The sequence below is a fragment of the Saimiri boliviensis genome, chromosome 14 (assembly GCF_048565385.1).
Source record: "Saimiri boliviensis isolate mSaiBol1 chromosome 14, mSaiBol1.pri, whole genome shotgun sequence".
Taxonomy (NCBI): Eukaryota; Metazoa; Chordata; class Mammalia; order Primates; family Cebidae; genus Saimiri; species Saimiri boliviensis.
Window position 1 is genome coordinate 40,042,426 of NC_133462.1, and position 66,526 is coordinate 40,108,951.

The window sequence follows — 66,526 nt, forward strand, 5'->3', positions numbered from 1 at the left end:
CTGCACCTGCTTGGGACACTCCCCTTCGCCACCCCCCAGCAGGCAACTCAAACTACACCCCACTGAGCCTTTCATTCGCACACAGTGTGTGCCCTGCAGGCAGCACCCGTTCCTCTAGGTGTTTGCTCCTCCAGACGTTCCCCCACCCCACCCCAGCCCAGCAGAGCCCAGCACCACGTCCCGAAGCCCAGCCCTCCCCCATTCACCTCTCGGCCCTGGTCCCTTAAGGATCTGGGCGGGTCTAGCTCTTCCCTGGAGTGTCTGACTCACACCTCCCCCCAGGCTCCCGAAACGAATCTAAGACTGAATGGGGTCTACCCCTTTCAGCCAACCGGGTCGACCGGGCTCGGCAGACTTTCCTCCCAGCTCCCAGTTCACCCAAAACACCTGCACTATCCCAAGACTCAAGTACACAGCCCTTACCTTCCCCTAAGTCCTACTTACGAACTTCCACTCCAACACACAATTCCACCCCACCCAGGAACTCGGGTCTCTTGGACCAACTCCCACTGTCCAAAGAAGAAACTAGAAATCCTAACCCCCACACCCCTAATCCGTAGACCCCTCCCCAAGGTATTGCCCGCTCCCCAATTCTTGACCCTCTCTGTGCCTCAGATACCCAGCGCTTCTAAGCCATTCCCCAGCAGAGACCCAGGAATCCGGACCCCTCCCCCCAGAGCTCTCAGCCGGTACCTACTTTGCCCCCACGCTCGGCCCCAGCGGGCCAGCAGGAACGGCAGGCCCAGCGCCAAAAGCAGCCCCAGGCCGGGGTTCGCCATGGGCTGGGTGGCGGGTTGGCAGCGCCGAGGAAGGGGCTTCTCGCACGCGCCCCTCCTACCGCATCTCCGGCCGGGGGCACCTGCGACGGGGCACCTGGGAGCCGGGGAAGGAGAGAGGCCCGGGCGTTAGGATTGGGGTCTGGACACTGGCGCCAGGGCACCCATGAGTTCCGCCCCGCACCAGCCGCCAGAGGTCAGCGATTAAAGATTAACTCCAGGGAGCGCGTTCCTGGGCTCGGAAAAGGAAGGAGACGGGACTGGACGGGGGAGGGTGGGGGGACGAGGGGGGCAGGCCTAGCGGTGCGTCCTGCCTTCCTACCTGGCCCGGGCGTCTTTGACCTAGCTCAGGTTCCTGGTCCGTGTCCCTCCCTCGAACCCTCAGTCCGTCGGTCGGGCTTTCGGTCCGATCCCACCGGCTCCGCCCGCTCACGTGACCCGGAAAGTTTAGTCACTTACCTGGGAGGAGAGCGCACTTCCGGCTTGTGCACCTGAGTCTTGATGAGAGGGCGGAGCCAAGAAAGGGGCGGGGCCGCGCTGCGGGCGCACCTGTAACGGGAACCCAGTCCCGTCAGGGGGATGCGGGGAGGGAGACGGCGAAGGCGAGCAGGTGTAAGGAGGACCTCACACCTGCATTGCAAGCACATTTGTAGGAGCGCACAGGTGTGGAGACGCAAGGAGTATGTCAGTAAGTACCCGTGCACGAGGCATTCTTGCCTAGGGCAGACTTGGATGGGGAGTGCTTAACGTCAAAAAACACCTGCCTAGGCGCAATGACTCACGCTGTAATCCCAGCATTTGAGAGGCCGAGGCATTTGCTTGAGGCCAGGAGTCGGAGACCAACCTGGGCAACACAGCAAGACCTCTTTCTCTACAAAAAAGAGAAAAGAAAAGAAGTCGGGAGCAGTGATCCTGTAATCCCAGCGCTTTGGATCGCTTGAAGCCAGGAGTCCGAGATGAGCTTGGGTAACACAAGCTTTTGTAGAGACCTCTGCCTCTACAAAAAAAAAAGAAGAAGAAAATAAGCCCGGCGCCAGAGTGACGTGATCCTGTAATCCCAGTGCTTAGAAAGGCCAAAGCAAGAGAATCACTTGAGGCCAGGAGTTCGAGATCGGCCTGGGCAACATAGGGAAGCCCTATCTTTACAAAAAAAAAAAAAAAGAAGAAGAAGAAGAAAATTAGCCGGCCGTGATGGCGCACACCTGTAGTCCCAGCTACTTGGGAGGCTGAGATGGGAGGATCGATTGAGCCCAGGAGTGGAGGTTACAGTGAGTCTACTATGATTGTACTACTGTATTCCAGCCTGGGTAACAAAATGAGACCGTCTCTTGAGACCTGTGGGGAACCAAGCCTGTACAGAAGACTCCTATACGGGCGTCCACATATAAGAAGAGCATACAGAAAACATCTGGCTAACCATGGTGGCTCACGCCTGTAATCCCAGGCCGAGGCAGGCAGATTATGAGGTCAGAAGTTCAAGACCAACCTAGTGAAAGCCGTCTCTACTAAAAATAACAAATTAGCCGGGTGTGGTGGCACACGCCAGTATCCCAGCTACTGGGAAGGCCGAGGCAGGAGACTCGCTTGAATCTGGGAAGTGGAGGTTGCAGTGAGCCGAGATCATGCCACTGCACTCCAGCCTGGGCAACAAAGCAGACTCCATCTCAAAAAAAAAAAAAAAAAAAATTAACTGGGTGTGGTTGCGGGCACCTGTAATCTCAGCTACTCGGGAGGCTAAAGCAGGGGAATGTCTTGAACCCCCAGACACAGAGGATGCAGTGAGCCGAAACTGCTCCATTGCACTCCAGCCTAGATGACAAGAGTGAAACTCCATCTCAAAAGAAAAAATCTGCATTGAATTACATCTATATGAAATATAAGAAAATGGATACATACCAGGGTGGAAAACATCTCTATAGAACACACTTGCATTATCACAAACATAAGGCACTCTGGTGTGGGACAGAATTGTTTTGGGAACACATCTGCATGGCTCACCTATGAAATGTACAGCACTTGTACTGGGGAATTCTTGGGTGTCAGTGTCTTGTAAATACCTGTATGAGACACACCTGCATTTAAGTATACCTGTATGGGACTCGGTTATATGGAAACATACCCAGGTGGGTGTATGTTAACTGAAACACACCTATGGGGAGGGAGACTGTAGAATGCATTCATGGGTGGAGGGAAACCTGTTCAGAAACATACCTGTGAGGTAAGAGAAAGTGCCTTGGAGTAGGAACACCTGTATGAAATTGAGCTCAGATGAGGGGAAGAACTTGGAACATCTGCATGAGGCACATTCACATGGCTGCACATCTGTGGGTAAAACCAGCAGGGCAGTGGCTCACATATACTGAGTCCCACCTGTCAAAATGCATCTGTAAGAAAATACCTCTTTGGGGGCACGTACATGGAAAACATCTCCGTAGCTCTCTGTTTTGTATGGCACATGGAGGGAACAACTGTGATTAAAAACATCTACTGGGGAGCCCCTTAGAGGAGCCTCATTTGTCTGGGGTACACCTGTTCCAGCACACCTGTCTAGGCAGAGGCTGGGCGTGAACCAAATGTGCTCTCACGGATATATCTTTGTTTGCTTTCTTTCTTTTTAAAAATTTATTATTATTATTGTAGAGATGGAGGTCTTGCTATTGCCCAGGCTGGCCTTGAACTCTTGACTCCAAGTGATCCTCCCACCTTGTCTTCCCAAAGTGCTGGAATTAGAGCCTAAGCCATTTAGCCTGGCCAATCCTGTATCTTTGGATAAAGCATGATGATAATAACAAGACCCCCTCCTGAGGATTGTTCGCTGATGAGTGATGATTGATGAATAATTACACCAGGCCAGGCGTGGTGACTCACACCTGTAATCCCAGCACTTTGGGAAGCTGAGGCGGGAGGATTACCTGAAGTCAGAGGTTTGAGACCAGCCTGGCCAATATGGTGAAACCCCCATCTCTTTATTTTTTTGAGATGGAGTTTCGCTCTTGTTACCCAGGCTGGAGTGTAATGGCGCGATCTCGGCTCACCACAACCTCCGCCTCCTGGGTTCAAGCAATTCTCCTGCCTCAGCCTCCCGAGTAGCTGGGACTACAGGCACTCGCCACCATGCCCAGCTAATTTTTTTTGTATTTTTAGTAGAGATGGAGTTTCACCGTGTTGACCAGGATGGTCTCGATCTCTTGACCTCGTGATCCACCCGCCTCGGCCTCCCAAAGTGCTGGCATTATAGGCGTGAGCCACCGCGCCCGGCCAAAACCCCCATCTCTACTAAAAATACAAAACTTACCTGGCACCTGTAATCCCAGCTATTTGGGAGGCTGAGGTAGGAGAATCGCTTGAACCCGGGAGGCCGAGGTTGAAGTGAGCCAAGATCGCGCCATTGCACTCCAGCCTGGGTGACAGAGTGAGACGCCGTCTCAAAAAAAAAAAAAAAAAAAAAAAAAAAAAAAAAAAAAATTCCTTCTAGGATATAGAGTGATGGGTAAAGATCCCAGACCTCTTTAAACCCCCTACTTTGCCTCTTAGTGGGCATCAGAACATTTCCTTATCTGCAAAGTGGGAACCCAGTTCCAGCTACCTTATAGGGTTTGGGCAAGGACGACGCGAGAGGTGAGTAAAAGCCCTGGCACGTGCAATGCACTGAATCAAAGTGAGCTTTTGTTGTTATTATTCGCTGTCAAGTGATCTGTGCTCCCTTCCCCCTAATGGTGGATCGAGAAACTGCGCCTGAAACTAGTAGTAGAGACCTTCCGCAGGTGCAACCAGAGCGACAGCCTGGGGCTCCGCCTCCAGCACTTGACCACCGGGATCCTCAACCCCAGTCGCGCAAGGGACACTGAGCCATCTCCTCCCCGTGTCACTCAGCGTCTGAATACGGCCGCGGCCCCTTTAAGATCTCCGGGCAGGCGGCGGGACTGCGGGCCCGAGGCTGCCGGGGGTCAGCGCTGAGGCCCCGCCCAGGTGGGGGAGAGGCGGGGCGTGCGGGCTCAGCTTTGGCGGCGCTGGCCAATCGGAAGCCGACTTTGCAGCCGCGCCGCATATTGATCTTCTGGTTCCCAGTCCGAGTGGGACCGAGAAAGGAGGCGCGCAAGCGGGAGGAAGGGACCGTGGGAGCGCACCGCGCCTTGATCTTCTGTTTCTGCCGCGGAGCGGGGAAGGTGCCAGGCGCGGGCGGGCCGAGAGAGAGCTAGATGGTGCAGGGTTCTTGCGTGCGTCTGGGAAAAGCGAGAACTTGAATTCCTGAAGATTAGGGGCGGGGTTGCGGGGGAGGGTCAAGTGGAAGGGGATTATAAAACCTAATCCCCGGCAGCGCTCTACCTCGCCCCCTTGCGTAAAGGGGAAAGGGTAAACTGAGGCACCCCCGAGACCACTGAGCTCCCTAGCCCCTCTTCCCAAAAGGAACTCTGGTGCTCCCTCGGCTGTGCCATGCCAGAGCATCCCAGACATTCCCTCCCAACGCCTCCAGCTCCGCCCTCGGTCCCCTCCCCCCAAAGCGGGTCGGGGGAGGAGACGCAAGTTCTGGCGCCGGCGGCGACGGCTTGCAGTCGCCACCTCCCGCAAGCGCCAGAGCCGAGCGGACTGCTCGGAGGCTGCGGACCCGGCAGCCGCGGGAGCTGACCCTGCGGGGTCCCGGGGGGGAGGGGGAGCCGCGAAGCCCCCGCTGAGGCCGCCGCTGCCGGGCCTCCCCTCCCCCCCGGGCGGGCGCCATGCGGGGGAGCCCGGGCGACGCGGAGCGGCGGCAGCGCTGGGGTCGCCTGTTCGAGGAGCTGGACAGTAACAAGGATGGCCGCGTGGACGTGAACGAGTTGCGCCAGGGGCTGGCCAGGCTGGGCGGGGGCAACCCAGACCCCGGCGCCCAACAGGTACCCCTTTCCCAGGGCCCCCCCACTTCCCCGCCCGGCCCGCGCCCGGTCACCCTGAGGACTACCTACCTGTGTCTCCGTCTCCTTCCCCCTACCCACTCGTGTCTGGCCTAACGGGGTCGCTAAAGATAGGGCCGCTGAGGCCCCAAGCCTGCATTTCCACAGTCAACAACCCGATCCCCTTCCCAGGGGTAAGGGGCGTCTGCCTGAGAAGAGATGGGGGCGCTTCCCTGCCCACTGCCTGGGACACCGTCCTCCGGCCCGCATCGCCCAAGAGGTGCCCTGCTTCCACCTCCAGGAGACACACCCTCCATCCTCCTGCGGGCACCTACTGCCCTGGCCTTCCGCTGCCCCGTCTCTGTTTACATTTCCCGGTCTGCCCTTTCATGGGCTCTTTCACAGGCCTGGCTCACTGTCCCAGGCTGCCCCAGCCAGAGAACCAATCCTGTCTGTGGTCACCTGCAGCTGGGAATGTACCTATCAAGGCAAAGACTTGCCCCTCACCCCCACCCCCATCTTGCAGGACTTCCCCACACCTGTAGCCCCAGGAGGCCCTAAACCAACCACAGCATCCCTGAGACCAGTCCAAACTCCCACTTCCCAGATGAGAAAAACCAAGGCCGAACCACTCTGCTTGCTTCTCTTCTGCCCCACATCGCCCAGTTCTAAAGCGAACTCCTGGGACCCCCAGGTGGACAGGGTTTTTAAAGAGGTAGCTGGATTCAACGGGAATGGGGTAACTTTAAAAGCAAGAGAGAGACAGCTGAGAGGACAGGCTTTAGAGAGAACGCAAGGTTACCATTTCCCAGTTCTGTGACCTTGAACTAGTGGCTTGACCTTGCCGAGCCTCAGTTTTCTCACCGGGAAAACTATACCACTCATACCCACCCCGTAGACATCTGGCTGAGAAGTAAGCTGATTGAGGGAGGAGGAGATGATGTCTTCTCTCCCCTTCTTCAAGGCGCTGGGGGCTCTGGGCTCCTAAGGCATAAGGTGACTTTCGTCCTCTCCAGATCAGGAGCAGGTTCCTGGAGCCACCTCTGTCCCCTTTCCCTCTGCCAGGGTATCTCCTCTGAGGGTGATGCTGACCCAGATGGTGGGCTGGATCTGGAGGAATTTTCCCACTATCTGCAAGAGCGGGAACAGCGCCTGCTGCTCATGTTCCACAGTCTTGACCGGAACCAGGACGGTAAGGTCGGGCGGCCTGCCTGCAGGCCCCGAGGGATGGGACTGTGGGAGCCCTAGAGACATCAGTGGGGTTAGAACTGGCAGCGCTAGGAGGAGAGGGGGAGGGCCGCTTCTCCCTGATGACTCACAGGCTATTTCAGGAGTGTTCCTCACCCTCCAGCTAGGTGGTTCAAGGCCCAGCCAGCCCATCCCACCTCCTTTCCCTTCTGGGACAGGACCCCCCTTAGATTTTTCTGGGGGGCAAAGATACCCCATGCTGATCTCTATGGGACAGAGATCCTCTCACAGCAGCATCTAGGTTGTGGATATTGCCTCTTGATCTCCTGTGGCCTAGAGACCCCTACAATTACCACTGGATTCCTTCCTTCCTTCATTCATTCACAGAACAAAGAAGCACCCCCAGGCTGGGCGAGGTGGCTCATGCCTGTAATTCCAGCACTTTGGGAGGCCGAGACGGGCGGATCACAAGGTCAGGAGATCCAGACCGTCCTGACCAATGTGGTGAAACCCCATCTCTACTAAAAATACAAAAATTAGCTGAGCATGGTGCACACCTGTAGTCCCAGCTCCTTGAGAGGCTGAGGCAGGAGAATCATTTGAACCCAAGAGGCAGAGGTTGCAGTCAGCCGAGATCACGCCATTGCACTCCAGCCTGGTGACAGAGGGAGACTCTGTCTCAAAAAAAAAGCCCCCCCCCCCAATATTTCCCAGTTCCACCTCTCAGTCAGTGAGTCAGGGATCCCCCCACAGCCCTGTGGCAAACCTCTTCCTGGGTTTCTGGAGCCCCTGATCTTGCTAAACCACCTCCATTCCAAGCTGTTCTGATCCTTGGTCCTGGGGTTCCCCAGGGTTCCCCACACGTACATCCTCCCTACCTCCGCCCCCCTCCCCAGGTCACATTGATGTCTCTGAGATCCAACAGAGTTTCCGAGCTCTCGGCATTTCCATCTCACTGGAGCAGGCGGAGAAAATTCTACACAGGTGAGTCACTGGGGATCTGGAATCTCAGGTAACTCAGGACACAGTGACCCCTCGGCCATCTCTGTCTTCTGGGCTTCAGACCCAGTCCCAAGGAGGATATAGCTGAGAGGTTGCGGCTTTGAAGTCAGACAGATCTGGCTGGGTGCAGGGGCTCCCGTCTGTAATCCCAGCAGTTTGGGAGGCCAAGGAGGGCGGATCACTTGAGGCCAGGAGTTTAAGACCAGCTTGGCCAACATGGTGAAACCCCATCTTTACTAACAAAAACTAGCCAGGTGTGGTGGCACATGCCTATAATTCCAGCTACTTAGGAGGCTGAGGCACAAGAATTCCTTGAACCCAGGAAGCAGAGGTTGCAGTGAGCCAAGATCATGCCAGGGCACTCTAGCCTGGGTGACAGAGTGAGTCTCTGTCTGGAAAAAAAAAAAGGAAAAGAAAAATTCAAATTGAAGCCAGACAGATCTGGGACCAGTTGCCACTGAGCCTCAGTTTCCCCCTCTAGAAAATGAGGGTAATGCTGTGACATCTCCAGTAGGGTTGATATGACGAACTGAACCTCCCAAACTGTAAAACCTGGCAGAACCTCACCCCAGCCTAGCCCACCCCCAGGCGCTGAGCCTGTCCTCCCCCACCTTCCACCTGCCCCTCCTCCCCCCAGCATGGACCGAGACGGCACAATGACTATTGACTGGCAAGAATGGCGAGACCACTTCCTGTTGCATTCGCTGGAAAATGTGGAGGACGTGCTGTATTTCTGGAAGCATTCCACGGTGAGGTGGGGGTGGCTTTCCCAGGCTGAAGGCTGTGCCCTCTTCCCCAGGGCAGGCCTTGCTCCAGTCTCCTAGGGCTTGGATGAGCTGGGCCAGGACTCTCAGAAGAAGGCCCTGGCAGCAGCTGAGGAATGAGGATCTGTTCCTCTCTTCCCCCACTTGGGGTTCAAGGGTCCTGTTGGGGACATTTCTGCTGTCTGATTGGAGCGCAGCCCTTGAGACTTACATGGGGCCTCTGGGGACAGCGTGTGGGGGTTGCGGGTGCAGGGAAGAAAGAGCTCACCAGATGGGGTGCCAGGCCTCCCACCCTCCACCCACACAGCTCCCTTCTGCTGGGTTCTCTGCCTGGATAAATGATTCTACTGCTGAACAGAATTGTTCAAAAACCACGGCCTTCAGAGGATCTAGTGGGAGCCACTAGAGAGGGTGGTGGGGGTTTGCTCTAGACCCCTGGTTCTTGGGTGAACCATCTATGAGCAGTGCATCTGGTGGGATCTGATGGCATCTGGAGGGGGATCCACCTGTGGGATTTGGTGAGAACCTCTTTGGAGATCCAGAGATTCCAACCCCAGAGGATTCATGGGGACCCTGGTTGGAAATTCTGTACTCCAGATGGGAGACGATTCCTGCAAGGGGATTTGCTTTGGAGGAGATCCCTCTGAGATCTGGTGGCTCCCAAAGGATCTGCTGGAGTCCTTACATGGGTGGTGCCCTGGAATATCTCGTATAGCCCTGGAGGGATCTTCTGGAATCCTTACATGGAAGACTCTTGAGTGGGATCCTTCAGTAGAATCTCATTTGCCCTGGGATCTTTTTCTGTTAGAGACAGGGTCTTACTCTGTTGCCCAGGCTGAAATGCAATGGTGTGATCATAGCAGCTTCGAACCCCTGGGCTCAAGCAATCCTCCCACCTTCGCCTCCTGAGTAGCTGGGACTATAGGCACACGCCCAGCTAATTTTTGTAGAGATGGGATCTTGCTTTGTTGCCCAGGCTGGTCTTGAACTACTGGCCTCAAGGGATTCTCCCATCTTGGACTCCCAAAGTGCTGGGACAAAAGGTGTAAGCTACTGCACCCAGCCTGGAGGGATCTTTATGTCACAGATACTTGAATAGGATCCTTTAGTGGGATCTGGCAGATCCTTGGGTGGGATTTGGTAGTAGTTTCCAAGAGGGATGTTAGGATCTTATAAGGAGGCTGCTAGGTTAGATGCTTTGGTGACACCTGGTAGGACCCAGCAGGACTCTTCTGGGGTCTCCAAGCAAGAGTCATTGGCAGATTCTACAGTATGCTGGGATTTGTGGAGGAGACTCCCCTATTTAGGACTGAGTCACATCTCCCTATCCCTGCCGTGGCATGACACCCCCAGCACCTGTATCCTCAGGTCCTGGACATTGGCGAATGCCTGACAGTGCCGGATGAGTTCTCAAAGCAGGAGAAGCTGACAGGCATGTGGTGGAAGCAACTGGTGGCTGGCGCAGTGGCAGGTGCCGTGTCACGGACAGGCACAGCCCCTCTGGACCGCCTCAAGGTCTTCATGCAGGTGAGGGGCCCTGGAGAGACCTGCCCCCGCCCCTAGGCCTGACACCTTGGAGGGGACCTCCAAGCTGTTGTCTCCCCATTCAGGTCCATGCCTCAAAGACCAACCGGCTGAACATCCTAGGGGGCCTTCGAAGCATGGTCCTCGAGGGGGGTGTCCGCTCCCTGTGGCGCGGCAATGGTATTAATGTACTCAAGATTGCCCCTGAGTCAGCTATCAAGTTCATGGCCTATGAGCAGGTGAGGGCAGGTACAGGGAGGAGTATGCTTGGCACAGGAAAGACTGGGCTGTACATAAAGATTTACGGATTGGCTTGGGGGTTTGGGATGAACACAGGTCCCCAGGATTGGACATCTGCTCCCCTGCATGAATGCCCACAGCAGACCAGTTCTGTGGAACCAGGAGAACAGTGGAATGCAAGGAAGGCTCAACCCCCAGTCCTAACCATCCCTGTGTCTCTCCACCTCAGATCAAGTGGGCCATCCTGGGGCAGCAGGAGACGCTGCATGTGCAGGAGCGCTTCGTGGCTGGCTCCCTGGCTGGTGCCACAGCCCAAACCATCATTTACCCCATGGAGGTGAGAAGGAGGGACCCCAGTGGAGGCCCCATGGCAGGGTAGGGGGCCTACTGTACCCATCTCACTCCACATTTTATGATATGCATTGGGATGATACCTTTGTCTCTCTCTGACTTAGAGTATAGCTCATCAGAGTAATGCTATTTCATGTGTAGCCTGTCTGGGTATTACAACTGAGATATAATTTCTGGGAAAGGTAGAGTCAGTTACCCCTGTTTGGATGGTAGTCATGAAAGCCAGCTGTTGATGAATATGCCTCTTCTAAGGATAGCGTGTCCTAGCTACATGTTTTCAGATAAATTATTTCAGGTTTCAGGTTATACAGCATATTGTCTGGATTCTGAAAGTGACAGAAAACTTAAATCATGTCAGCCAGGTGTGGTATCTCACACCTATAATCCCAGCACTTTGGGAGGCCTCAGGTGAATCACTTGAGGTCACGAGTTTGAAACCAGACTGACCAACATGGTGAAACACCATCTCTACTAAAAATACAAAAATTAGCTGGCATGGTGGTGGGCGCCTGTTATCACAGCTACACGGGAAGCTGAGGCAGGAGAATGGCTTGAACCTGGGAGGCAGAGGTTGCAGTGAGCCAAGATCCTGTCACTGCACTCAGCCTGGGCAAGAGAGCAAGACTCTGTTTTAAAAAAAAAAAAAAAAAAAACCGCCGGGCGCGGTGGCTCAAGCCTGTAATCCCAGCACTTTGGGAGGCCGATGCAGGTGGATCACGAGGTCGAGAGATCGAGACCATCCTGGTCAACATGGTGAAACCCCGTCTCTACTAAAAATACAAAAAAATTAGCTGGGCATGGTGGCACGTGCCTGTAATCCCAGCTACTCCGGAGGCTGAGGCAGGAGAATTGCTTGAACCCAGGAGGCGGAGGTTGCGGTGAGCCGAGATCGCGCCATTGCACTCCAGCCTGGGTAACAAGAGCGAAACTCCGTCTCAAAAAAAAAAAAAAAAAAAAAAAAAACAAACCTTAAATTATGTCAACAAAGTCTAGAGATGAGCATTTCAGGCCTGGGATGGTAGCTTCAGAGTGTCAGAGATTCAAGGTCTTTCTGTCTATCTTGTTATACAACCTCATGGACCAGTGTGGCTGCCTGGGCTCCTTTCATCACATTGCACATTCCAGCCAAGATGGAAGAAGTGACAAAAGAGGAAACACCTTCTCACTTCTAAGGATGCTTTCTGAACCTTATGTATCTCTTTCTCTTCCTTCTCTTTCTTTGGCTAGGATGTAGTGACATAGCCCCATACCCAGGGTCTCTGGGAAATGTAGTCTTTATTTCTAGTGGCTATGTGCTTAATGAAAGTTACGGTTTCTGTTATGAAGGAAGAAAGGAATAAGATACTTGGGGTCTGGGCATGATGGCTCAGGCCTGTAACCCCACACCTTTGGGAGCTGGAGATAGGAGGATCGCTTGAGCCCAGGAGTCTGAGACCAGCATGGACAACATAGCGAGCCTCCATCTCTTTTTTTTTTTTTAAATCTAATTTAATTTTTTTTTTTAATTGAGGCAGGGTTTCACCATGGTCTCGATCTCTTGACCTCGTGATCCACCCGCCTCAGCCTCCCAAAGTGCTGGGATTACAGGCGTGAGCCACCCACTGCGCCCAGCCCAAGCCCCCATCTCTACAAAAATAACCAAAAGCCTGGGTGTGGTGGCTTATGCCTATAATCTCAGCACTTTGGGAGGCTGAGGCAGGTGGATCACCTGAGGTCAGGAGTTTGAGACCAGCCTGGCCAACATGGTAAAACCCCATCTCTACTAAAATACAAAAGTTAGCCAGGTGTGGTGGCGGGAGCCTGTATTCCTAGCTACTTGGGAAGCTGAGGCACGAGAATCGCTTGAACCCAGGAGACAGAGATTGTGATAAGCCAAGATTTCGCCACTGCACTCCAGCTTGGGCAATAGTATGAAACTTTGTCTCAAAAAAAAAAAAGAAGCCGGGCGCGGTGGCTCAAGCCTGTAATCCCAGCACTTTGGGAGGCTGAGGCGGGTGGATCAGGAGATCGAGACCATCCTGGTCAACAAGGTGAAACCCTGTCTCTACTAAAAATACAAAAAATTAGCTGGGCATGGTGGTGCGTGCCTGTAATCCCAGCTACTCAGGAGGCTGAGGCAGGAGAATTGCCTGAACCCAGGAGGCGGAGGTTACAGTGAGCCGAGATCGCGCCATTGCACTCTAGCCTGGGTAACAAGAGCGAAACTCCATCTCAAAAAAAAAAAAAAAAAAAGAGAAACAAACAAACAGAAATAACCAAAAAAAATAAAAGAAAGATACCAGGAGACAGTTTCTGGTGGTGCCACATGCGTATACTTTGGTAGCTGTAACTATTTCTAGGTATAGAGATTTGGGGATGGCAGAAGATTCTGGAGTAGGTGGTTTTTAAAATTCAGTTGTTCTCAGGGTATCTGCTTCCAGGAGTAGCGATTTCTAGGTGTCTTCATTCCTGGATGTAGCAATTGGGTGGGGTCAGCTTTTCCAGGGATAACCAGGTTCTCCCTAGGTACTGAAGACGAGGCTGACCTTGCGCCGGACAGGCCAGTACAAGGGGCTGCTCGACTGTGCCAGGCGGATCCTGGAGAGGGAGGGGCCCCGTGCCTTCTACCGCGGCTACCTGCCCAACGTGCTGGGAATCATCCCCTACGCGGGCATCGACCTGGCCGTCTACGAGGTCTGTGGGCAGCCCGCCCCTCCGTCCCTGCTCCCCTCTGGGATATGTCCACAGAGCACCCCTTCTCCTTTCCCTGGGGCTGGCTCTCCCTCCGATAGCTAGAGAAAGACAGACATGAAGTGAGGAGCACCCTGGGCATGGGAATCCTGGGGGAGCCTTAGGGGTATGGGACTCTCCCATTTCTCCATTTAGCTTTGATGAGCAGTTCAGCCTTACCAGGTTACCTGAGAGTCAGGGTTCACTCTAGCTGAGAGAACCAGAAGAGCAGGCAAAGATGACAAAAATGAGCAGGGAGTGGTGGTGTGTGCTTGTAATCCCAGCTACTCAAGAGGCTGAGGCACGAGAATTGCTTGAGCCTGGGAGGTGGAGGTTGCAGTGAGCCCACTCACGCTACTGCACTCCAGCCTGGGCAACAGAGCGAGACTCCTCAAAAAAAAAGGAGGCAAATCATGATGGCTCACACCTGTCATCCCAGCACTTTGGGAGGCTGAGGTGGGCGGATCACCTGAGGTCAGGAGTTCAAGACCAGCCTGACCAACATGGAGAAACCCCAGCTCTACTAAACATACAAAATTAGCTGGGTGTGGGGGGCCCGCGCCTATAATCCCAGCTACTTGGGGAAGCTGATTCTCCCAGTGGCGAATCACTTGAATTCGGGAGGCAGAGGTTGCGGTGAGCTGAGATCATGCCATTGCACTCCAGCCTGGGCGACAAGAAACTCCGTCTCAAAAAAAAAAAGAAAAGAAAAAAGCAGGCAAAGATGAGTCTCAAGGACATCCAACTTCCCTGAAACATGTGTCATACCCAGCCTCTGCCACTAAGCCAATGTCATCTTCAGGGCCTGCCCTTTTGAGCATCTGCTGTTACCGTAACAACCACACCTAAGCACTGGCATCATGAGACCTTTATTGCCAGAGGCAGGTGCTGAGTTCTTGCTGTTTCTCTTCCAGAGGCCACATCTGTTGCTTTTACCTTCTCCTAGTGGGATCGCCAGGTCCCCACCAATTAGGATGGTCCTGGATGTCCCCAAGCGTTCCTCCCAAAACCTTTGTATGCAAGACAGAGCCTGCTTCGTGGGCATGTGACCTGTGAAGTCACAAAAGGACCCAATGCTCAGAAGGGCCCTATGCCTGATTTAGTGCTCTGCTGCTGCCGTATTGGAATTATTATTGTTATTATTATTTGAGATGGAGTCTCACTCTTGTTGCCCAGGCTGGAGTGCAATGGCACAATCTCGGCTCACTGCAACCTCCACCTCCCGGGTTCAAGTGATTCTCCTGCCTCAGCCTCCTGAGTAGCTGGGATTATAGGTGTACACCACCATGCCTGGCTAATTTGTGTGTTTTTAATAGAGGTGGGGTTTCACTATGTTGGCTAGGCTGGTCTCAAACTCCTGACCTTAAATGATTCACCTGCCTTGGCCTCCCAAAGTGCTGGGATTACAAGCGTGAGCCACCCCACCAGGCCTGAAATTCTAAATTTTTTCTTTCTTTCGAGACAGACTCTTGCTCTGTCACCCAAGCTAGAGTGTGGTGGCACAATCTTGGCTCACTCCAGCCCCCACTTCCCAGGTTCAAGGGATCTTCCTGCCTCAGCCTCCCCAGTAGCTGGGATTACAAGTGACCATGACCACGCCTGCCTAATTTTTGTATGTTTAGTAGAGACGGGTTTCGCCATGTTGCCTGGACTGATCTCAAACTCCTGACCTTAGGTGATCCCCCCACCTCAGCCTTCCGAAGTGCTGGGATAGGCATGAGCCACTGTGCCTGGCCAATAATTTTTGCACAAGGGACCCCCACCCTTTTACATTTTGCACTGGATCCTGCAAATGATGTGGCTGATTCTAATCTAATAGATGGTTCATGCCATCCCTACCCGCCCTCCCCATCAGCCAACATCTAGATGATCAAACGAGACAAGACTGTTGCTCATTCATTCATTTTGTTCCTTTTTTCTTTTCTTTTTGAGATAGAGTCTCGCTTTGTCACCAGGCTAGAATGCAGTATCACTCACTTCACTGGAGCTCACCGCAACCTCCGCCTCCTGGGTTCAAGCCATTCTCCTGCCTCAGCCTCCCAAGTAGCTGGGACTACAGGCATGTGCCACCACACCCAGCTGATTTTTGTATTTTTAGTAGAGATGGAGTTTCACCATGTTGGCCAGGATGGTCTCGATCTCTTGACCTCGTGATCAGCCCAAAGTGCTGGGATAATAGGCGTGAGCCACCGTGCCTGGCCCATTTGTTTCTTTATTTGGTTGTTCACTCATTCGCTTAGTGACTATTTCCTGAGCATCTGCTTTGCGCTAGGTATTGTGTGGATTGTTGTAGATGCTGAGCCGAATGAGACCAGCATGGTCCCTGCCACCCTGGAATGGCCATTCCCATAAACAAGGCAGGCAATCAACCAGCAAATAAGATAGTTTCAGTTCCTAGAAAAGCTCTCAGAACATCACAAGACAGGATTTGTCATCTTCAGTAACAGTGGGCGGGAGGGTGGTTGAGGAACGCCTCCAAGTAGGTGACGCTGAAGCCATGGGTTAGGCATATCATCACAAGGCAATGTGCACAAACCTACTGCCCAGGTCTGGAAGCAGGAACAAACTTGGCCTTTTGAAGGAGTGGACGTGTTTGGTAGCTGGGGGGAACTAATCAGGGCCGGAGACAGGCTCTTCCAAGTGCAATAGGAAGCCATTAAGAGTTGTGAGAAGAGGCCAGGTGCGGCGGCTCACACCTGTAGCCAAGGCAGATGGGTCACCTGAGGTCAGGAGTTCAAGGCCAGCCTGGCCAACATGGTAAAACCCCATCTCTACTAAAAATACGAAAATTAGCCAGGCACAGTGGCAGGCACCTATAATCCCAGCTACTCAGGGTGCTGAGGCAGAAGAATTGCTTGAACCCAGGGTGGGGTGCAGAGGTAGCAATGAGCCGAGATCTTACCACTGAACTCCAGCCTGGGTGGCAGAGCAAAAAACTCTGTCTCAAAAAAATTTTAACAGAGTTGTGAGTAGAAATAAGATGAGGTCATGTGCAGTGGTTTGTGCCTGTAATCCCAGGACTTTGGGAGGCCAAGGCAGGAGGACTGCTTGAGCCCAGGAGTTTGAGACCAGTCTCTTCAAAAACATTTAAAATTTAGTCAGGTGTGGTGATGCACACCTGTAGTCCCAGCTACTCAGGAGGCTGAGATGGGAGAATTGCTTGAGCCCGGTAGGCAGAGGTTGCAGTGAACTGTGATCACATCAGTGAACTCTCCAGCTTCAGCAACAGAGCAAGACCCCATCTCAAAAAAGAAAAGGAAGGAAGATATAACCTTATTTAATACATTCTTCACCCAAAAATGGACTTTAGACATCTAAGAGGTTTTAGAAACTCTGTACCCTCTTAGAGTTTCAGAATCTGTGTTTGTCCCTTGAATGCTCTAAGAAGTCCCTGAGTAAAGTGATTTCACTTTTTTTGTTTTTAGCCCAGGGCTGGCCATAGTAATCTAGTCTTTAGAACTGTTTTGTGTGGTTTGTTTCCTTTATTTGAGACAGTCTCAGTCTGTCACCCAGGCTGGAGTGCAGTGGTATAATCTTGGCTCACTCCTACCTCTGCCTCCTGGATTTAAGCAAAATTCTGCCTCATCCTCCCAAGTAGCTGGGATTACAGGTGCGCACCACCACACCTGGCTAATTTTTGTATTTTTAGTGGAGACAGGGTTTCACCATGTTGGTCAGGCTGGTCTTGAACTCCTGACCTGAGGTGATACACCCACCTTGGCCTCCCAAAATCCTGGGATTACAGGCATGAGCCACCACACCCGGCCATCTTTTGAACTTCCTTTTGACAGATTGCTCTTAATAACCCGTTAAACATCTATTCGGCAAATACTGTTCTAGACCCAAAAGGAAGCTTCTAAAATTGCAAAGGCAATTATGGTAAGTCCTAGCTTATTTTATCCGGTCTGCACCTGGGCTAGGCATTACTAATCCATCACAGCACTGAGTTCCTCTCAACACAATTCCAGTTTCAGGCAGCAGATTCCAGTGGATTAGGATTGGCACAGGAAATGAAACATAAGACTCTCCCAGCCACAAGGCAAAGGAGGTCTTGTTCATACAATCGCCTTGGCAGAAGGCTTCAGAAGGGATTAGCCACCATAAAGTCTTCAAGTGCTCAGTTCTAGATTCACATGCAGCTGTGAATGTTGGGTCTCACATTTATTTTGTAGTTTTGGGCAATTAACTTCCCCTGAGCCTCAGATTCTTTTCTCTAAAATAGAGATAATAGGGCCAGGCATGGTGGCTGGGATTACACCTGTAATTCCAGCACTTTGGAAGTCTAAGGCAGCAGATCACTTGAGATCAGGAGTTGGAGACCATCCTGGCCAACATGGTGAAACCCCATCTCTACTAAAAATATAAAAATCAGGCCAGGCACGATGGCTCACGCCTATAATCCCACTACTTTGGGAGGCCAGGGTGGGTGGATCACGAGGTCAAGAGATCGAGACCAACCTGGCCAACATGGTGAAACCCTGTCTCTACTAAAAATACAAAAATTAGCTGGGCATCATGGTGGCTCGCTCCTGTAGTCCCAGCTACCTGGGAGGCTGAGGCTGGAGAATCACTTGAACCCAGGAGGCGGAGGTTGCAGTGAGCCAAGATTGCACCACTGCACTCCAGCCTGGTGACAGAGTGAGACTCTGTCTCAAAAAAAAAAAAAAATATATCAGCCACACATGGTGGTGTGTGCCTGCAATCCCAGCTACATGGGAGGCTGAGGCAGGAGAATCACTTGAACCCAGGAGGCAGAGGTTGCAGTGAGCCAAGATCATGCCACTGCACTCCAGCTTGGGCAACAGAGCAATACTCTGTTTCAAAAAGAAAAAAGAAAAGAAAAATGCAAAAAATGGCCAGGCGTGGTGGCTCACACCTGTAATCCCAGCACTTTGGGAGGCTGAGGTGGGCAGATCACGAGGTCAGGAGATAGAGACCATCCTGGCATGGTGAAACCCTGTCTCCACTAAAATACAAAAAAATAGCCGGCATCGTGGTGTAAGCCTGTAGTCCCAGCTACTCGGGAGGTTGAAGCAGGAGAATCACTTGAACCCGGGAGGCAGAAGTTGCAGTGAGTCGAGATTGCATCACTGCACTCCAGCCTGGCAACAGAGCAAGACTCCATCTCAACAACAACCACCAAAAAAAAAAAAAAATGCAAAAAATTAGCTGAGCTTGGTGGCACATGCCTCTAATCCCAGCTATTCAGGAGGCTGATGCACGAGAATCGCTCGAACCTCAGAGGTGGAGGTTGCAGTGAGCCGAGATAGTGCCATTGCACTCCAGCCCGGATGACAGAATGAGACTGTTTGAAAAAACAATAATAGGCCAGGCGTGATGGCTCATGCCTGTAATGCCAGCACTTTGGGAGGCCCAAGGCAGGCAGATCACCTGAGATCAGAAGTTCGAGACCAGTGTGACCAACATGGAGAAAAACCATCTCTACTAAAAATACCAAATGAGCTGGTCCAGGTCGTGCACACCTGTAATCCCAGCTACTGGGGAGGCTGAGGCAGGAGAATTGCTTGAACCTGGGAGGTGGAGATTGCGGTAAGCCAAGATCACGCCATTGCACTCCAGTGTCACCAACAAGAGTGAGACTTCATCTGAAAAACTGATCATAATAATAATAACCAGCTGGATGTGGTGGTGCACACCTGTAATCCTGGTTACTTGGGAGGCTGAGGTGGGAGGATCACCTGAGCCCAGGAGGCAGAGGTTGCTGCGAGAGCTGAGACTGCACCACTGTACTCCAACCTGGGTGACGGAGCGAGACCCTGTCTCAATAATAATAGTTTTGGTCTTAGCTTGAGATCCTTCCAAAACAGACCTGGAAACTGGGCAGTGAGGGCAAGTGATTTATTGGGGCAGTAATCAGACAGGGAGTCCATGGATACAGGATGAGTATGTTAGTTTCCTAGGACTGTTGTAACAAAGTATCGCAAACTTAAAACAACAGGAAGTTATTGTTTCTTTTGGCTTCAAACGACAGAAAGGTACTGTCTCTCAGTTCTGGAGGCCAGAGTGTAAAATCGAGGTGTCAGCAGAGCCATACTCCCTCTCAAACTTACAGGAGAGAATGCTTCCTTCTTTCAGTTTCTGCTTGTTCCCAGCAGCCCTGGGCATTCTTTGGCTTGTAGATACATTCACTCAAATCTCTGCCTCTGCTGTCATTTGGCTGTCTTTCTCTGTGTGTGTCTCTGGCTGGAGAGCTACTCACCCTCCCGAGTAGCTGGACTATGGCTGGAGACCAGCCATACTGGACTAAGGGTCTACTTTACTACCCTACTCATCTTTTTTTTTTTTTTTTTTGAGACGGAGTTTCGCTCTTGTTACCCAGGCTGGAGTGCAATGGCACGATCTCGGCTCACCGCAACCTCCGCCTCCTGGGTTCAGGCAATTCTCCTGCCTTAGCCTCCTGAGTAGCTGGAATTACAGGCACGCGCCACCATGCCCAGCTGATTTTTTGTATTTTTAGTAGAGATGGGGTTTCACTATGTTGACCAGGATGGTCTCGATCTCTTGACCTCATGATCCACCCGCCTCGGCCTCCCAAAGTGCTGGGATTACAAGCGTGAGCCACTGAGCCCAGCCTACCCTACTCATCTTTTTTTTTTTTTTTTTTTTTTTTTTTTTTTTTTTTTGAGACGGAGTTTCGCTCTTGTTACCCAGGCTGGAGTGCAATGGCGCGATCTCGGCTCACCGCAACCTCCGCCTCCTGGGTTCAGGCAATTCTCCTGCCTCAGCCTCCTGAGTAGCTGGGATTACAGGCACGCACCACCATGCCCAGCTATTTTTTTTGTATTTTTAGTAGAGACGGGGTTTCACCATGTTGACCAGGATGGTCTCGATCTCTTGACCTTGTGATCCACCCGCCTCGGCCTCCCAAAGTGCTGGGATTACAGGCTTGAGCCACCGCGCCCGGCCACCCTACTCATCTTAACTAACTATATCTGCAAAGATCCGATTTCCAAAGAAAGTCACCATTTTTTTTTTTTTTTTTTCTTTTTTTGAGATGGAGTCTGTCACTTCGGCTGGAGTGCAGTAGGGCTTTCTTGGCTCACTGCAGCCTCTGCCTCCTGAGTTCAAGCAATTCTCCTGCCTCAGCCTCCTACAGAGCTGGGTTTACAGGTGTGTGCCACTGTGCCTGGCTAAGTTTTGTATTTATAGTAGAGACAGGTTTCACCATGTTGGTCAGACTGGTCTCAAACTCCTGACCTCGTGATCTGCCTGCCTCGGCCTCTCAAACTGCTGGGATTACAGGTGTGAGCCACTGTGCCTGGCCAGAAGGTCACCTTCTACAGTACTAGGGGTTAGGTCATCAACATGCCCCACCCCACACAATGGGGAACATGATTCAACCCGTAACAGTATGTTATCAAGCAAGTTACCATTCCTAGCATATAGAGCTCCAGCCCTCTGGAGACCTCTGGGAGGCAGCATAAGACACACTGCACCAGAGAGGTGAGGGAGCTGAGGTATTGATACACCAAGTCAGTCGTCTGAGGGTTGCATCTGGAGATGGTAATTACCCAACGCTTCCTGTCCATTCCTAAGTGGTCAGAGTAGGCTGGCCTGGGTTCAGAGAAAGTCCACAAGCAAAATATTAGGGTAGATGCTGGCAGTAAGACGTCAGCAGGTCTGAACTGGAGTGGGAAGGGATGGAGGTGGTGCACCCACAGCATTTGCCACAGGCACTGTCCTTGGAAAGTGTTTTTGTTGTTGTTGTTGTTGTTGTTGTTGTTGTTTGTTTGAGATAGAGTCTTGCTCTTGTTGCCCAGGCTGGAGTGCAATGGCGCAATCTTGCCTCACTGCAACCTCCACCTCCCCGGTTCAGGCGATTCTACTGCTTCAGCTTCCTGAGTAGGTGGGATTATAGGTGCCTGCCACCGTGCCTGGCTAATATTTGTATTTTTAGCAGAGACGGGGTTTCACCATGTTGGCCAGGCTGGTCTTGAACTCCTGACCTTAAGTGATTCACCTGCCTGAGCCTCCCAAAATGTGTTGGGATTATAGGTGTGAGCCACCAGGCCCAGCTTTTTTTGGGGGGTGGGGGGACACTGAGTCTCACTCTTGTCACCCAGGCTGGAGTGCATCACAGCTCACAGCAGCCTTGAATTCCTGGGTTCAAGCAATCCTCCCACCCCAGCCTCCTGAGTAGCTGGGACCACAGGCATACACCGTCACATCCAGGTTTGTTCGTTTGCTTGCTTTTGTAGAGACAGAGTCTTGCTATGTTGCCTAGGCAGGTCTTGGACCCCTGGGCTCAAATGATCCTCTTGCCTCGGCCTCCCAAAGTGCTGGGATTATCAACGTAAGCCACCATGCCCAGCCTTTTGTTGCTGTTGTTGTTTTTAATGTTTTCTTTGCCCGTCTTGAAGCAAACAAGTTATAAACTTAGTGTCTTAAAGCAACACAAATGTATTATCTTACACATCTGGAGGTCAGAAATCCAAAATGGGAAGGTTTTTTTTTTTTTTTTTGAGACGGAGTTTTGCTCTTGTTACCCAGGCTGGAGTGCAATGGCGCGATCTCGGCTCACCGCAACCTCCGCCTCCTGGGTTCAGGCAATTCTCCTGCCTCAGCCTCCTGAGTAGCTGGGATTACAGGCACGCGCCACTATGCCCAGCTAAATTTTTGTATTTTTAGTAGAGACGGGGTTTCACCATGTTGACCAGGGTGGTCTTGATCTCTTGACCTTGTGATCCACCCGCCTCGGCCTCCCAAAGTGCTGGGATTACAGGCTTGAGCAACCGCACCTGGCCCCAAAATGGGAGTTTTACTGCGCTTTATAAAATCGAAATATTGGCAGGACTGTGGTCCTTGTGGAGGCTCCAGAAGAAAATCTGTTTCTTTGCCTTTAAAAAGCCTGTAGAGGCCACCTGCACTTCTTGGCTTGTGTTTTCTTCCATCTTCAAAGCCAGCAGCCTAGCATCTTCCAAACTCTCGCTTGTGCCTCTGTCTTTACACCTACTTTTCTAAGTCTTCGAAGGACCCTTGTGCTGGGCACGGTGACTCATGCCTGTAATCCCAGCACTTTAGGAGGCCAAGGCGGGTGGATTACCTGAGATCAGGAGTTCAAGACCAATATGGTGAAACCTGTCTCTACTAATAATATAAAAATTAGCAGGGGGGCCAAGCGTAGTGGCTCATGCCTGTAATCCCAGCACTTTGGGAGGCTGAGGGGGGCAGATCATGAGGTCAGGAGATCAAGACCATCCTGGCTAACATGGGGAAAGCCTGTCTCTACTAAAAATACAAAAAATTAGCCAGGCATGGTGGCACACGCCTGTAATCCCAGCTACTTGGGAGGCTGAGGCAAGAGAATCACTTGAACCCAGGTGATGGAGGTTGCAGTGAGCCAAGATCACACCACTGAACTTCAGCCTGGGTGACAGGGTGAGACTCCATCTCAAAAAAAATAAAATTACACAGGCGTGGTGGCACAGGCTGAGGCAGGAGAATCACTTACCCGGGAGGCGGATGTTGCAGTCAGCCAAGATCGTGCCATTGCACGCAACAAAAGTGAAACTTTATCTCCAAAAAAAAGGGAGGAGGGAGCCTTTGTGCCAGGCATGGGGGCTCATGCCTGTAATCCCAGCACTTTGAGAGGCTAAGGCGGGAGGATTACTTGAGCCCAGTAGTTCGAAACCCGCCTAGGCAGCGTAATGAGACTCTATCTTTATAAAAAAGAAAAATAATTTAAAAAAAGAAAAGAAGGACCCTTGTGATGACATTGGGCCACTCAGATAATCCAAAATAATCTCCTCATCTCAAAATGCTTAACTGAATTGCATCTGCAAAGAAAGTCCTTTGTGTCAACTTGGGTAACATATGCACAGGTTCCGAGATTAGGGCATGGTCAGTACAGGGGACTCGTATTCCACCTACCAGAGAGTGTCCAGGTGAGGCCTTGGTGAGGGGACACAGGGAAAGGGCTGGACCAGCCCCTGGGAAGTATGAGATCCTCAGCTAGTAGCAGCCATTATGGGATTCAGAAGTGGTCAGCAAGGCCTTTGAGGCCAGGGTCCTGGTGTCACCCACCCCAAACTTCCCTACTCCTCCACTCCAGACCCTGAAGAACTGGTGGCTTCAGCAGTACAGCCATGACTCAGCCGACCCGGGCATCCTCGTGCTCCTGGCCTGCGGTACCATATCCAGCACCTGCGGCCAGATAGCCAGTTACCCCCTGGCCCTGGTCCGGACCCGTATGCAGGCACAAGGTGAGGCCTGGGTGGGAGGATGGGGTAGGGGAGTGGTCTCATCATTTGGGCCCCGGCTCCTCCCAGGTAAAGCCCTGGGCTGGGACCCTCCTAGATTTGGATGGTCTACTCTGGGCCTCAGTTTCCCCATTTGTGACATTGAAATGGGAGTCCTTTACTTTCATGGAGCTGAGGATTAATTAGGAAAACAGGTGCACAGAGTACCAGAAGAGATCCCTTGCAGAGTTAGCTGGGATGCCACTGCTGGCAAAGGTCTAGCCTTTCCAGGCTGGTAACTTGAGCTCTAATTTGCAAGCCTGTATTACCGGGAGCGGGAGGCTAGGAGCAGGGGTAAGGAGCAGTCAGGGCCAGTCTGGTTATTGTTTTTGTCTGTATTTTTTTTAATGAATTATTTCCCCTCTGTCTCCTCCACCACTACCTGCCCATTCTCCCTGAATCTGTTTTGAGAATTTTCTTGGGCATTTTAGTGTTTGTGTTTTCTGACTTTCACTGGGGATGTGTCAGTGCACAAGATGGACACGGTCCTCACCCTCATAGAGCTCACAGGCTGGAGAGGAAGGAAGATACCAAATAAATCATTCTGGAATTAAGTATTGATTTAGGGTTGTATAAAGGGGAGGAGAAGGCTGGTCACAGTGGCTCGCTTCTGTAATCCCAGCACTTTGGGAGGCCAATGAGGAAGGATTGTTTGAGGCCAGGAGTTTGAGACCAGCCTGAGCAATATAGCAAGACCCCGTCTTTAAAAAAAAAAAAAAGAAGAAGAAATAAAAAAGCCAGGTGTGGTGGTATATGCACCTGTAGTCCCAGCTACTTGGAAAGCTGAGGCCAGAGGATCACTTGAGCCAGGTGTTTGAGGCTGCAGTGAGCTATGCTTATGCCACTGCACTCCAGCCTGGGTGACAGAGGGAGACCCTGTCTCAAAAAAAGTGGGTGGGAGCCAGATGCAGTGGCTCACACCTGTCATCTAGCATCTTGGGAGCCCAAGGCAGGTCAATCAGCAGAGGTCAGGAGTTCGAGACTAGCCTGACCAACATGGCAAAACCCTGTCTCTACTAAAAATAAAAAAATCAGCTGGGCATGGTGGCAGGCACCTGTAATCCCAGCTACTCGGGAGGCTGAGGCAGGAGAATCGCTTGAACCTGGGAGGCAGAGGTTGCAGTGAGACAGGATTGTGCCATTGCACTCCAGTCTGGGGTGCAATGAAGAAGCAAAACTCCGTCTCAAAAGAAACCAAAAAGAGTGGCTGGGAGGCAGGGAGGAGCCTGACTTAGACTGGAGCATCAGGGAGGGCTCCCCTGGAGAGCTGGCTCTGGGATAGGGATAGGGGATGGGAGGATGTCTAGGAGTCAACTGGGAAAAAAGGGAGGGAACGTGGCTCTGTCCTCTCCCACCAGGGACACCCATACCTGCTCCATTTCTAATTGTCCCCAAACTTGGGGTAAAAAGGTGAGCAGCCATTTCCAAGGTCAATACAGGTCTTGAGTCTGAGTGGTAGGTCCCACTGTTAGTCTAATGTCCTTCCCTCCTGCTGCAATGACACCACCTGACCCAACCCTGGGGGGCAGGAAGGGGAAGTGAAAAGGGAATGCTGGCCTTACCTGGCCCCCCCCGCCCCCTCCCAGCCTCCATCGAGGGCGGCCCCCAGCTGTCCATGCTGGCTCTGCTACGTCACATCCTGTCCCAGGAGGGCATGCGGGGCCTCTACAGGGGCATCGCCCCCAACTTCATGAAGGTTATTCCAGCTGTGAGCATCTCCTATGTGGTCTACGAGAACATGAAGCAGGCCTTGGGGGTCACGTCCAGGTGAGGGACCTGGAGCCCATCCCCCCCCGATTCATCAGCCCAGTCATGATGTCCCCCACACCTCAGCCACTGGAGACTGATGATCCAACCACAGGATCCCCACTCTTTGGCCACGAGATCCCAGCACCCAGATCCTGGATCCTAGACTAGTGTGGCCCAACCACTGGGTCATGGCATCCCCGTCCTCAGCCAGTAGATTCCAATACCCTAACTCCAGATCCCAGATCCCCCTGTAACCACAACTGTGGATCCCATACTTAAGCAACTCAAGTCTGCCACCCTAACCACAAGGTCCAAGATTATCCACACCCCAGCCCTTAATCCCCATCCCTGAAATCACTGGATCCTGCAGCCCCACATCCCAAGGTGGATCCCACGTTTCCCTGTTCCTCTACTGGGTCCTGGACCTCCATGTCTTAACCACTGTATCCCGCACAAATCAGTGAATGGATCCCGACACCCCAACCACAGGAGCACGAATTCCCAGTACCTCAGCACCCAGACCACAGCTCCCTCAGGCCCAGATCCAGTGTCCTCATGAAACGCTGGATCCTAGATCTCCAACCCCAGAACCCCATGCCTCGAGCCCTGGATCTCCAAGCTCAGCCACTGAATTCTGGACGTCAACAAACCTCAGCCACCGGATCCTGACAATCACAATGCCTAGATCCTGGGGGCCCCATCACTGGATCCCAGATCCCTTCACCCCATCCACTGGATTCCTGCATTGTTTTGTTTTGTTTTTCACCTCAACACTGGGTCTCAGATCCTTCTGCTCTGACTGCCAGATCCCTCCATCTCAAGCACTACACCTTCCACCCCAGCCACTAGGTCCCGGATTCCCAAGCCCCCACCCACTGGACTCTGGCTCCTAAAGCAATCGTGGGAGCCCCAGCAGCACAGCAAGTGGATCCTGGCAACTGCAGCTGCTGGATTCCAGATTCTAGATTCCCCCATCCCTCTAGCCAGTCCCTCGATGTTGAAACCTCATCTACTGAAGGCAGACCCTGATATTCGAAGGCACTGAATCCCAAGCCTTTAATCCTTGGTTTCTGATCCAAATCCTCCGGACGCCAGATCCCAAATGTTCAGGTCCCAAGCCTAGATCCTGGCAGCTCAAATCACAGCATCCCACATCCCACGCACACTGGAGCCCACAGCCAGCTTCTCATGACATGAAATTGAGTGGTCAAGGGAGCCTGTTGGGGAGGAAGCCCGGGTCCTGGCTCCAGAAAACCCTGGGGGATTGGTCGGAGGTCCTGATACAGCTCATCACCGGGCAGAGATGCACCTGCTGCAGGCTGCACGGATGCTGGATTCCCCCTCACCTCACTGCCTCTGCATGGCTGCCCTGCTCCCCTGGCCTGGTCCTGTGGGGAAACTGTTCCCTCGAACCACCCCACTCCCTGCCTCCGCACACGTGACAGCATCTTCTATCCCCTTTCTGCTTTCCAGGCGAATATTCCCAGAGCTGTGTCCCTCCAGAGGGTCCAGTCACTCACTCCTGGGGGCTGGCAAGGAGACAGTCTGAGGCCAGGGACACATGAAGGGGCATCCCTACCCCAGCACTGCCAGCCCCTCCCCAGGTTTTCAGAGTTGAAAGCCACGAGCAAATCGGCAAAGACCACCCTTCCCTAAACCCAAACACCCAATGATGCAAAAAAAAACAAAAACAAAAAACCCTGCAAATCCCCAAATTCATTCCAGATCTATTTTTCTACCAGAGAGAGGAGCAGAGTCCCCTCCCCATGCCCATACATTCTGCACTTCATAGTTGGATTCTGAGCTTAGGCAAATCGGGAGACCCCATGGAAGGACTTGGAAAGGGGAACTGGGATTTGGGGAGGGGCTGGAGGACTTCAGCACGCTTCCACCTCCTTCCACCTTCACCTCACCCCACCTCCCTGCCTGTGTGTGTCATTTCAAGGGAAAAGAACAAAAGGAATAAATTTTCTAAGCTCTTTTATTGTGGTTTTTACTGAAAAGGGGGTGAGTGGGCATGGGACCACCTAAGCTTACCCCTAAGGAAGGGACAAGGGGATGCTTCCCAACACACACAGTTCCAAGAGCCAGATGATTCCCTCATTGAGCCTCAGTTTCCACATCTATAAAATGGGAGCAGGGGAGGGTGTCCATGTTTATAACTCCTAAATTTTGTTGTTGTTGTTTTTTCAAATTACACAAGTATATCCATTTCTTAAAGCTGCCAGACTAAATTATCACAAACGGGGTAGCTTAAAATAATCGTGTGCGTGTGTGTGTGTGTGTGTGTGTGTGTGTGTGTGTGAGACACGCTCTGCAGCCCAGGTTAAAGGGCAGTGGTGTAATCATAGCTGACTGCAGCCTCCAATTCCTGGGCTCAAGCGATACTCCCACCTCAGCCTCCCGAGTATCTGGGACCACAGGGACCTGCACTGCTATGTCCAGCTAATTTTTTTTTTTTTTTTTTTTTTTTTTTTTGAGACAGAGTTTCACTCTCGTTACCCAGGCTGGAGTGCAATGGCACGATCTCAGCTCACCGCAACCTCTGCCGCCTGGGCTCAGGCAATTCTCCTGCCTCAGCCTCCCAAGTAGCTAGGTAGTAGCCACCTCCCATGGTGCGCGCCACCATGGCCAGCTAATTTTTTGTATTTTTAGTAGAGACGGGGTTTCACTATGTTGACCAGGATGGTCTCAATCTCTTGACCTCGTGATCCACCCGCCTCAGCCTCCCAAAGTGCTGGGATTACAGGCGTGAGCCACCACGCCCGGCCAATTTTTTTTTTTTTTTTAACGGAGTTTCACTCTTGTTGCCCAGGCTGGAGTACAACAGTGCAATCTCAGCTCACCACAACCTCCAGCTCCCAGGTTCAAGCAATTCTCCTGCCTCAGCCTCCCAAGTAGCTAGGATTACAGGCACGCACCACCACATTTGACTAATTTTATATTTTTAGTAGAGACGGAGTTTCTCCATATTGGCTAGGCTGGTCTCGAACTCCTGACCTCAGGTGATCCACCTGCCTTGGCCTCCCAAAGTGCTGGGATTATAGGCGTGAGCCACCACACCCAGCCTAATTTTTTTTTGTTTTTAATTGAGACAGGGTCTCGCTCTGTCGCCCAGGCTGGAGTGCAGTGGCACATCTCAGCTCACTGCAGCCTGTGCCTCCTGGGCTCAAGTGGTCCTCCCACCTCAGCCTCCCAAGTAGCTAGGACTACAGACGTGTACCACCATGCCCAGCTAACATTTTGTTTGTCGGTTTGCTTGCTTGTTTGTCATGAAGTCTCGTTCTGTCACCCAGGCTGGAGTGCAGTGGCACAATCTCAACTCACTGCAACCTCTGCCTCCTAGGTTCAAGTGATTCTCCCACCTCAGCCTCCCAAGCAGCTAGGACCACAGGCGTGTGCCACCATGCCTGGCTGCCTTGTTTGCTTGCTTATTTATTTATTTATTTATTTATGAGATGGAGTCTCACCCTGTCACCCAGGCTGGAGTGCAATGGTGTGATTTTGGCTCAGTGCAACCTCTGCCTTCCGGGTTCAAGTGACTCTCCTGCCTCAGCCTCCTGAGTAGCTGGGATTACAGGTGCGCCACCATGCCCGGCTAATTTTTGCATTTTTAGTAGAGACATGGTTTTGCCACATTGGCCAGGCTGGTCTTGAACTCCTGACCTTAGGTGATCTGCCCACCTCGGCCTCCCAAAGTGCTGGGATAACAGTTGTAAGCCACCATGCCAGGTCTAATTATAATTATTATTTCTTTTTTTGTGGAAATGGGATCTCAGCATGTTGCCTGGGCTCATGATAGACCCACCGGTCTGTCGCCTGCCTATCTTCATACTGTATTCTCCCTCATATGTATCTGTGTCTCTCTGCCCAAATTTCCATCTTTTTTTTTTTTTTTTTTTTTTTTTTTTTAATCGAGTCTCACTCTGCCACCCAGGCTGGAGTGCAGTGACACGATCTCGGCTCACTGCAGCCTCTATCTCCCAGGTTCAAATGATCTTCCTGCCTTAGCCTCCGGAGTAGCTGGGACTACAGGTGCACACCACCACGCCTGGCTAATTTGTGTATTTTTAGTAGAGATGGGATTTCACCATGTTGGCCTGGCTGGTCTCAAACTTCTGACCTCGGCCTCCCAAAATGCAAATTCTATCTCTTGTAAGGACAGCAGTCATCAGATTGGTGCCCCACACCAATCCAGTGTAACCTCATTTTAACTTGATTATATCTGCAAAGACTCTATTTCCAAATAAGGTCACATTCACAGGTTACAGAGTTTAGGGCTTGAACATGTCTTCTTGGGGGGCACAGTTGAACCTGCAATGAGCAATTCAAATTCACTGTAGAAAAAAAATAGAAAATTCAGTGTGGGTGGGGTGGCTCTCACCTATAAGTAATCCCAGCACTTTGGGAGGTCGAGGCGAGAGGATCTCTTGAGGCCAGGAGTTTAAGACCAGCCTGGGCAAGATGGCAAAACTCTGTCTCTCCTAAAGATATAAAAATTAGCTGGGCATGGTGGGAGGACGCCTGTAATCCCAGCTACTTGGGAGGCTGAGGCAGGAGAATCACTTGAACCTGGGAGGCAGAGGTTGTAGTGAGCCAAGATCTGTCTCAAATGAAAAAAAAAAAAAAAATTCACACTTCTTTTCCTGCCAGCAGAGGTGTTAAAAATATATATTTTGATAGAATTCACACTTTTGTGTAACCCCTCTCGTGTGTACTGGGTGGGTTTCTCTGACCAAGAGAGTACAATAGAAGTGATCCTACATCACTTCCAAGAGTTCATTATAAAAGACACCGTCGGCTGGGCACAGTGAATCACTCCTGTAATCCCAGCGCTTGGGGAGGCCGAGGCGGGCAGATCAGTTGAGGTCAGGAGTTCGAGACCAGCCTGGCAAACATGGTGAAACCCTGTCTCAACTAAAAATACAAAAATTAGTTGGGCTTGGTGGTACATGCCTGTAATCTCAGCTACTCCAGAGACTGAGGCAGGGGAATCACATGAACCCAGAAGGTGGAGGTTGCAGGGAGGCAGAGGTTGTAGTGAGCCGAGATCGTGCCACTGCTTTCCAGTCTGGACAACAGAGCAAGACTCAATCTCAAAAAAATAAATAAATAAATAAAAATAAAGGCCAGCGCAGGGGGCTCACACCTGTAATCCTAGCACTTTGGGAGGCCAAGACGGGTGAATTGCCTGAGGTCAGGAGTTCGAGACCAGCCTGAGCAACAAGGCAAAACCCTGTCTCTACTAAAAATACAAAACGTAGCCGGGTGTAGTGGCAGCTGCCTATAATCCCAGCTACTCAGGAGGCTGAGGCAGAAGAATTGCTTGAACCCAGGGGGGCAGAAGGTGCAGTGAGCCGAGATTGCAACACTTCACTCCAGCCTGGGCCAAAGTGAAACTCGATCTCAAAAAAAAAAAAAAAAAAAAAGGCTCACAGTGGCTGTAATCCCAGCACTTCAGGAGGCCAAGGCAGGTGGATCACCTGAGGTCAGGAGTTCAAAACCAGACTGACTAACATGTCTGTACTAAAAATACAAAAATTAGCTGAGCAGGGCGGCACACACTTGTAATTCCAACTACTGGGGAGGCTAAGGCAGGAGAATCGCTTGAACCCAGGAAGTGGAGGGTGCAGTGAGCCAAGATCACGCCAGTGCACTCCAGCCTGGGCAACAGAGCACGACTCCGTCGCCAAAAACAAAGAACAAAGACAAACAAATAAACAAAAACACTGTAGCTACCATCTTGATTATGGGTCATGTGCTCTCTCTCTCTGTCTCTCTTTCTCGTAACATTTGCTCTGAAGGAAGCCGGTGGTCATGGCATGAGCAGCCTTATGGAGAGGACCATGTGGTGAGGAACTCAGCTGACAGCCATGTAACTGACCTTGGAAGAGGATCTTGCTGTCCTGGCCAGCATCCCACTGCAAATCTACCAGGTGCATTCCCTGGATAGTCCAAGCTTTGTGAATCCCTCCACTGGAACCACTGGATCCCACTATCTGAATCTTGAATCTTAGACTCTTATACTTCAAACACTGAATCACAGGAACACCTGGTTAAGCTGCTCCTGAGTTCTGGATGCTCAGAACATGGGTGAGATGATGAATGTGTGTTGTGTTAAGCTGTCAAGCTTTGGCAGGGGGTAATTCATTACGTGGCTATAGCTGGCTAATAGGTATGCACCTACATGGATATGATTTTGTTGGTTTTGGTTTTGGTTTTTGAGACAGGGTTCTCACTCTATCCCCATCCCCGGCTAGAGTGCAGTGCTATAATCATGGCTCACTGCAGCCTCAAACTCCTGGGTCAGATGATCCTCCCACGTCACCCTGGAGTAGCTGGGACCACAGGCGAACACCACGACAACTTTTTTTTTTTTTTTATGGAGTCTCACTCTGTCCCCCAGACTGGAGCGCAGTGGCGCAATCTTGTGAGAGGTTGCTCACTGCAACCTCTGCCTCCCGGGTTCAAATTATTCTCCTGCCTCAGCCTCCCAAGTAGCTGGGACTACAGACACATGCCACTATGCCCAGCTAATTTTCATATTTTTAGTAGAGACGGGGTTCCACCATATTGGTCAGGCTGCTCTTGGATTCCTGACCTTGTGATCTGCCTACCTTGGCCTCCCAAAGTGTGGGGATTACAGGCGTGGGCCGTCACGCCCGGCCTACTTTTTTTTTTTTTTTTTTTTTTTTTTTTTGAGACGGAGTTTCGCTCTTGTTACCCAGGCTGGAGTGCAATGGCATAATCTCGGCTCACCGCAACCTCCGCCTCCTGGGCTCAGGCAATTCTCCTGCCTCAGCCTCCTGAGTAGCTGGGATTACAGGCACGCACCACCATGCCCAGCTAATTTTTTTTGGTATTTTTAGTAGAGACGGGGTTTCACCATGTTGACCAGGATGGTCTCGATCTCTCGACCTTGTGATCCACCCGCCTCGGCCTCCCAAAGTGCTGGGATTACAGGCTTGAGCCACCGCGCCCGGCTTTTTTTTTTTTTTTAAGAGACCGGGTCTTGCTCTATCACCAAGGTTGGAGTGGAGTGGCGCAGTCATAGCTCACTGCACCCTCTAATTCCTGTGCTCAAGAGACCTTCCCCCTTCAGGCTCCCTGGTAGCTGGGACTACAGGCGCACATGACCACAGCCAGCTAATTTTTTAAATTTTTTGTGGAAAAATTTCCCGCTTTGCTGCTTAGGCTGATCTGGAACTCCTGGACTCAAGTGATCCTCCTGCCTCAGCCTCCCAAGTAGCTGGGATTACAGGCACGTGCCACCACACCCAGCTAATTTTTGTTATTTTTAGTAGACACAGGTTTTTACCATGTTGGTCAGGCTGGTCTCAAACTCCCGATCTCAGGTGATCCGTCCACCTCGGCCTCCCAAAGTGCTGGGATTACAGGCATGAGTCACCGCAACCAGCCCACAATTCAATGTATAACAATCACATATTCATTGGTTTGGGGATCAGGAGGTGGACGTTTGGGAGGAAAGGGGCCATCCCACTGTCCGCCACACCCAGCGAGGTCACAGGGGCGTCTGTGACTTCATCGGCCCCTAGGTCCCCCAGGCAACGACCCTCCCACTGGACACTCCCATATGGTAGCTGGACCAGCAAACGCCTCTCAGGGATTCGAAGCCCAGTGTCCTAACTTCCTCCATGGGCGCTCCACCTGGGGAACCTGAGAATGCTTGCTCAAGGATCCAGACGCTGTTTAGGAAGGTCAAGACCTTACTCACCAAACCCCCTCCTCCGCCCCCACCTCCGCCCCCACCTCCGCCTCCACCCAGCTCCTGGAAGCCTGGCTGTACACACGTGTATGGGTACGTGTTTGGGCACATGCATGACAACAGTCTTGAACATCTCCTGTCACAGCAGGTGAGTTTTGGAAACGCAGGTGTCCCAGCACCTTTGGTTGGCCCTGCAGGGAGAGGCCAGGTTACCCACACCCTCTCTGGGGCCCACTCCCCTGCTAGCAGACCTAGAATTCCACCTTGAAGCAGGGCAAGGTGGGAAGGCAGTGTGCGGTGCTTCACACCTGTAATTCCAGCACTTTGGGAGGCTGAGGTAGGCAGATCACCTGAGGTCAGGAATTCAAGACCAGCCTGTCCAACATGGAGAAACCCCATCTCTACTAAAAATACAAAAATTAGGCTGGGCACAGTGGCCCACGCCTGTAATCCCAGCACTTTGGGAGGCCGAGGCAGGCAGGAGTCCAAGGTCAGGAGTTCAAGATCAGTCTGACCAAGATGGTGAAACCCTGTCTCTACTTAAAAAAAAAAAAATATATATATATATATATATATACAAAAAAAATTAGCCAGGCATGGTGGCAGGAGCCTGTAGTGCCTGTAATCCCAGCTACTCCAGAGGCTGAGGCAGAGAATTGCTTGAACCTGGGTGGCGGGGGTTGCAGTGAGCCGAGATCACACCATCGCACTCCAGCCTGAGTGACAAGAGCAAAACTCTGTCTCAAAAAAAAAAAAAGAAAGAAAGAAAAGAGAGTCTATATGATATCAATTCCTTTGGTAGAGATGTGATTTATTACTCAGTATAAGGACAAGCTTTGGAAGTACTCCCTACTTGGGAGGCTGAGACACAAGAATCACTTGAACCCGGGAGGCAGAGGTTGCAGTGAGCAAAGATCGCACCACTGCACTCCAGCCTGGGCAATAGAATGAGATTCTATCTCAAAACAAACAAACAAACAAACAAAAAGCAGAGTTGGGGGAACAGAATGGGTCTTTCACCAGCAGGTCGCGCCCTAGAGGTGTGTTTGGGGAAGGTGCCCCCGCCTGGCAGAGGATGAGGGAGGGCCGGGTCTGCCCTGCAGGTGCTGGACACAGGAGAGCAGCTGATGGTCCCCATGGAAGTCCTGGAAGTGGATAACGAGGGGGCCCTGTGGAAGTTTCTGCTCTCAGGAGCTATGGCCGGGGCGGTGTCTCGCACAGGCACAGCCCCTCTGGACAGAGCCAAGGTGTACATGCAGGTGCGTGGAGGTCGGGGCAGGATGGAACCCAGTGCTGGAGCCACTGGGGAGGGCTTGGGGTGGGGACAGATAGAGTTGGCATGGATGGAGTTCAGGGTGGGAGTGATGGCTGGAGTTGGGGTTCTCCTGGACTGGCTGAGATTGATGGTGGTGGTGGAGCTGGTGTGGACACAGCTTGGAGTCGAGTTGGAGAAGAGGTTGGGACAACTTACCAGGGACAGGGAACTATGCTGGGTGGGGGTCTTTGGATGAGTTTAGACAAGGTAGGGCCTGGGTGCGGTGGCTCACGCCTGTAATCCCAGCACTTTGGGAGGCCGAGGCAGGCAGATCACCTGAGGTCAGGAGTTTGAGACCAGTCTGGCCAACATGGTGAAACCCTGTCTCTACTGAAAATACAAAAATTAGTGGGCGTGGTGGCAGGTGCTTTTAATCCTAGCTACTTGGGAGGCTGAGGCAGGAGAATTGCTTGAACCTGGGAAACGGAGGTTGCAATGAGCCGAGATCACACTCCAGCCTGGGCAACAGGGTGAGACTCCGTCTCAATTAAAAAAAAAAAAAAAAAGGAGGACTGGAGCCATCCCAGGCGGGATATCTCACAGCTGCTGTCCCAGCTGGTCGGGAGGCTGAGGCAGCGGAGTCACTTGAACCTGGGAGCTGGAGGTTGCAGCCAGACGAGATTCCGCTACTGCACTCTAGCCAAGGTGACAGAATGAGACAGAGCGAGAGAGAAACAGGAAAGGAAAGGGAAAGGGAACGAAAGGAAAGGAAAGGCAGAGAAAAAAAGCGAGGGAGGGAGGGAGGGAAGGCAGGAAGGCAGAAAGGCAGGAAGGAAGGAGGGGAGGAAAGAGAGGAAGGAAGGAAGGAAGAAGACAGGTAGGGAGGGAGGGGACTGGAGAGAAGATGAGGAGGAGGGATGAGGTGGGAATGTGGGTTGTTATTACTGGCTTTCAGTCTGTGTTGTGTGCATTTCAATAATTGGCCAGGGAAGGAGCTGAAGGAACGGGGATGGACGGGGATGGGTTGGGGTTGGGTGGCTGGGGAGGCGAAGGTGGGACTGCGCTTTGGGGCGGGGATGGGGACAAAGACAGAGGCAAGCAGGGCCTCCTCCAGGGTCCTCCCTCCACCCAGGTCTACTCCAAGACCAACTTCACCAACCTGCTCGGGGGGCTACAGAGCATGGTCCGGGAGGGGGGCCTCCGCTCCCTGTGGCGGGGCAACGGCATCAACGTGCTCAAGATCGCTCCCGAGTATGCCATCAAGTTCTCCGTATTCGAGCAGGTGGGGAGCGAGGGGTTTGCTTCCCCCAGCTGAAGCCCAAACCCCTCCCGTACCCCTCAAAGTCCAAGCCCGTGTTCGAGACCCACATTCACCCTCCAGAGCCCAGGCTTCTTTCCTGCATGGGTTCTGTGTGGGAGGGTGCCCGGCTTCTCTCTCACCCTCGCCTCTCCTGTCCCAGTGCAAAAACTACTTCTGTGGAATACAAGGGTCCCCGCCCTTCCAGGAGCGTCTCCTGGCCGGCTCCCTGGCTGTGGCCATCTCCCAGACCCTCATCAACCCCATGGAGGTAAGAGAGCATCTGGGCCACAGGTGAGGAAACACCGTGGAAATTAGTTACCCAGGTTGCTGGGGCCACTTCCGCCTCCTCCTTCCCCCTCCTCCTCCCCTCGTGTTTTCCCCCTTCTCCTCCTCTCCTCTCCCTCCTCCTTACTCCCTCCTCCCCCTTCACCTGTTCTTCCTCCTCCTGCTCCTCTCCTCCTCCCTTCCTTTCTGCCCCCTTCTCCCCTTCTCTTTTCTCCCTCCCCCTCCCTTCCTTCCCCCTCCTCCTCTCTTCTCCTACCTCTCCTTCCTCCCCTTCACCTCTTCCTCTTCCTCCCCTCCTTCCGCCTCCCCTCCTCATCCTTTCTTCTCTTCTCCCTCCTCCCCTTCACCTTCCTCTCCTCCTTTCTTCCTCCTCCTCCTCTCGTCTCCCTCCTGCTCTCCACTCCCTCTCCCTTTCTCCCTCCTCCTCTCCCTCCTCCCCGTCACCTCTTCACTGCCCTAAGGAGCCTCTGTTCTCTACCTATCTCCTCCCTTTCTTTGCCCCCTAATCCTTGATCTTTTTGCCATAAAGTTGGGCCCACCTCAGCCTCCCAAAGGTCTGGGATGACAGACGGGAGCCTTCTTCCCTCACTTTCCTGGCCTTTGCCAGCATTTGTGCTTCAGAACTCAAAATTCAGAGGGCATCCCAGAGAATCGGACACATCTGTGTCTGAAACCCAGCTCTTTGCCTTCCTGAGCCTCACGTGCCTTGTTTGTAGGGTGGGGACAATGACCACCCCTGAGGGTCACTGACAGGATTTAATCAAAGGAGCTGCCTTGTTCCCCACCATCCCCAGGTGCTGAAGACCCGGCTGACCTTGCGCCGGACGGGCCAGTACAAGGGGCTGCTGGACTGTGCCAGGCAGATCTTGGAGCAGGAAGGCACCCGCGCCCTTTACCGCGGCTACCTGCCTAATATGCTCGGCATTATCCCCTATGCCTGCACGGACCTGGCCGTCTATGAGGTATGGCTCCTGCAGAGGGGGTGGCGGGGACCACCAGAGGCCAGGCTCCTGGTGAGCTTTCTCCTGGCCCCCTTCTCTTGCAGATGCTCCGGTGCTTCTGGCTGAAGTCAGGCAGGGATATGGGGGACCCCAGCGGCCTGGTCAGTCTGTCATCTGTGACGCTGTCCACGACCTGTGGCCAGATGGCCAGCTACCCACTGACGCTGGTGCGCACCAGGATGCAGGCCCAAGGTCAGCCGGCGCCCCCACCCCCGCCAGCAGCCACTGCGCATGCCCCTTCCCCGCCCCGTCCGGGTGGTCTCAATTTCTCATCCAAAACCGACTCCTGCACGCTGCCAGTCTGATCCCGGCCCACCTTCGATGGCTTATTTGGGTGGAAACACCTGAAATCTAAGAGATTTGGGGAGTGTGCGCAGGGCTAGTGTGGGAACACTTTCAAGAGTGGTGGATGAAGGACCTGTTTTGAGATTGGTGGATTGTTTTGGGGGACTGAGTCCATTTGAGGCAGTCAGATTTGATTTTTTCTTTTTATTTTTAAAGACAGAGTCTCACCCTGTTGCCTGGGCTGGAGTGCAATGGCACGATCTTGGCTCACTGCAATCTCTGCCTCCCGGGTTCAAGCAATTCTCCTGCCTCAGCCTCCGGAATAGCTGGGATTACAGGCATGTGCCACTATGCCCAGCTAATTTTGTATTTTTAGTAGAGACGGGGTTTCACCACCTTGTTCACGCTGATCTCGAACTCCTGACATCCGGTGATCCACCCACCTCAGCCTCCTAAAGTGCTGGGATTACAGGCTTGAGGCACCATGCCCAGCCTTTTTTTCTTTTCTTTTTTTTTTTTTTTTTTTTTTTGGGGGGGTGGAATCTCACCGTGTCGCCCAGAGATGGGATCTCAGTTCACCACAACCTCTGCCTCCTGGGTTCAAGCGATCTCGGCTTCAGCCTCCCAAGTACCTAATTTTTGTATTTTTACAAATTAGCCCAGATCATTTTTGTTTATTTATTTATTTATTTATTTTATTCACCTGGATGCAGGTGGGCTAAGGCCGAATAGGGTGTTCGCCTATTTATTTATTGAAATGAAGTTTCACTCTTGTTGCCCAGGCTGGAGTGCAGTAGCATGATCTGGGCTCACTGAAAACTCAGCCTCCCAAATTCAAGCGATTCTCCTACCTCAGCCTCCAGAGTAGCTGGGATTACAACGCACATGCCACTATCCCTGGCTAATTTTTGTATTTTTAGTAGAGACAGGATTTCACCATGTTGGTCAGGCTGGTTTCGGACTCCTGACCTCAGGTGATCCGCCCTCCTCGGCCTCCCAAAGTGCTGGGATTAAAGGCGTGAGCCACTGCCCCTGGCCGGATTTGGGAAGTTCCCAGGATTACAAAGGAAATGGCAATGAGTTTTAAGGAACCCATTAAGACTTAATGTACTCACCTAAAAATCCAACCCCAGCCCTAAAATTTATCCTAATAAAAATCACTAAAACTGGCCAGGCATGATGGCTCACACCTGCAATCCCAGCACTTTGGAAGGCCAAGATGGGCAGGTCACCTGAGGTCAGGAATTCAAGACCAGCCTGACCAACATGGAGAAACCCCGTCTCTACTAAAAATACAAAATTAGCCAGGTGTGGTGTCGGACACCTATAACCCCAGCTACTTGGGAGGCTGAAGCAGGAGAATCGTTTCAACATGGAGGCAAAGGTTTTAGTAAGCTGAGATTGTGCCACTGCACTCCAGCCTGGGTGACGGAGCAAGACTCTGTAACAAAAACAAAAAAATCACTACAACTCACATCCATCTCCCAATGGACCCTTACAAACTTCCCCAATGTGACCCTGATTCCCCAAACTGGTCCCAAAGACCAACACCCCAAACGTGACCTCCCAGCTTCTCCAAATCAGACCCAGTACTGAATTGCCTCCAAAAGCCAACATAGTTTCTAAACTCACAAAGTCTGACCTTTAAACTCCCCAGCACTCACACCCACTTCTCCCACTTCTCTGAGAACTCCCCAAACCTGATTACCTCCCAATGAACTCAGCTTCCAAAACAATCCACAAGCCTCAAAATGGGTCCTTAGTCCACCACCCTGATTTTTTTGTTTGTTTTTTGAGACAGAGTCTCACTCCCGTCACCCAGCCTGGAATGCAGTGACTCACTGCAACTTCCGCCTTCTGGGTTCAAGCAGTTTTCCTGCCTCAGCCTCCCAAGTAGCTGGGACTACAAGTGCATGCCACCATACCCAACTGATTTTTGGAATTTTAGTAGAGATGGGAGTTCACGATGTTAGCCAGGCTGGTCTCGAACTCCTGACCGTAAATGATCCATTCCCCTTAGCCTCTGAAAGTGCTAGGATTATAGGCATGAGCCACCAAGCCCAGCCACCACCCTGATCTTGAAAATGTCTTCATAGTACCCCTGAGCACATTCCCAAAATCAGCAGATTTCAGATGTTCCCTCCTAAAATAAGCTCTGATGTTTTCTAAGATGTTCCCAGGCTGGGCAACAGATTGAGACCCTGTCTCTGCAAATAATAATAATTTTTTTTTTTTTTTTTGAGACGGAGCTTTGCTCTTGTTACCCAGGCTGGAGTGCAATGGCGCGATCTCGGCTCACTGCAACCTCTGCCTCCCGGGTTCAGACAATTCTCCTGCCTCAGCCTCCTGAGTAGCTGGGATTACAGGCACGTGCCACCATGCCCAGCTAATTTTTTTTGTATTTTTAGTAGAGACGGGGTTTCACCATGTTGACCAGGATGGTCTCGATCTCTTGACCTTGTGATTCACCCACCTCGGCCTCCCAAAGTGCTGGGATTACAGGCTTAAGCCACCGCGCCCGGCAATAATAAATTTTTAAAAATTAGCTGGGACGTGGTGGCTCATGCCTGTAATCCCAACACTTTGGGAGGGCAAGATGAGTGGATCACTTGAGGTCAGGAGTTCAAGACCAGCCTGGCCAACATAGCGAAACTCTGTCTCTACTACAAATACAAAAGAATTAGCCGTGGTCCCAGCTACTTGGGAGGCTGAGGCTGGAGGACTCCTTGAGCTCCTCCTCTTGGGAGGTCGAGGCTGCAGTTAGCCGTGATCGTGCCACTGCACTCCAGCTTGTGCGACAAAGCTAAGAGGAAGACCCTATCCCCACCCCTGGCCCCTAAGAAAATTTTCTAAAATGAATGATGAAAACTCATACTCAGAAACTCCCCCACTCCTCCTAAAATGAACCAATTTCTGGCCGGGTGTGGTGGCTCATGCCTGTAATCCAGGCACTTTGGAGGCCAAGGCAGGCAGATCACCTGAGTCGGGAGTTCAAGACCAGCCTGACCAACGTGGTGAAACCCCGTCTTAAAAGAAAAATGTAAACTAAAAATGAACCAGTTTATTCTAAGACTCTTCAAAACTCCTTTCCTACTGACCCCAGGGCCCCTACCCATGGCTTCAGCAACTGCCCAAAACATTCCAAACTTCTAGGAGGCTGGGTCATCACTGGTCTAGTCCTGATTTTGCCTATGTCCCTGCAGACACCGTGGAGGGCTCGAACCCCACCATGCGCGCAGTCTTCCGGCGGATCCTGGCCCAGCAGGGCTGGCTAGGGCTGTACCGAGGCATGACCCCCACGCTACTGAAGGTGTTACCAGCAGGTGGCATCAGCTATGTGGTGTATGAAGCCATGAAGAAAACCCTGGGTGTATAGGCTCTGAGCTGGACGACAGCCTAGGCTGAAATGGGATAGGCGGACCTAATGACCCCTGGCCCCAAAGAGCCTTCAAGGCCTCAAGGTTCAGGCCCTGGAGCAGTTTTTGGTGGCAAAAGCAGGCTCAGGGTTGCCGGCGGAGTTGCTCGGTCAGAAGATTCCTGAGGCTCCCTCCCCAGGATGTAGCCTGAGACAAGAAACTTCGACTGCTGTCTGGGTCCTTGTGGGTCCACCTGGCTCCAGGGTGGAATGGTGAACATGGCAGACAAACAGGAATAAAGAGATAGTTTTGGCTGAAAGTGTCTGGATACCTGGGCCTAGGAGTGGAAATGGGTGCATGAGATCCCTGGATCCAGCAGGGGTGCTGGGGACCTTGGGACTCTGGGTCCTGAATGGGAATCTGTGTCCAGGAGAGGAGATAGGACCTAGGATAGGAGCTTGAGGCTTGGATCCCAGGGCCTTATGCGAAGGGGGTAAGGGGTGTGAAGTGAGGGGCTGTGATGCCTCCATCCAGGTTGTTGTGGACTCGGGTAGGGGCTGGTTCCTTGAGTCCTGCAAGAGAATTTTTTTTTTTTTTTTTTTTTTTTAATATAGAGTCTCACACTGTTGCCTGGGCTGGAGTGCAGTGGCATAATCTCGGCTCACTGCAACCTCAGCCTCCCGAGTAGCTGGGATTACAGGCGCCCGCCACCACGCCCAGCTTATTTTATGTATTTTTAGAAGAGACGTGGTTTCACCATGTTTGCCAGGTTGGTCTTGAACTCCTGACCTCGTGATTCGCCCGCCTTGGCCTCCCAAAAGGCTGAGATTACAGGCGTGAGCCACTGCACCCGCCCTTCCTGCAAGAGCTGGAAGCTCTAGATGGGTGGAGGGCGAGAGAGAAGAGGGCACAGGGGATCCCGGGTTTCCTGCTCTCCGGTCTCCCCATCTCCGGAAGCGCTCGATCTCTAAGGCTTCAAGCAGGCCACGTGCCAGGCCTACCCAGCCAGGCCCCAGGGGAGCTAACCCAGACGTCAGGCCCGAGTTCGGGCAGCCGGTCACCACCGCCCACGTCGGCTGCCATTCACTCAAGCTCCCGCTAATCCCCTCTCGCAGTCTGGTGGCTGACTCCGCCCCAATGCAGCGGCGCTTCCACTGGCTCCCACCAAAACTAAGCGCCTTGATTTCCTTCCTTCCCATTTGTCCAGACCAGTGTCAGTTCCGAACACCCACCCATGTCGCTCAGCCATTGGTTTAGAAGTCAGGGATAGAAAAGGATTCTGGTTAACAAGGGAAGCAATTAAAGTCCAAAGCCAACCTCATCACCCAGAACTCATCAGGGATTGGATTAAGTTAACTACCCATCTTTACAAGCACCGCCCCTCACGTGCATTCATTGGCTTGCGCCCACGACTATCAAAACGAACACCCACCCAGCCAGTCCAAAAGAGTCTTTCACTAGGCCCTGCCTTACAGTCCACGTGACCCTTCGGAACCGTCAATCTAGTTCTGAAGCCGCCCCGCGAATCTGGAACTCGCGCTTCATTGGGCCTCTTGCCTTCGCAGAAACCCGTCATTTGCCCGCCCAGCACCGGCTACTCGCAGCTATTGCCTCTGAGAGCTGTCGGTCACCCTGAGCCTCCCGCCCACTGCCCCTCGTTGCATTCCGATTGGCCACCTCCTTCAGAGCCTGCGATTGGTGTCCGGGGTGCGGCGGCTGCCTCCCACTGGCCCGTCGGAGCTGTCCGTCACGCCGGCGGCGGGAGGGGGCGACCCTCTCCCCCCTCGTCGTCTTCCCAGCGGCTGGGTTCCCAGAGTGCTCCGCGGCCGTGTGGAGCGAGGCCTTGTTCCCGCGTTGAGCCGCCGCCGCCGCCGCCGCCGCCTCCTCAGCTTCAGCCTCCGCGCCAGGCCCGGCCCCGCCGCGCCATGTCGGACTACAGCACGGGAGGACCCCCGCCCGGGCCGCCGCCGCCCGCCGGCGGGGGCGGGGGAGCCGGGGGCGCCGGGGGAGGCCCTCCGCCGGGCCCGCCAGGCGCGGGGGACCGGGGCGGCGGCGGCCCCGGCGGCGGCGGCCCGGGCGGGGGGTCGGCTGGGGGCCCCTCTCAGCCGCCGGGCGGAGGCGGCCCTGGAATCCGCAAGGACGCGTTCGCCGACGCGGTGCAGCGGGCCCGCCAGGTGAGGAGGCCGAGGGCCTGAGGGGCGCGCTCGCGGTGGCGCTCGCGCGCGGACGGGGGAGGGGGCGGGGGTCACGTGCGCGCGCGCGCGCGGGGTCGCGGAGGGGGGGCTGGGGCCGTCGCGGGGTCACGTGGGCGGTAGGCGGGGGCCTGGCCCTCCCGCGGCTCCTCGAGTGGGCTCCCTGCGGGTGACCCCCCTGCAGAAGGTAGGGGCGCACTGGGGGTCACCAGGAGCCGTCCTGGATGTGCAGGCGCCCCGGAGCTTGGGGACGCACTTTTGGGACTACCTCACCCCTCCCGTCTTAGGACACGCCTGGAGGCAGGGGTCCACCTTACCGGGCGGAGGGTCTTTACACTCTCCTCCATATCAGGGCAAAGGGCAGGTGTGTGTCCCCAACTCAATCCATTTCTGTCCTCTCCCTAGGAGGAAGGGACATTGTGGGGGTGGGAGGGACAGTCCTTTCTCTTGAGTCGGGAAAGTAGATGGGGGACTTGTCTAGGGCTGAACACTTGGGCGAAATGGGGTAGATGAGCATAGGAACTGGCTTTTGGTTGGTTTCGTGGCTTGTAAGCATGGTCTGTGTCTTTGGGGGAAAGAGGGGAGGATCTCCCACCACCGTGTCTTGAGGCGTGATGACAACAAGGAAGTGTCACATGCTTCTAGGACTGACCTCTCCAGCTCCATTTGCAGCCTCTCCATGGCGTGGAGGGGTGGGGGTCGGTAGAATGGGAGGACTTTGCCGCCTTTCGAGAAACAGGCTCCAGGGCTGTCCCCATGCCTCCGGTGCTGGAGACTGGCTCCTCCCAAGGTGGGAGGTCCTGTTAGGTGAACGCCTGTGTTCTGGCCCTCTGTGGTCTCTGACTTCCTCACCCTTGGAGTTGGGTGGGTTCTAACATGCATTTGGTCTGATTGCCCAGGGAACTGTCTTGATTCTGGGGCAGCTTGAACGGAGGGAGCTGTTGCTGTCAGTTGGTGGGGAAAGGCCCCTTGTGGGCATCCCATGAGCTTTGACTCAAGGGCAGCATAGATTTTTCTGTGGAGACTGGTGGAAAGGGAGATTCTTTTTTTTTTTTTTTTGAGACGGAGTTTCGCTCTTGTTACCCAGGCTGGAGTGCAATGGCACGATCTCGGCTCACCGCAACCTCCGCCTCCTGGGTTCAGGCAATTCTCCTGCCTCAGCCTCCTCAGTAGCTGGGATTACAGGCACGTGCCACCATGCCCATCTAATTTTTTGTATTTTTAGTAGAGACGGGGTTTCACCATGTTGACCAGGATGGTCTTGATCTCTTGACCTCGTGATCCACCCGCCTCAGCCTCCCAAAGTGCTGGGATTACAGGCTTCAGCCACCGCACCCGGCCGGAAAGGGAGATTCTTTAACCCAGACTCTGGATTTTAAGTTTGCTGGATTGAGGTTTCTTTAAAGTTGATCTTCACGTGTCTGAGATGTAGCTTGTATCCCAAAAAGTCTTGTTTTGGGTGTTTTGTTTTGATTTTTGAGACAGAGTCTCTGTCACCCAGGCTGGGATGCAGTAGTGCAATCTGAGTTCACCACAGCCTCTGCTTGGGTTGAAGTGATCCTCCTGCCTCAGCCTCCGAAGTAGCTTGGATAAGTGTGCACCACCACACCCAGCTAATTTTTGTATTTTTAGTAGAGATGGGGGTTTCACGATGTGTCTGCCAGACTGCTCTCAAACTCCTGACTTCCAAGTGATCAGCCCACCTCGGCCTCCCAGAGTGCTAAGATTGGATTACAGGCATGAGCCACCTCATTCAGCCATCCAGAGAGTCTTGTTTTTGTCAGATGAGGATTTCATATACCTCGAAGTGATCACTTTCCTCAAATTTTTTCAATAAATCGATACAAAGATTTTGAGAGTGAAGAAGATAGGGGAAAGTTGAACTCTTCAGCATCCCAGGAGAACTGAGCTCCCTCCTTGGCACCCAGGCCTCTGTTCCTTTAACCCCTGGGACCAAGTCAGTGTGGTTTATGGGCTGGGCACAATTTTTTGTTTGTTCGTTTTTTTGAGACAGAGTCTTGCTCTGTTGCCCAGACTGGAGTGCAGTGGCCACAATCTAGGTTCACCACAACTCTGCCTCCAGGATTCAAGCAATTCTCCTGCCTCAGCCTCCCAAGTAGCTGGGAGTACAGGCGTGCGCCACCAACGCCCAGCTGATTTTTTTGTATTTTTAGTAGAGACGGGGTTTCACCATGTTGGCTAAGCTGGTCTCGAACTCCTGACCTCATGATCCTCTCGCTTCAACCTCCCAAAGTGCTGGGATTATAGGCATGAGCCACCGCGCCTGGCCTGCTGGCTACAATTAAGAAACAAATCCCAGCAGAAGGGAAGAGGGGAATTCTGATATTCCCGGGTAACTGGTGAGAACCTTGAGGCCCCGGGTTCAAAACTCCTAGGATGTCTTAACCCACAGACTCTTCCCTGAATTGGAGGGCCAAACACCAGGACTTGATGGGCTTTCGTAACCAGGAGATGTTCTGAGAAGTTGAGCTGGGCGCCGTGGAGGGTTGGTTTTTGTGGTAATTCTTCTGTGCTTAACTACTTTATTCTAGATCGCAGCCAAAATTGGAGGCGATGCTGCCACGACAGTGAATAACAGCACTCCTGATTTTGGTTTTGGGGGCCAAAAGAGACAGTTGGAAGATGGAGGTAACTCCCTGCTGCTTCGTTTAGTTTAGGAGGAAGGGCTGGGGGCAGAAAGAGGTGTTTTGTTTGAGTGTGGTTCAGAGCGGGTGGGTGTCGCTGCTGTTTGGTCTTTTAAAACCTCAGCAGTCCCGGCTTTGTTAATTCTTTTTGTTCCGTCTGCCATCCTGACGTATCAGGTGGCAGAGAGGAGGGCAGATTGATTGTGACTGGGTCGAAGTTATAAGTTCCCAAGATGATTCCTCCCCTTCTGGGAGGCTGAGGCATCCTGGAGCAGTTACTGAGGCTTGATGTGAAGTTAGCCCAGCCCTGGGGCGCACTCTGTGACCCCAAGTAGCTGGTGTGGCCAGCGATCAACTCCTGACCAACTCTACTGTTACTGGGACACCCCTCTCTGCTAGAGGCGAGTCCTGTCCTAAACCGGGAGGACTTGGGTGCCTGGTAGTGTTTGCGTGTTCTGAAGGTATTTTTCACTCTGAGCATTGGTGGAGGGATTGGTGAAGTCTGGCTCCCCTCTGGGGCGCATCTCAACTCTAAGGGTGGGGACAGAAGGAGACTCTTTACCTTGGACATGTGGCACCAGCATCAGGTTTGAGGCAGCCGTGGGTGGGTGGGTGCTGCATCTGCCATCCTCTCTCTTTCCCAGATCAACCGGAGAGCAAGAAGCTGGCTTCCCAGGGAGACTGTAAGTCCAGAGGGTCTGCAGGCGGACATGGCTTCAGGGGCTTAAGGTTTTTCAGGAGTCAGGAGATAGAAGCACTGAGGAGGTGGCAGCTCTTTACAGAGGTCCCTGGTGCTTCCATTCTGGGGCCCATACATTTGAGGGATCCTAGGACCCCTGAAATAGAGGCAGATGTACTCTGTACTTTTGTGGGGAGGGGTCGACAGCACACATCAGTCACTGGAGTAGGCTGGGACCATGGTGCCAAGCTCTGCCCCCTCTGCCCCTGGGGCAGGCAGTGCCAAGTACCCAAGGAGGAGCTAAGCCAGTCTTTGCTTTGGGTTTTCTCTCTGCAGCAATCAGTTCTCAACTTGGACCCATCCATCCTCCCCCAAGGTAAGCCATGGTGGAGCCCACACGGCTTTCTCATCTGTTGGCCAGCAGACTGGCCTTTCTTGCTGACTTTGGGAGGGCTCTGTCTGGGTGCTGCAGCTCTCAGGTTTTATCCCCTATTGACAGTTGACCAGAAAGTGCTCAGACGGGAATGAGGCAGAGGAGCTGCCTCCGTTCCTCTTAACCCTTGTCTGAAGGGCTGTGGGAGGAGAGGGTCATGGCAATCACTGTGGTGACAGCATGGTCTCCGTACCCTATGGCTTTCTTTGCCAGGATGGGGACTCTGAGCAGCACAGATGTCGTCTTCCTAGAAGAGGCTAGGAGGGCCTTGCTTCCCTCCCTCATGCATCTTCTGCAAGTGCTCATCCCACTCAGTGCTGTGGAGCTCAGGGCTCTTTGCCACCTTTTTGCCCCCCAGATGGACTGAGGTGAACCTGACACAGGTCAGTTGTGAGGAGTCAGTTTTTGTTTGTTTTTTTTTTTTTTTTGAGACAGAGTCTTGCTTTGTTGCCAGATGCCAGGCTGGAGTGCAGTGGCGTGATCTCGGCTCACTGCAACCTCCGCCTCCCAGGTTTAAGGAATTCTCCTGCCTCAGCCTCCCAAGAAGCTGTGACTACAGGCACACACCACCACGCCCAGCTAATTTTTATATTTTTAGTAGAGATGGGATTTCATCATGTTGGCCAGGATGGTCTTGATCTCTTGACCTTGTGATCCGCCCACCTCGACCTCCCAAAGTGCTGGACTTACAGGTGTGAGCTACCGCGTCCAGCCAGTTTTTCTTTTTCTTTCTTTCTTTTTTTTTTTTTTTTTTAAATGGGCCAGTAGTTTCGTAAAATACTAGGAAAATAAGATGAAAAGGACATCCGGCCAGCTTGTTTAGAGATGAGAGGCATAGAGTGACTGTCAGCTTGCTGTGAAAGTGTCTCAGCGATGGAAAGGCACCAGGCCACGGGCCACACAGCCCCAAACCAAGCCTCTCAGGGCACAGATGGGGTAACTGAGGTGTCGAGAGGGTTTGTGGCCTGTCTGGTCAGATTCTGCTTAGGCTTACGGCAGCTGTGGCTTCATGTAGCCCTGCCAGAGCTTCTGTCTTCTCTTCCCACTGGATGACTGACCTTTGGTGTATTTCTTTATAGGACTTCAATGACAGAAGAGTACAGGGTCCCAGACGGCATGGTGGGCCTGAGTGAGTGTGGGTCACTTTGGGTGGGGAGGCCCACTCTTCCCCAGGAGGAAGTGTCTTGTGAGCTCCTGCCAGCGCAGAAGCCCTGGTCTGAGCGGGCTCCTGTGTGCTGTTCTCATTTACCCCTCCGTCCCCTCCTGGCAGAGGACGGGAGCTCTCAGGAGCTGCCCTCCTGAACGTCAGAGGGGCTGGGGCTGCAGCCACGCAGTCTCCTCAGGCCCAGGCTCCCTTCCCTTATCACACTTTGCTTCTCTCTTTTTTTTCTCTACCCAGTCATTGGCAGAGGAGGTGAACAAATTAACAAAATCCAACAGGATTCAGGCTGCAAAGTACAGATTTCTCCAGGTACAAGACCGTCAGGTTCCTGTCAGAATGGGGGCCGGGGTTGAACCCTTTGCACTTCCCTTTAATTACTTAATTTCCACGGGGATGTGGACAGCATGTGAGCTGGCACTTGTTGGTACTTAACTGCGGACCAGGCTCAGCACAGCATTTCACTCCACTAGTACTGCCCACGGGGTGCAGCTGTGACTTTATTTTCAGTGGGTGGGGACGGACTGAGGTGGCAGGGCTACCACTGCCCACAGGGGCCTGGTTGCAGACACCGAGCTCCGAGCCACTGCCCTGCCCTGCTGCCTGAGTGAGAGCACCCGGCAAGACTGCGCCAGGCAGGGTGATGTGTTGGAAGGAGTCATTGCTCTGAAGTCAGGCCCAGGTCCAGAACCCAGTTCTGGCTGCATATCTGCTCTGAGGCAATATAGTTATCTTTTTGATTCTCAGGGACCTGCGTTGCAAAAAGCCTGCTTGGCAGGGGGTTCTGAGGCTTCACTTGGATGTGTGATACGTGCTGTCTGTAGAAGAGGCTTTGGTGGTCGTCATTGGTAGTGGGGGTGACCAGGTCCTAGACCTTCTAGAATCTGCCCTCCCTCCACCTCATCCTTTTCCCGAAAAGTCCTGCCTCCCTTCCTGGCCTTTAAACTTCCGGACCTTGGCCTTGCATTAGGCAGCATCCCAGGTGTTTAGAGGAAGTAAACTGATTTTTCAGGCTGCTGAATGGGACAGAAGTGACCCTTGGTTGTTCTGAAAGTTTCTTGATGTACAAAGCAGGCCTTTCTCTGCCTGTGGGCCAGGGAGGGCACTGACTCTGACTCCTCTTTCCAGACAGCGGTGGCCTACCCGAGCGCAGTGTGTCCTTGACAGGAGCCCCAGAATCTGTCCAGTAAGTCCCCACGGGGCTGCTCATTGTGATACAGGGGGCAGGCAGAAGCCCGCTCTGTCCTTTTGAATTGAAAGTTGGGAGTGACTCGCACACCATGTCCTCCACTCTTGCCCGCTCTCCAGAGAGCGACATTAACAGGCTGATTCCCTGGCAGTCTTAAGACCTGGGGAGGCCGGGCGCGGTGGCTCAAGCCTGTAATCCCAGCACTTTGGGAGGCCGAGGCGGGTGGATCACGAGGTCGAGAGATCGAGACCAACCTGGTCAACATGGTGAAACCCCGTCTCTACTAAAAATTCAAAAAATTAGCTGGGCATGGTGGCGCGTGCCTGTAATCCCAGCTACTCGGGAGGCTAAGGCAGGAGAATTGCCTGAACCCAGGAGGCGGAGGTTGCGGTGAGCCGAGATCGCGCCATTGCACTCCAGCCTGGGTAACAAGAGCGAAACTCCGTCTCAAAAAAAAAAAAAAAAAGACCTGGGGAACCTGGATCCCAAGCAGCCCCAGCAACTGGCCCTTCTTCCTTGTCATCCTTGCATAAGTTGGGATCTCGTTCCCTTTGAGCTGGGTACTGGTACAAACCAGACCAGTACCTATTTCCGTTGTTGGCACCTGCTCCTCCCCTTCCCAGGAAAGCGAAGATGATGCTGGACGACATTGTGTCTCGGGGTCGTGGGGGTCCACCAGGACAGTTCCATGACAATGCCAACGGGGGTCAGAATGGCACCGTGCAGGAGATCATGATCCCTGCAGGCAAGGCCGGCCTGGTCATCGGCAAGGGCGGGGAGACCATTAAGCAGCTACAGGTGAGGGCAGTGCCAGGTGGCTTCCTTTGCATCCACATGCCCCCCCACCACCACCACTACCAGCAGCCTGGGAAGTCCTGGGAGAGCCCAGTACTAATGGTTAACCTTGGTTGTAAAGGAACGTGCTGGAGTGAAGATGATCTTAATTCAGGATGGATCTCAGAATACAAACGTGGACAAACCTCTCCGGATCATTGGGGATCCATACAAAGTGCAGGTGAGCATGCTCTGTGGTAGTGGTGGGGTTCCAGAGTAACGTGGGCTGGTTGGCAGGCCCAGTGGCCTGGGGTCTGCATTCGGCCAGAGAGGTGTGTAAATGGTTGTAACATGGTGAGACTTGCAAGGGCGCTGGCTCAGAGGGTGGCCCTGAACTGTCTCCCAGCTGTGTGTGTGAGCCAGCGGCCTCATCTCTGACCTTCCGCTTTCTTACCTGGAAACGGGGCTGCTGGCAGTGTCTGTGCATTAAAGTGGCAGGTGGAGAGCTCAGTAGGGTGCCGTGCTGGGCTCAGCCAGGGTTCATGGGTCCCTAGCTGAGGGCTCACTTGTGGGGGCTGCTGCCTGTGTGTTTGCAGCAAGCCTGTGAGATGGTGATGGACATCCTCCGGGAACGTGACCAAGGTGGCTTTGGGGACCGGAATGAGTATGGATCTCGGATTGGCGGGGGCATCGATGTGAGTGTGGGCCCTGGCTTTACCCCCTCCACATAACGCCCCATGGAGGGAGGGGCCGGGGTGAGTGGCTTCTCATGGCCAGTGGGCAGCAGAGGGCAGCAGAGCTGCAGGCCGAGCTAACCCAGCCACTGCCCTCCCCAGGTGCCAGTGCCCAGGCATTCTGTCGGCGTGGTCATTGGCCGGAGCGGAGAGATGATCAAGAAGATTCAGAATGACGCTGGCGTGCGGATACAGTTCAAGCAAGGTCAGGGCCTGGCCCGCCTTTCCCCTAGCCAGCAGCCCCTTTGGGGAGGCAGGCTCTGAGGAAGCTGGGCACCATGGTCAGTCAGGTGATCTCCTTTGAGTGCCTCGCTGCTACTAGTCCAACTGTCAGAACATGCCCAGTCCCTTTCTTCTGGGATGGCCACATGAGAGGGTGACATGGGCTTTCCAAGTCTGGGGGGATGTCCCTATCATAGCTTCTCTCCCTCCCCCCCACGTTGGAGCCCATCCTGACAAGACAGTCCAGGCATCCCACAGGCTGGGTCAGGTCACTTTACCTCAGCTCTGGGCTCTTGCCAGCCCTCAGCCAGTCTCTGAGCAGCCTGCCATGGGGAGAAGGGCTTCTCTAGTTTCCAGGTTTATTCTGTAAAATCTCTCAGTGCTGGGGGTGCCAGGTGCTGGAAGAAACCTGAGCCACCCCCTGGCTTGGCCATGCGTTTCCTTCTCTGGGAATGTGGGCCGCCTCCCCGTCAATTCCTGAATGGGTGGAAGCTGGGAGCAGCGCTATGTGTCTGAGATCTCACACCGGTTTGGTGTCTGCCCTGGAGAGGCGTTGTTGCAGGGCTCTGGGTGTGGGCTCTTTTAAACTTGTCTCTCTGCTCTCTTGGTGTTGGCCGCAGACGATGGGACAGGGCCCGAGAAGATTGCTCATATAATGGGGCCCCCAGACAGGTGCGAGCATGCGGCCCGGATCATCAACGACCTCCTCCAGAGCCTCAGAGTAGGTGGCCCTGGGTGCTGACGGGGACGATGGCAGGGCCTCCAGGGCAGTGCTGTGGCCAGACCGGCTTCCAGGGTTCCTCATCTTCATCTTCCCCTTGTCTTGCAGAGTGGCCCCCCAGGTCCTCCAGGGGGTCCAGGCATGCCCCCGGGGGGCCGGGGCCGAGGAAGAGGCCAAGGCAACTGGGGCCCCCCTGGTGGGGAGATGACCTTCTCCATCCCCACTCACAAGTGTGGTCTGGTCATTGGCCGAGGTGAGCGTGACCGCCTGCGCCCTGTCCCTTGCCCCCTTTCCCCTGGGCCACCACCAAAGGCCACCTTCACCTTTTGCTTTTCTACCCAGGTGGCGAGAACGTGAAAGCCATAAACCAGCAGACGGGAGCCTTCGTGGAGATCTCCCGGCAGCTGCCACCCAACGGGGACCCCAACTTCAAGTTGTTTATCATCCGGGGTTCGCCCCAGCAGATCGACCATGCCAAGCAGCTTATCGAGGAGAAGATCGAGGTGGGCTGGGGAGGGCTCTGGGGGCTTGGGCTCACAGCCGGGATCCCAGCCCACTCACCTTGGCCGCTCTCCTTCCCTCCAGGGTCCTCTCTGCCCAGTTGGACCAGGCCCAGGGGGCCCAGGCCCTGCTGGCCCAATGGGGCCCTTCAACCCTGGCCCCTTCAACCAGGGGCCACCCGGGGCTCCCCCGCAGTGAGTATCCCTCTCTGCCTCCTGGGCTTTAGGGTTGAGGGGTCACTGAGCTGGCAAGAAGTGCCACCTCTCCCTAGAGGTGCAAGCGGGGGGGCCTCGTCCAGTCTGTTTTTGTGGACACTGTCAGCAGGCTCTCTCCTGTCAACTGGTAAAGCACATGCCCCTTTCAGCATCCCTTCTCGTACCTGGACGTTTGAGGGCTTGTTTTGTGTGCTCGAGCTGACACTACACATCCTTCATGTTGCTTCTCATCTAGGCCTTTCCCTGGTGCCTTGTTGAGCCTGGTGGTCTGGGTCTGTGGCCCCTCCCCACTCAAAAACATGCCTGCCCCAGGTGGATGGGCTTCGGCCCCCTGGCACTGCTGCTCACACATCCCTTCTTCTCTCCTGCAGTGCCGGGGGGCCCCCTCCTCACCAGTATCCACCCCAGGGCTGGGGCAATACTTACCCCCAGTGGCAACCGCCTGCTCCTCATGACCCAAGTAAGTGATGGGCCACCTGGGAAGGGTGGGACCTGCTCTGTGCCCGAGTCTAACCTGGCATATCCCTTCTGCAGGCAAAGCAGCTGCAGCGGCCGCGGACCCCAATGCCGCGTGGGCCGCCTACTATTCACACTACTACCAGCAGCCCCCAGGCCCCGTCCCTGGCCCTGCACCGGCCCCCGCGGCCCCACCCGCTCAGGGTGAGCCCCCTCAGCCCCCACCCACCGGCCAGTCGGACTACACTAAGGCCTGGGAAGAGTATTACAAAAAGATCGGTGAGTCTGCAGGGCGGCGGGGGGCTCCAGCTCTGCCAGGGTAGTGGATTCTGACCTGTCTCGTTGTCCCCACAGGCCAGCAGCCCCAACAGCCCGGAGCACCCCCGCAGCAGGACTACACGAAGGCCTGGGAGGAGTACTACAAGAAGCAGGGTGAGTGGCCGCTCTGTGGGGACAGAGGTGGGGACAGCCCTCACCTACAGCCTCTCACCTGGCTCTGCCCACCCACAGCGCAAGTGGCCACCGGAGGGGGTCCAGGAGCTCCCCCAGGCTCCCAGCCAGACTACAGTGCCGCCTGGGCGGAATATTACAGACAGCAGGCCGCTTACTACGGACAGACCCCAGGTCCTGGCGGCCCCCAGCCACCACCCACACAGCAGGGACAGCAGCAGGCAAGTGGGAATTGCCACCCTCCTCCTCCTCCTTTCTCCTTCCAACCCCCGGCCACCGTCCATCCTGCCTTAGTGGGTAGCGCCGGAAACCCCTTCCCCTGCGGGGTGTGCCCTTGATGCCTGCTGCGGGGGCCGTGTGGCCGGAGGTCTCCGGGAGTCCCCACGCACCGCCAGGGAAGCGTTCGCTGGGTCCAGAGGTTAAACGAAGAGGCCTCCCTGCGCCGGCTGCTTGTTCCTGTGTGCCGCTGTCGTGATGCTGGGGAGCGCTGAGACTCGCAGGCGGGACTTCTGAACTGCTGGGGAGTTGGGGGGCAGGCAGACAGCGTGGACGGTGGGCACCGGCCTGGCCGCCACCTCGCTCACAATCTGGCCACTTGGGAAGAAAACGTCTATTTTTTCCCCTTCTCTGCATCAGTTTTTTTGGTTTTTGTTCTTTTTATTCTTTTATTTTTTAAACCCATGATCTTTTTTCCCGTGTCCAAGTGACTGTTGCAGGCGGCCCGGCTCTGGCAGGGACTGGTGGGGACTTGGGGAGTGGCCCAGGCCCCTGCCCCGCCGGGCTAGGCCTCCCATGCGCTCGCGCTTGCCTGTGTCCCGGGCTTGTCTGTGAAGTGGGCGTGAAGATCGTTGCCACCTTCCAACCTACCTCACAGGGGTGTTGTGGGGACACCGTGATCTCTGGATTGTTCATGTTGTTGTGCTGTGCCGGGAGCTGCTGCCCTCCGGAGACAGGGCAGCTCCCCTTCGACCCTGGCGCCTCCACCCTCTGCGGCCCGCTCCTCTCTTCCTGCTCTGTCCCTCCTTCTCCATCAGGGAGCAGCGTGACTTCAGCGAGTCCTGCCAGCACCTGGCTAGACAGTTAACAAGCACGTCCTTCCAGCCTGAGCCAGCGCAGGTTTGGGGGGGGCCTTCTTGGCCCCCCCCTTGGTGTTCCAGCCCCTCCTCTCTTCCACCCCCTAGTCTCCCACCCTCCCCTCCCCGTAGTGACCGATTCCTATCTCTTCCCTCTCCGCAGGCTCAATGAATCGAATGAATGTGAACTTCTTCATCTGTGAAAAATCTTTATTTTTTTTTTCCATTTTGTTCTGTTTGGGGGCTTCTGTTTTGTTTGGCGAGAGAGCGATGGCTGCCAGGGGGAGTATCGGGGAGCCCTCGCGGCACGCAGGGTGGGGGGTGGCTTGGGGGCGTGCCGGTCCCTCACTCTCTCGCCCGTTCTGTGTCTCACATGCCTTTTCTTTCAAAATTGGGATCCTTCATGTTGAGCCAGCCAGAGAAGATAGCGAGATCTAAATCTCTGCCAAAAAAAAAAAAAACCTTTAAAATTAAAAAAACACAAAGAACAAAGCAGAACTTATAAAATTATATATATATATATTAAAAAGTCTCTATTCTTCACCCCCCAGCCTTCCTGAACCTGCCTCTCTGAGGATAAAGCAATTCATTTTCTCCCACCCTCGGCCCTCTTCTTGTTTTTAAAATAAACTTTTAAAAAGGAAAAAAAACAGTCACTCTTGCTATTTCTTTTTTTTAGTTAGAGGTGGAACATTCCTTGGACCAGGTGTTGTATTGCAGGACCCACTTCCCCCAGCAGCCGATCGCCCTCCTCTGTCCTCTCCTCTCCTCTCTCCTCTCTCCTCTCCCCTCCTCCTCCTGCCCTGGCTCAGCTCCCTCGGCCCTGCCCGCCCCCTCCCAGGACTGGTCTGTTGTCTTTTCATCTGCTCAAGAGGAGATTGAAACTGAAAACAAAATGAGAACAACAAAAAAAAAATTGTATGGCAGTTTTTACTTTTTATCGCTCGTTTTTAACTTCACAAATAAATGATAACAAAACCTCCCCGTCTGCAGGTGCTGTCTGTCTCTCCCCCGCTCCCTCCCTCCCGCCCCGTAGTTTTGAAGCAATGTTTGTTCTTTATAGATGTTGTTTAAAAAGCCTGATAATGGTGATTGAATAATGGTGATTGAAAATTACAAACTTTGTGTTTTTTTATTTTTAAGGAAACAAATATAGGAGAAAATAGTTTTCTTCCAGCGCAATGTGCTTTCCTAATGCTGCCCCCTCCCTTTTTTTTTTTTGTTAAATAAAGTGCTTTTTGTTTAAAAAAAAAAAAAAAAAAAGACGATGCCAGCCGCAGTTGTGTTTTCGAGAGGAAACAAGTTGAAGAGGAGCGAGTCTCAGCCGAGGAGAGTGGGCTGTGGTCCCCCAAGACGTTCCCTTTCTGATGTGGGAAGGGGAGGCCGGCACTACAGTCTTCCCCCACCCAGTTTCCCTCCAGGATCTGGGGAGCAAAGCACTCAAGCCCTCAGGGACAGGTGTTCCCATGGATGCACTGTTGCTGCAGGAGGTCCTCTGGCCTGTTGAGATTCAGAGCCCTGAGGTAGGAGCCAGGCCTGTGCCAATGCTTGCTGGATGACTGGACCAAATGGGAGGTGGGAGAGGGCACCGAGGGGCGACTCCAGCTGTTGGGCCCAGGGGCGAGCATCTTGCAGCCCCGATAGAGCTGCAGGATCTCAGGTTGTGGCTGAATGCCAGCGTTAAAACAGCCTTTTGGCTCACACCTGTAATCCAAGCACTTTGGAGGCCAAGGTGGGCGGATCACCTGAGGTCGGGAGTTCAAGACCAGCCTGACCAACATGGTAAAACCCCGTCTTTACTTTAAAAAAAAAAAAACAGGGTTTATCATACGTGTCCTCTGGGCTCAACAGCCCGCTGATGGCCCCAGCAGGAGTCAGTAACAGCTGTGGCCTCTAGAGGGGGCTGTTCATAGCCCGCCGCCCCCACCCACCCAAGTGTGCCAGGCACCTGCCCCAGCAGGCGTGTTCCTTGGTGGCCCCTGGCCAACCTGCTTGGTAGGGACCCAGGAGGGGGAAGCTGTTGCTCAGGAATCCTGGGAGTCATTGGTCCACTTGCTGGAGGTCTCGCCTCCTAGGCACGCACCCCTCCCGCAGCCTACATGGTTCCGGTTGAGGGGCAAGGGCCACCCCCAGCCCCTCCGTCTCCCTGCAGACTCAATGACCAAGCAGCACTTGGCGAAGATGTTATCTGGTGCTTCCTCTGCCAGGATCTAGAGAAGTGGGAGCTGCAGGGGTCAGGTCTGGGTCCCATGGTGGGGATATCACCCTCTCCTGCTCAGAGTCTGGGAAAATCTCAGCTATGCAAGTGAAGGGAGGTGGGGAAGTGAGTCAGGAATGTTTGCGTCACTGATTGCTATGTGAAGGTGTGCATAGAGTCCTCACCAGCGTCCCATTGCCTGCTCACATGAGCTGAGGCTGGTTCCCCAGGGCATTTCCTGAGGAAATGGAATCCCCAGGTTACCTGGTGGGAAAGCAAAGACTGGCCCCAGGTAACCTGGGGCTGTTGAGGCCAGACTTGTTCCCTTGGGGTTGGGATGCATGAGCCAGAAGTGGGGGGCACCTAGGTTTCAGAGCAGGTTATTCTGCTGGTAGAAGGTCAAGACCGGCTCACACAAGGTGTAGTGCGTCTCCAGATGTTGATGGAAAGCCAGCTCCCAGTCATCTGCCCCATGCTCCACCTGGCCCCAGAGCAGCACTTGGCCAGATGAGCGTCTTCATAGAGCGGTCAAACACCATGACCAGTCTGGGGGCTTGGCTCACCCAGGAACCCAAACAACGGGGCCAGGTGAGGAGGGACTGGCACGGTGGCCCCAGAACCCTGGCTACCCCAGAAACCGGGTTATCTAGTATTACATGGACGTGGACGGGTATCAAATAAGCCACCCTGGTCTGTTGATTTTTAGTAGAGACAGTTTTGCCATTTGGGCCAGGCTGGTCTCAAACTCCTGACTGCAGGAGATCACCACCTTGGCCTCCCAAAGTGCTGGGATATAGGTGTGAGCCACCTTGTCCGGCTTTTTTTTTTTTTTTTTTTTTTTCTCCAAGACAGTCTCACTCTGTCACACAGACTGGAGTGCAATGGTGCAATCTCAGCTCACTGCAACCTCACCTTCCAGGTTCAAGCAATTCTCCTGCCTCAGTCTCCCAAGTAGCTGGGATTACAGGGATGCACCATGCCCAGCTAATTTAGTAGAGACACGGTTTCGCCATGTTGGTCAAGCTGGTCTTGAACTCCTGACCTCAGGTGATCCTCCCGCTTCAGCCTCCCAGAATGCTGTGATTACAGGTGTGAGCTACCGCACCTGACCTTGTTTTATTTTTCTCGTTCAAGTTTTATGTATTTAGTTTTTGGAGAGAGAGGACAGGATATTCACAGAGTGAATCCTTGCCATCTCCAGCCACCCAGGGTCACCCTCCCTGGAGGCAGCTGAGTACCTGTTGCTGTCTCCTTTGGAAGCTATGTGAGGCATGCATGCTGCAAGCAAATATGGTTCTGATACTTTTTTCCTCCTTTTATTTGTTTATTTTTCTTGGAACAGAGTCTTGTTCTGTTACCAAGGCTGGAGTGCAGTGGTGAGATCTCAGTTCACTGCAACATCCACCTCCTAGTTCAAGCGATTCTACTGCCACAGCTTTACAAGTAGCTGGGATTACAGGCAACTATCACCATACCCGGCTAGTTTTTGTGTTTTTAGTAGAGATGGGATTTTGCCATGTTGGCCAGGCTGGTCTTGAACTCCTGACCTCATCATCTGCCCGCCTCAGCCTCCAAAAGTGTTAGGATTATAGGCATGAGCCACCGCACCCGGTTGAGGATGGACTCTTAAATGATGTTGAGACAACTAGACAGCAATTTGAAAAAAGATAAAATTGGCTCCCTCCCTCGTTTCAAAAACGAGGATAAGTCCTAAATAGATGCGAGGTATAAAATGTGAGAAATAAAACTATATAGGCTGGGTGCGGTGTCTCATGCCTGTAATTCCAGCACTTCGGGAGGCCGAGGCAGGCAGATCCCAAGATCAGGAGATAGAGGCCATCTTGGCTAACACCGTGAAAACCCATCCCTACTAAAAATACGAAAAATAAGTCGGGCATGGTGGCATGTGCCTGTAGTTCCAGCTACTCAGGAGGCTGAGGCAAAAGAATCTCTTGCACCCAGGAGGCAGAGGCTGCAGTGAGTAGAGATCATGCCACTGCACTCCAGCCTGGCAACAGAGCCAAGACAACGTCTCCAAATATATATATATATGTGTGTAATAACTAGAAGAAACCATGGATGGGCCGGGTGCGGTGGCTCATGCTTGTAATCTCAGCACTTTGGGAGGCTGAGGCGGGCGGATCATCCGAGGTCAGGAGTTGAAGACCAGCCTGGCCAACATGGTGAAACCCTGTCTTTTTTTTTTTTTTTTTTTTTTTGGAGACGGAGTTTCCCTCTTGTTACCCAGGCTGGAGTGCAATGGCGCAATCTCGGCTCACCGCATCCTCCGCCTCCTGGGTTCAGGCAATTCTTCTGCCTCAGCCTCCTGAGTAGCTGGGATTACAGGCACGCGCCACCATGCCCAGCTGATTTTTTTGTATTTTTAGTAGAGACGGGGTTTCACCATGTTGACCAGGATGGTCTCGATCTCTTGACCTCGTGATCCACCTGCCTCGGCCTCCCAAAGTGCTGGGATTACACACTTGAGCCACCGCGCCCGGCCAGAAACCCTGTCTTAAAAAAAAAAAAAACATGGATGATGGATGGATTTCTTGATAATCTAGGAGTAGAAAAAAAGTCTCAAAATCCAGAAGCAATAACAGACAAGCTTGATAAATGAGACAAATATTCTTTTTCTTTTTTTTTTTTTTGAGACGGAGTTTTGCTCTTGTTACCCAGGCTGGAGTGCAATGGCGTGATCTCGGCTCACCGCAACCTCCACCTCCTAGGTTCAGGCAATTCTCCTGCCTCAGCCTCCTGAGTAGCTGGGATTACAGGTACACGCCACCATGCCTAGCTAATTTTTAGTAGAGACGGGGTTTCACCATGTTGATCAGGATGGTCTCGATCTGTTGACCTCATGATCCACCCGCCTCGGCCTCCCAAAGTGCTGGGATTACAGGCGTGAGCCACCGCACCCGGCCCGAGATGAATATTCTTATTTTATTTTTATTTTTTCTTTTTGAGACGGAGTCTCACTCTGTCCCCCAGGCTGGAGAGCAGTGGCGTGATCTTGGCTCACTGCAAGCTCCGCCCCTGGGTTCAAGCGACCTGCATCAGCCTCCCGAGTAGCTGGGATTACAGGTGCCTGCCACTTCTCCTGGCCAATTTTTGTATTTTTAGTAGAGACAGGGTTTCAACATCTTAGCCAGGCTGCTCTTGAACTCCTGACCTGGTGATCCACCTGCCTTAGCCTCCCAAAGTGCTAGAATTAAAGACGTGAGCCACCATGCCCAGCCAATGAGATGAACATTCTAAGAACAAATTCTGCATGGCAAAAGACACAAGCAAAATCAAAAGAAAATTGAAGACCTGGAAAAACCATTGGCAACCTGTATCATAGACAAAGGGCTAATATCTCTAATATATAAAGAGCTTTCAAAAATCGAGGAGGCCGAGTGTGGTGGTTCATGCCTGTAATCCCAGCACTTTGGGTCACTGAGGTGGGTGGATCACGAGCCCAGGAGTTCAAGACCAGCCTGGCCAATATGGTGTAACCTCATGTCTACTAAAAACACAAAACTCAGCCAGGCATGGTGGCACATGCCTGTAATCCCAGCTACTCTGGAGGCTGAGGCAGGAGAATCACTTGAACCTGGGAGGCGAAGGTTGCAGTGAGCCAAAGTCACGACATTGCACTCCAGCCTGGGCAACAGAGTGACACTCTGCCAAAGAAAAAAAAAAAAAGAAGAAAAAGGAAAAAGCCAAATACCTGTAAGAAAAGAAGAAAAAAAGCAAAAAAAGGTAAGAGTTTAATGAAAAAGACAACGAAACAGCCTTTAAGCCTTTTGTATTTTTAGAGATAGTCTCACTCTGTTGCCTGGGCTGGAGTGCAGTGGCAAGATCATAGCTCGCTGCAGCCCCAAACTCTTGGGCTCAAGTGATCTCCCACCTCAGCCTCCTGAGTAGCTGGGACTACAGGTATGTGCCCCTGTACCCAGCTTGGCCCTCAAACTTTGGAAAATAAAGCCTCATTTGTAGCCAGAGAAATGCTCATTACAGCCACACTGATATACCACTTCTCACCTACACAGGTTGACGAAAATCCAAAGTTTGGCAGCATGTTCTGTAGGTCTCACAGTAAATGTAAATGAAGAGGAATTTAGTGATGGCTAGCAAAATTATCTATGCATTTCTCTTTAATCCAGCAATTCCATTACTAATCTATTTCAAGGATACTAGCAAAAAGGTGAAATGACTTGCAAAGTTTTTTTTTTCTTGTTTTATTGTTTTGAAACAGTCTTGCTTTGTTGCCCAGGCTGGAGTGCAGTGGCGCGATCTTGGCTCACTGCAAACTCCGCTTCCAGGGTTCAAGTGATTCTCCTGCCTCAGCCTCCTGAGTAGCTGGGATCACAGGTGCACACTACATACTGGGCTGATTTTTGTATTTTTAGTAGAGATGGGGTTTCACCATTTTGGCCAGGCTGGTCTGGGACTCCTGGCCTCAAGTGGTCCACCGCGTTGGTCTCCCAAAGTGCTGGGGTTACAGGCATAAGCCACTGCACGTCGCCCTTTTTTTTTTTTTTAAACTTTGCTGTATATCCAGAAGATCTCACATCAGAATAAGAGATCTTCCTTTTTCCTTTTTTATAGCTGTGTAGTATTGAATTGTGTGGCTGAGGCAGGAGAATCGCTTGAACCCCAGAGGTGGAGGTTCCAGTGAGCTGAGATTGCACCACTGCACTCCAGCCTGGGCAACAAGAGTGAAACTCCATCGCAAAAAAAAAAAAAAAAAAAGTAAAGTAAAGTAAAGAGGAGGTGGGGAGGAGAGGGGAAGGGAGGGGAGGGGAGGGGAAATTTGGAAAACCCTTTGCCTCTATTGAACAGGTACAGACTTTTTTTTTGAGACAGGGTCTGTTTTTTTCCCACATCTCATAATGTCCAAAATAAAATTCTTTTTTTATTTCTTTGAGACAAGGTCTTGCTCTGTCCCCCAGGCTGGAGTGCAGTGGTGCAATCATAGCTCACTGCAACCTTGAACTCCTGGGGTCAAACAATATCACTTCACCCTCCTGAGTAGCTGGGACCACAGGCGTGGACCATCTCGCCTAGCCCAGAATTTTTTCCTCATCATTAATCCCTAAACAATACAGCATAACAACTATTTATATAACATTTAATTGTTTTAGGTATTACAATAATCTAGAGATTATTTACATTATATTGGAGGATGATCGTAGGTTCTATGCAAATACTATGCTATTTTATTATTTAACTCTTTGTAAATGTAAGTTTTTAGGCCAGACGTGGTGGCTCACGCTTGTAATCCAAGCAATTCGGAGGCCAAGGCGGGCAGATCACCTGAGGTTGGGAGTTCAAGACCAGCCTGACCAACATGGTGAAACCCCGTCTTTATTAAAAAAAAAAAAAAAAAAAAAAAAAAAAAAAAAAATTTTTTAAAGTAAATGTAAGTTTTTTAGAGATGGAGTCTCACTATGTTGCCTAGGCTGGCCTCAAACTCCTGGGTTCAAGCAGTCCTCCCACCTTGGCCTTCCACAAGTGCTGGGATTACAGGTGTGATCACCATACCCAGGTGCTACTATGTTGTTTTATATCAGGAACTTGAGCTTCCATGGATTTTTGTATCTGAGACGGGTCCTGGAACCAATCTCTCATGGATACAAAGGGCCTACATATTAAAGGAAAATGAGGGCTGGGCACAGTGGCTCATGCCTGTAATCCCAGCACTTTGAGAGGCTGAGGTGGCTGGATCACCTGAGGTCGGGAGTTTGAGACCAGCCTGACCAACATGGAGAAACCCCGTCTCTACTAAAAATACAAAATTAGCCGGGCATGGTGGTACACACCTGTAATCCCAGCTACTTGGGTGGCTGAGGCAGGAGAATACTTTGAACCTAGGAGGCAGAGGTTGTGGTGAGCTGAGATTGCACCACTGCGAAACTCCGTCTCAAAAAAAAAAAAAAAAAAATTATTAAAAATAAAAATAAGGCCAGGCGCAGTGGCTCAAGCCTGTAATCCCAGCACTTTGGGAGGCCGAGGCGGGTGGATCACGAGGTCAAGAGATCGAGACCATCCTGGTCAACATGGTGAAACCCCATCTCTACTAAAAATACAAAAAAATTAGCTGGGCATGGTGGCGCATGCCTGTAATCCCAGCTACTCAGGAGGCTGAGGCAGGAGAATTGCCTGAACCCAGGAGGCGGAGGTTGCGGTGAGCCGAGATCGCGCCATTGCACTCCAGCCTGGGTAACAAGAGCGAAACTCCGTCTCAAAAAAAAAATTAAAAAATAATAAATAAATAAATAAATAAAAATAAAGGAAAATGAGGTCAGGCATGGTGGCTCATGACTGTAATCCCAGCCCTTTGGGAGGCCAAGGTGAGTGGATCACTTGAGGTCAAGAGTTCGAGACTGGCCTGGTCAACGTGGTGAAATCCCATCTCTACTAAAAATACAAAAATTAGCCAGAAATCGCTTGATCCTGGGAGCAAAGGTTGCAGTGAGCTGAGATTGTGCCACTGCACTTTAGCCTGGACAACAGAGCAAGACTCCATCTAAAAAAACCAAACTAAACAAAAATAACAATAATAAAAGAAAATGAAAGCTATAAAGAAATCTCATTAGCTGGGCATGGTGGTGCGTGCCTGTAATCCCAACTACTCGGGAGGCTGAGGCAGGAGAATTGCCTGAACCCAGGAGGTGGAGGTTGCGGTGAGCCGAGATCGCGCCATTGCACTCCAGCCTGGGTAACAAGAGCGAAACTCCATCTCAAAAAAAAAAAAAAAAAAAAAAAAAAAAAAAAAAAAGAAATCTCGAACTTCCTTGGCTAATGTTATTATTTATTGTTTTGAACCAATAATTGTATATGGGTATAGGGTACATAGCGATGTTTGGTATATTGTCTTGAGGATATTTGGTATTTAATGGTATGATGCAAATGAATATGTTAGTGGTATTAGGAACCAAAATTTTTAGGGAAAAAGAAAAGGGAAGGAATAATACCATAAGTGTCACATGTGAACGTGAAATACCATGATCAACTTGTGATTTCTTTTTCTCTTTCAAGAGTATGTCAACCAGGCTGGAGTGCAGTGGTGCAATCTCTGCTCACTGCAACCTCCGCCTCCTGGGTTCAAGAGATTTTCCTGCGTCAGCCTCCCGAGTATCTGGGATTACAGGCTTGTACCACCATGCCTGCCTAGTTGTTCTTGGTTTTTTTTCCTTTGAGAGGGAGTCTGGCTCTATTGCTCAGGCTGGAGTGTAGTGGTGAGATCTCGGCTCACTGCAAACCTCCACTTCCCAGGTTCAGGCAATTCTCCTGCTTCAGCCTCCTGAGTAGCTGGGATTGCAGGCACCCACCATCATGCCAGGCTGATTTTCGTATTTTCGTAGAGATTGGTTTTCACCATGTTGGCCAGCCTGATCTTGAACTCCTGACCTCAAGTGATGTGCCCACATTGGCCTCCCAAAGTGTTGAGATTACAGGTGTGAGCCACTGTGCCTGGCCCTCATCTCTATAATAAAATTAAAAATTAAAAAATAGGGGCCCAGGGAGTGGGGCTGCCTGGGCTTCAGCCTTGCCTCTACCACCTACATTGTGTGACCCTGTTGCAGCTCCCCGATCGCTCTGCAAAGCATCGGGATGCTAATGCCTGGAACATTCCGGAAGATGAGTTCATCCGTGCAGAGTGTGGAGAACAGTGCTGGGGCTCAATAAAAGCTCAGGAAGCGTTCACGCAGCTGTTGCCATGGGGACGTGCAGGCCCTGTGTTGCCAAGTCAGTCGGTTTTCAAGAGAAGCTGGGAGTTTTGATGTGGAAGGTCCCTGCTGTCGAACGTTGGTCCTGAATCCAAAAAGGAAAATGCGAGATGCTGTCAAGTCCACACTGATCACTTTGCTGGACGTGAAGGGGCCCCAGCCAGGGTCTGTAGCCTCTGTTCTGAGACCTAGAAACCGATGGTGGAGCTGCGGACCTGCTTTCTTCCAGGCACTGGCCTGAGGCTGGGGCAGGCGTAGAAATGAATGAGCCCGGCCTTTGCCCTTGGAGAACGCCCAGTCCTGAGGCAGGGCTGAGATTTGCCCTTTAACCCCGACACAAGGAATTATGAGTTTGACATAACTCCTTGGTTGTAGGTGTGAACAAGAAGCAGGGGCCCCGCCTGCACAGGAGACAGTTGCCCTGGCCCCCAAGACCTTTGATCCCATCGTGCCAGGACTTCTTCAAAAGGCTTTTTTTTTTGAGACTAAGCTTCACCCTGTCGCCCAGGCTGGAGTGCAGTGGCACTGTCTTGACTCACTGCAACCTCTGCCTCCCGGGCTCAAGTGATTCTCTTGCCTCGGCCTCCTGAGTAGCTGGGATTACAGGCGTGCACGACCACACCTGGCTAATTTTTTTTTTTTTTTTTTTTGTATTTTTAGTACAGACTGGGTTTCACAATTTTGGCCAGGCAGGACTCGAACACCTGACCTCGTGATCCGCCCACCTTGGCCTCCCAAAGTGCTGGGATTACAGGCATGAGCCACCATGCCTGGACCAGAAATGTCTGTTTTGCAGGACTCTTTCCCACTCTGATGTTGGCATCTTGTAAATTCTGTATCTGCAGCCCCAAGGGCAGGGCTTGCTCTAAGAACTTGTTGGGGCCGGGCGCACACCTGTAATCCCAGCACTTTGGGAGGCCAAGGCAACTGGGTCACCTGAGGTCATGAGTTCGAGATCAGCCTTGCCAATGTGAAGAAACCCCATCTCTAATAAAAATACAAAAAATTATCCAGGCCTGGTGGCACAAACCTATACTCCCAGCTACTCAGGAGGCTGAGGCAGTTGAATCACTTAAACCCTAGAGGCAGAAGTTGCAGTGAGCCGAGTTCTCACCACTGTACTCCAGCCTGGGCAACAGAGCAAGACTCCATCTCAAAAAAAAAAAAATAAGTGAACTTGGGCAGGCCAGGCCCTTTGCACATGGCATCTCCTTGAAGCACCCCCCCACCCCTACTTATCATCCCACTTTACAGTTGAGGGAGCTCAGGTTCAGAGAGAGGCAGGGATGTGGCCCATGCCCCCAGACTCATCCCATACTCCCCTCCCCTACCCTCCCTCTGTCCTAGCCCTAGAGGGCTTCAGTTCTTTGCATTTGAATCTCACAAGCCAGGCACTGTGGCTCACGCCTGTAATTCCAGCACTTTGGGAGGCCCAGGTGGGGGGATCATGAGGTCAGGAGTTTGAGACCAGCCTGACCAACATGGTGAAACCCCATCTCAACTAAAAATATAAAAATTAGCTGGGCATGGTGGTGTGAGCCTGTAGTCCCAGCTGCTCAGGAGGCTAGGCAGGAGAATCACTTGATCCCGGGAGGCGGAGGTTGCAGTGAGCCAGGATCGCGCCATTCCACTGCAGCTGGGGCGACAAAGTGAGACTCCATCTCAAAACAAAACAAAACAAAAAACTACTCACTTCTCCTTGCTGTTCCCTCCACCTGAAAATCCCTGCCTGTCCCGGCTCCTCTGGCCACAACTCACAACTTCCATCTGGCCTTCTCTAGCCTCCATTTAGAGTTTTCCCCCATCACCCCTTGTCTGAGAACCCTGTTTCCTCAAGAGCAATGGCCAAAGTCAGTCATGATCTTCCTGTTTACTCCTTGTCTCCCCTAAGCCAGACTCGACTCCATGAGGGCAACTGAACTAATGATTCAATTGAACGGAACAACTGAATTGACCCGAGTGATTTAATTAATGATTTGATTGAATTAACAATCCAATTAATGATTCATTTGTATTGATAGATTAATGATTAACAATCCAATTAGGCCGGGCGTGGTGGCTCACGCCTGTAATCCCAGCACTTTGGGAGGCCGAGGCGGGTGGATCACGAGGTCAAGAGATCGAGACCATTCTGGTCAACATGGTGAAACCCCGTCTCTACTAAAAATACAAAAATTAGCTGGGCATGGTGGCGCATGCCTGTAATCCCAGCTACTCAGGAGGCTGAGGCAGGAGAATTGCCTGAACCCAGGAGGCGGAGGTTGCGGTGAGCCGAGATCGCGCCATTGCACTCCAGCCTGGGTAACAAGAGCGAAAACTCCGTCTCAAAAAAAAAAAAAAAAAAAAAAAAATTAATTTACTGAATTAATGATTCATTTGCATTGATTGATTAATGATTGAATTGATGTATTGGATTGACACTACTTCTAATCTGTAGGTTTCAGCCCTACAGGGTCCTTTGAGCACCTCTCTGCTGGTGTGGAGACGAGAAACTAGAAATAAAAGACACAGACACACAGAGAAAAGAGAG

The 66,526-nt window shown here is 52.5% G+C and overlaps 4 protein-coding genes across 12 annotated transcripts in view; 3 read left to right on the forward strand and 1 right to left on the reverse strand.

The window, feature by feature from the left end:
- The window catches only part of CRB3 (crumbs cell polarity complex component 3), a 2,831-nt gene extending 1,590 nt beyond the window's left edge, over nucleotides 1-1,241 (reverse strand). The window contains exons 1-2 of the mRNA XM_003938859.3: nucleotides 1,099-1,241; nucleotides 698-873 (exon numbers count right to left, since the gene is read on the reverse strand). Of these exons, the coding sequence (XP_003938908.1) occupies nucleotides 698-779 (82 nt within the window). The 5' untranslated portion in view covers nucleotides 780-873; nucleotides 1,099-1,241. The remainder of the gene's footprint in view (nucleotides 1-697; nucleotides 874-1,098) is intronic.
- Nucleotides 1,242-4,875: 3,634 nt separating this feature from the next.
- SLC25A23 (solute carrier family 25 member 23) lies at nucleotides 4,876-31,392 on the forward strand. Of its 6 annotated transcripts, XM_039466992.2 has the most exons (11): nucleotides 4,879-5,647; nucleotides 6,710-6,836; nucleotides 7,729-7,816; nucleotides 8,472-8,583; nucleotides 9,967-10,125; nucleotides 10,209-10,361; nucleotides 10,592-10,699; nucleotides 13,219-13,386; nucleotides 23,495-23,645; nucleotides 25,268-25,448; nucleotides 25,892-27,410. In XM_039466992.2, the coding sequence occupies exons 1-11, from the start codon at nucleotides 5,492-5,494 to the stop codon at nucleotides 26,097-26,099; spliced, it is 1,611 nt and encodes a 536-aa protein (XP_039322926.1). In that variant the 5' UTR covers nucleotides 4,879-5,491; the 3' UTR covers nucleotides 26,100-27,410. The 6 variants fall into 6 exon arrangements, with proteins under 6 accessions (XP_074240841.1, XP_039322927.1, XP_003938906.2 ...); XM_074384740.1 differs by lacking the exons at nucleotides 25,268-25,448; nucleotides 25,892-27,410 and adding an exon at nucleotides 31,235-31,392 and having other exon boundaries at nucleotides 4,876-5,647; XM_039466993.2 differs by lacking the exon at nucleotides 13,219-13,386 and having other exon boundaries at nucleotides 4,877-5,647.
- A 63-nt stretch (nucleotides 31,393-31,455) lies between these two features.
- SLC25A41 (solute carrier family 25 member 41) lies at nucleotides 31,456-40,957 on the forward strand. Of its 2 annotated transcripts, none has more exons than XM_039466989.2 (7): nucleotides 31,456-31,523; nucleotides 34,260-34,415; nucleotides 35,544-35,693; nucleotides 35,872-35,979; nucleotides 36,791-36,958; nucleotides 37,042-37,189; nucleotides 40,486-40,957. In XM_039466989.2, exons 1-7 carry the CDS (start codon nucleotides 31,509-31,511, stop codon nucleotides 40,656-40,658), a joined length of 918 nt encoding a protein of 305 aa, XP_039322923.1. In that variant the 5' UTR covers nucleotides 31,456-31,508; the 3' UTR covers nucleotides 40,659-40,957. The 2 variants fall into 2 exon arrangements, with proteins under 2 accessions (XP_039322923.1, XP_074240844.1); XM_074384743.1 differs by lacking the exon at nucleotides 31,456-31,523 and adding an exon at nucleotides 32,421-33,304.
- Nucleotides 40,958-42,445: 1,488 nt separating this feature from the next.
- Nucleotides 42,446-55,063, forward strand: KHSRP (KH-type splicing regulatory protein). Of its 3 annotated transcripts, XM_039466386.2 has the most exons (20): nucleotides 42,446-42,812; nucleotides 45,383-45,479; nucleotides 46,120-46,158; nucleotides 46,491-46,530; nucleotides 47,667-47,716; nucleotides 47,987-48,058; nucleotides 48,875-48,932; nucleotides 49,559-49,733; nucleotides 49,852-49,950; nucleotides 50,306-50,404; nucleotides 50,546-50,648; nucleotides 51,286-51,386; nucleotides 51,495-51,639; nucleotides 51,729-51,889; nucleotides 51,972-52,081; nucleotides 52,474-52,562; nucleotides 52,637-52,837; nucleotides 52,913-52,990; nucleotides 53,069-53,229; nucleotides 54,245-55,063. In XM_039466386.2, the coding sequence occupies exons 1-20, from the start codon at nucleotides 42,564-42,566 to the stop codon at nucleotides 54,251-54,253; spliced, it is 2,136 nt and encodes a 711-aa protein (XP_039322320.1). In that variant the 5' UTR covers nucleotides 42,446-42,563; the 3' UTR covers nucleotides 54,254-55,063. The 3 variants fall into 3 exon arrangements, with proteins under 3 accessions (XP_039322320.1, XP_039322318.1, XP_039322319.1); XM_039466384.2 differs by having other exon boundaries at nucleotides 53,069-55,063; XM_039466385.2 differs by having other exon boundaries at nucleotides 52,637-52,762; nucleotides 53,069-55,063.
- The last annotated feature ends 11,463 nt before the right edge of the window (nucleotides 55,064-66,526 follow it).

Bases quoted from the DNA above. Each gene is read 5' to 3' on its own strand.
- SLC25A23 (XM_039466992.2), top strand. From the start codon at position 5,492: ATGCGGGGGAGCCCGGGCGACGCGGAGCGGCGGCAGCGCTGGGGTCGC. The intron at 10,362-10,591 runs GTGAGGGCAGGT...TCTCCACCTCAG, and splicing joins AGTTCATGGCCTATGAGCAG to ATCAAGTGGGCCATCCTGGG. The intron at 10,700-13,218 runs GTGAGAAGGAGG...GGTTCTCCCTAG, and splicing joins CCATCATTTACCCCATGGAG to GTACTGAAGACGAGGCTGAC.
- KHSRP (XM_039466384.2), top strand. From the start codon at position 42,564: ATGTCGGACTACAGCACGGGAGGACCCCCGCCCGGGCCGCCGCCGCCC. The intron at 42,813-45,382 runs GTGAGGAGGCCG...ACTTTATTCTAG, and splicing joins CGGTGCAGCGGGCCCGCCAG to ATCGCAGCCAAAATTGGAGG. The intron at 46,531-47,666 runs GTAAGCCATGGT...ATTTCTTTATAG, and splicing joins CCCATCCATCCTCCCCCAAG to GACTTCAATGACAGAAGAGT.
- SLC25A41 (XM_074384743.1), top strand. From the start codon at position 33,086: ATGGGCGCTCCACCTGGGGAACCTGAGAATGCTTGCTCAAGGATCCAG. The intron at 33,305-34,259 runs GTGAGTTTTGGA...TCTGCCCTGCAG, and splicing joins AACATCTCCTGTCACAGCAG to GTGCTGGACACAGGAGAGCA. The intron at 35,694-35,871 runs GTGGGGAGCGAG...CTCCTGTCCCAG, and splicing joins AGTTCTCCGTATTCGAGCAG to TGCAAAAACTACTTCTGTGG.